Here is a 72,089-nt window from a genome sequence, read left to right as displayed (position 1 = left end):
TCAAGGATTGCCTGAATGCCACCATCCAGTTCCTGAAAAGCCTGGAAACCTATGGGGTGGACCCCTCTCGGGTGGTACTCTGTGGAGAGAGTATTGGAGGTTGGGCTGTGGCCACTGTCATCCAGGTCTTGGTCAGTAGCCCTAGTCTCCCCCAGGTCCGGGCTCAAGTCCTGATTACTCCAATAATCCAGGCCATTAATTTATGCTTACCATCTCATCAGCAGAATAAAAACGTCCCTTTTCTTACTAGAGACATGATGATTATGGCTTTGTGTAAATACCTGGCCATTGACCTCTCTTGGAAAGATGCCATATCGACAGGTGCCATTGTACCTCTGGACAAGTGGAAGAAGTACAGGAAATGGCTCAGCTCTGACAACATCCCCAGAAGGTTCTGGAGTCAAGACCCACAACCTGAGTTTCTTGGATGTTTTAATGAGGCTGCCTATCTAGAAACAAATCACATTTTCGATATAGAAGTTTCACCTATCTTAGCAGATGATAAGACCATTGCTCAACTTCCTGAGGTATTTCTTGTGAGCTGTGAAAATGACATCCTCCGGGATGATGCCTTGCTCTACAAAAAGCGCTTCGAAGACCAGGGAGTCCCTGTGACCTGGTACCATGTGGAGGATGGCTTTCACGGATGCCTAACATTGTTTGATTGGAAGTTTTTATCTTTCCCCTGCTCCAAGAAAATAGTAAACACTGTCGCTAGTTACATAAAGAACATATGATAGTTACCTTGATCTCTGAGTGTAATGAAATAAAAATTTTCTGTGCTGTGGAGTTTATTGAGTTTTGTTTTGTTCTGGGAGGAGATGCTTACATCATGCAGAGTCTAAGAGAGCAGGAAGAAGTGGAAAGCAAAGAACTGGTAGCGTTATAGTAAAGAAAACCCAGTGTATTGCTTCTAATGCTAATCATTCAGTGTTATATCTTACAATACCATCTGCTACTGCCATTCAGGTGACATAAACATCGAAGTGAGGAAATATGCCTGGGACTTTTGTGTAATCCTTTTGTTAGGAGATTTCCATTTTTGCAATAGCAACTAATAAAAGATTAAAGACACTAAGATCAAAATAAAAATAAAACTCAATGTATATAGTTAAATGTGAGAATTGTGCAGAAACAGAATACCACATTTTCAATAATGCCAGAAGAGAACTACCCCTGAATGTAATTTAAACAGAAATTCTAACATAGCATAATCAAGAATTTAAGGTTTCTCATAATAGATATTAATTTAGCCATGACTTTTTGAGTTTTGATAAATCAGAGATATAATTATTGAGATTTAATTTTGGGGTAAATTTCTCCTGAAAGTTCTCCTTTCCCCTCTCCTGTGCTTCTTTTTAAGAATTTTAAATCATCTGCCCTCCCTAATTCTCCCATGTACATACATATTATACACACACACATATGTATATGTATATGTATATGTATATGTATATGTATATGTATATATGCCATATAGGAAAGAGAACATGGTTTTTGTCTTTTGGATCCTGGTTTAACTCACTTAATATTATATTTTCCACTTATATCCATTCAATTTTTTTTTACCATTCTATTTTCCTTGATGTGTGAATAAAAGTCCATCATGTAAGGCTAGTGAGATGGCTTAAAGGGTAAAGGCACTTGCTACCAAGCATAATAACCTGAGTTTGATTCCATGGACCCACATGGTGGAAGAAGAAAACCAACTTCTTCAAATGTCTTCTGACCTCTATATGTGTGCTATGCCAGGTATCTCGCCCCCAGACACACAATAAATAAATAAGGCAATAAAAAAACATTCCATTGTGATGTATACCACATTTTCATTATCCATTCATTTATTTATAGGCATCTTGCATGATGCCATTTCTGTGATGCTATGAATAGAGCAGTTATTACTTGGATGTGCAGGTACCTCTGTAGGCATATATGGAGTCTTTTGGGTAGACGCCCAGGAGTGGTGTATCTGGGTCATTTGGAAATTTTGTTTTAAACTTACAGGGAAACCTTCACACTGATTTCTTTCATGGCTGTACCAGTTTCGACTCCTACTGGCAGTGAGTATTCTTGATCTTTCACACCCTCTTGGGTATTTGTTATTGAAAAAAAAAGATTTTTGTTGATAGTCATTCTTGCAAGAGTAAGATGGAATCTCAGCATGATTTAACTTTCCTGTTTCTGATGGCTCCCGATGTTGAACACCTACACAATTATTTGTTATCCTTTTGTATTTTCTCCTTGAAGAATTCTATTTTAAGCTCCTCAGACCATTAAAAAAATGTTTCCTTGTTTAGATTTTTTAAAGTTCTTTGTATTTCCCAGAAATTTATCCTTTATCAAATTTACATTTTACAGTTATATCATTTGGCAAAGATTTTCTTCCTCTCTGTAGGTGGCTTTTTTATTTGATTAACAGTTTCTTTTGCTATATACCAGCATTCTAATTGCAGGAGGTTCTCTTTGTTGATAATTGGCCTTCCTTCCTGAGCAATTGTTTTCCTATTGATAAGTCATTTCCTATGCCTGCATCTTGAAGACAAAGTAGCTGCAGATACATGGGTTCATGTCTAAGTCATCTAGTCTGTTCCCTGGATCTTCCTGTCTGTTTTTGTGCCAGTAGAACACTGTTTTTATTATTATAGTTCTTTTTTATACACTTATAAAATCATACTGAGAAAGAAATCATAGAAACATTCCCATTCACAACAGTCTCAAAAAATATCTAGGAATAAATCCAACCAAGAATGTGAAAAATCTTTACAATGAAAACTTTAAGTTTCTGAAGATAGAGATTGAGGAAAACACTAGGAGATAGACCTCTCACACTCATGGATTGGTAGAATTAATGTTGTAAAAATGATCATCCTACCAAAAGCAAGTTACAGATTCAATGCAATCCCAAGCAAAAATCTCCATGAAACTCTTCACGAAACAGAATAAGCCATCTTAAGATTCATATGGAACCACAAAAGACCCCAGATTGCAAAGGAAATCTAAGTAAAAGAAAAAGATTGGAGGGATTAGTATACCAGATTTCAAGCTACATTGTATTACAGAGTTATAGTAATAAAAGAGTATGTTATTGGCAAAAACCAGACAGATTCCTCAATAGTTGCATGGGGTTTCTAGCACGACAATTAGGATGTTTGGCCATGCCACCACCAGAGTAGGTCAGTTCGGGCTGTCTCTCGACCATTGCCAGCAGTTTGTTGTAGGGGTATCTTTGTGGATTTCTGTGGGCCTCTCTAGCACTTTGCTTCTTCCTATTCTCATGTGGTCTTCATTTACCATGGTCTCCTATTCCTTGTTCTCCTTCTCTGTTGTTGATCCAGCTGGGATCTCCCGCTCCCCCAAGCTCTCTTTCCCTCGACCCTTGCCCTTCATTACCCCCACTCATATCCAGGCTGTTCATGTAGATCTCATTCCATTTCTCCATCATTGGGCAATCCCTGTGTCTTTCTTGGGGTCCTGTTTTCCAGGTAGCCTCCCTGGTGATGTGAGTAGCAGTCCAGTCATCCTTGATCCACATCTAGTATCCTCCTATAAGTGAGTACATACCATGTTTGTCTTTCTGAGTCTCGGTTACCTCACTCAGGATGATTTTTTCTAGATCCATCCTCTACGGCTAGGCCCCAGGTGGATCTCTGGGAGTCCAATTAGCGAGAATGAGGAGGGTTTATATGAGAGAGAATTGTTGAGACCAAGGTCGGATAAAGCACAGAGACAAATAGCCAAACGAACCAAAACACATGAACTATGAACCAATGGCTGAGGGGTCCCCAACTGGATCAGGCCCTCTGAATGGGTGAGACAGTTGATTGGCTTGATCTGTTTGGGAGGCATCCAGGCAGTGGGGCTGGGTCCTGTGCTCATTGCATGAGTTGGCTGTTTGTAACCTGGAGCCTATGCAAGGTTGCTTGGCTCGGCCTGGGAGGAGGGGACTGGATCTGCCTGGACTGAGTCTACCAGGTTGATCTCAGTCTGCAGGGGAGGCTTTGCCCTGGAGGAGGTGGGAATGGGGAGTGGGCTGGGGGGAAGGTGAGGGGGGCCAGAGGGGGGAGAACAAAGGAATCCGTGGCTGATATGTAGAACTAAATCATATTGCAAAATAAAAAAAAAAACCAGACAGATTGATCAATAGGACAAAATAGAAAACCCAGTCATGAGTGTCATCTACAGCCATCTACTTTTGCCAACTATGCCAAAAATATTCACAAAATGAAAAATGGCATCTTCAACAAATGGTGCTTGAAAACTGGATGTCCACATATAGAAGAATGAACCATATCTAACAACATGTAAAAATTCAACTCCAACAGATCAAAGGTCTTATGTGAAACTGACCTGAAACATTAAATGCTGACACTTCTAGATTAAAGCATAGGCAGGACAGTAGGCATAGTGCCCTAGAAAGTGTAGTTGCAGAAAAAGAATTTCTGAAGAGGACTCCATTTGCTCAGTAATTAAGACCAACCATTGACAAATGAGATCCTACAAAACTAAAAAGCTTCTGCACAGCAATGGATAATCAATTGAGTGAAGAGGAAGCCCATTGAGTGGAAAGAATTGGTGCCAGGTATCCATCCAATAGAGGATTAGTGTCTGGCATGTATAAAGAACTCTCTATTTTTTGGCTAGATGAGCTGTCTGTTGATAAAAGTAGAGTTCTGGAGTCTTCCACTGTCCTTAAGCTGGGTTAATTTGTGATTTTTTTTTTTACCTCTAGCAGAATATTTGTTATGAAATTAGGGTGCTCATATTGTGTGTGTATATGTTTAGGATTATAATGTACTCTTGATGGATTGTTTCCCTAATCAGTATGAAATAAGTTTATTTATGTCTTCTGACTAGATTTGGTGTAAAGTTAACTTTGTCAGCTGTTAGAACATCAATTTCTGTTGCTTCTTAGTTTGCTTGCTTGGAATATTCTTTGACATCCTTTTGTCTGTACTTTATGGTCCATTTATTGGAGACAATGGCTAGATATATCATTCATTTTAACCCAAACTGTTCTTCTGTGTCATTTGAATGAGGGGATTGAGACCATAAGTATTTAAAGTTATTATTATTGAAAGATGTGGGTCTCAAGGACCTAGGCCCCAAGGCCCAATGCATGCCCCCCCACCCACCACTGCCCCAGTTTCAGGCCAGTAGGGAAGCCTCCTGCAGGCAGGCCTTCCCACCAACACCTTCTATCAAACCCTGCAATCTACAATACCCACTCCCTCCCCTAAACCCATCCATCCCCCTGCAACCTCAGCAGCTTCCTGAAACACAGAATCCTCCAGCTCTAATTGGATCAAGACGTAAGTGACTCTTCTAGCCAGAGAGTTCTGTCTCTAAGACCTAGGTTCTAGGGCCTAACCCATGCCCCCCAAGCTGCCCCAGTTTTAGGCCAGCACGGAAGACTCCTGTGGGCAGGCCTCCCCACCTACACTGCCCATCAGACCCTGCAATCTACAAAACTCACTTCCTCCTCCAAACCCACCCATTCCTCTTTTGACCTCAGCAGCATCCTGAAACATAAAATCTGCCAGCTCTGATTGGACCAAGAGCTCTGATTGGATCAAGATTGACCCCTGAGACACAGACACAGCCAGCACAGATTGGACCAAGAGCAGCTCCCTCAGACACAGACACCTCCTGCACTGATTGGAGGAAGAAATAGGTAGACGCCAGTACAAGAATATATACAACAACATAAAGAGCAATATGACACCACCAGAACCTACCAGTTATACAACAGTAAGACCTGAATATCACAATGTAGAAGAAGTAGAAGAAAACAGCCTTAAAAACAACTTTATGAAGATGATGGAGGTCTTTAAAGAGGAAATGCAAAATTCCCTTAAAGAAATGGAGGAAAGTAAAAACTCAAGTCCAAGTGGATCAAAGACCTCAACATAAATCCAGTTACACTGAACTTGATAGAAGAGAAATTAGGAATGCATTGGCACAGGAGACCACTTCCTAAATATAACACCAGTAGCACAGACACTGAGAGCAACAATTAATAAATGAGGCCACCTGAAACTGAGAAGCTTTTGTAGAGCAAAGGACACATTCAATAAGACAAAATGACAGCCTACAGAATGGGAAAAGATCTTCACCAACCCCACATCTGACAGTGGGTTGATCTCCAAAATATGTAAAGAACTCAAAAAGCTAGACTTCAAAATACTGAACAATCCAATTAAAAATGGGCTACAGAGCTAAACAGAGAATTCTCAGCAGAAGAATCTCAAATGGCTGAAAGGCATTTAAGGAATTGTTCAACATCCTTAGTCATTAGGGAAATGCAAATCAAAACAACTCTGAGATACCATCTTACACCTGTCAGAATGGCTAAGATCAAAAACACTGAAGACAGCTTATGTTGGAGAGGATGTGGAGCAAGGGGAACACTCCTACACTGTTGGTGGAAATGCAAACTTGTATAGCCACTTTGGAAATCAGTATGGCAGTTTGTCAGAAAATTAGGAATAAGTCTTCCTCAAGACCCAGCTATACCACTCTTGGGCATATACCCAAGGAATGCTCAATCGTACCACAAGGACACATGCTCAACTCTGCTCACAGCAGCATTATTTGTAATAGCCATAACCTGGAAACAACCTAGATTCCCCTCAACTGAAGAATGGATAAAGAAAATGTGGCACATATACACAATGGAGTACTACTCAGCAGAGAAAAACAATGACATCATGAAATTTGCAGGCAAATGGATGGAACTAGAAAATATCACCTTGAGTGAGGTAACTCAGACTCAGAAGAACAAACATGGTATGTACTCACTCATAAGTGGATACTAGATGTGAGGGAAGGGATGGCCAGACTGCAACCCACAACTTCAGAGAGGCTAGCTAACAGGGAAAGACCCTAGGAGGGACACATGGATGACCCTGTGAAGGACAAGTAGATAAGTTCTACATGAGTGGACTGAGTGTGGGGGGTGGCAGAGGGCGAGGAGTGGGGGATGAGAACATAGGGAAATGGGAGGGTCAAGCTGGAACAGGGACAGAGTGGGAGGGCAGAGAGGAAGATACTATGATAGATGAGGACATCATGGGAATAGGAAGAGGCAGAGTGCTGGGGGAGGCTCTCAGGAATACACAAAGATGACCCCACCTTGGTCTGCTGGCAGTGGTCCAGAGGGTGCCTGGACTGGTCTACTCTGGTGACCGGTCTAGTGAATAACCTAACTGTCATCATAGAGCCTTTGTCCAGTGACTGATGGAGGCAGATGCAGAGATCCACGGCCAGGCACCAGGCTGACCTCCAGGAACCAATTGATGATAGAGAGGAGGGATTCTACAGGCGAGAAACATTGAGATCATGATGGGAGGACATGCAGAGATGACCAGCCACACTAGTGGAAGCCCATGAACTGTGGACTGGTGGCTGTGGAGCCCCCATGGGACTGGACTAGGCCCTCTAGATACGGAAGATGGTTGTTTGGCTTGAACTGTTTTGGGGGCACCCAGGCAGGGGGATCAGGATCTGTTCCTGGTACATGGGCAGGCTTCTGGAAATCCAGTGCCTGTGGTGTGATGCCTTGCACAGCCTTGGTGCAGTGGGAAGGGGCTTGGACCTGCCTATGCTCAGTGTGCTGGGCTCTGCTGACTCCCCATGGGAGACCTTGATTTGGGGGATGTGGGAATGCAGGGTGGCTTGGGAGAGAGGGTTTGGGGTGGCAAGAGGGAGGAGAGGGGATCTGTGGGTGATATGTGAAGTGAGTAGAAAATTTCTTAATAAAGAAAAATGAAAAAAAAAGAAATGGAGGAAAAGACAAACAAAAAATGGGAGGAAATCAATAAATCCCTTAAAGAAAGCCAAGGAAACAAACAAACAAAAAGCAATCAAACAGGTGAAGTAAACAGTTCAAGACCTGAAAATTGAAATAGAAGCAATGAAGAAGACACAAACAGAAGAAATGCTGGAAACGGAAAATCTGCATAAATGAACAGGAACTACAGATGCAAGCATAACCAACAGAATACAAGAGATGGAAGAGAGAATCTCTGGTGTGGAAGATATAGTAGAGGAAATAGTTTTGTAAGTCAAAGAAAACACTAAAGCCAAAAAAGTCATAACATAAAACATCCAGAAAATCTAGGACACCATGAAAAGGCCAAAACTAAGAATAATAGAGATAGAAGAAGGAGAAGAATACCATTTCAAAGGCACAGAAAATATATTCAACAAAATCATAGAAGAAAACCTTCCCAACCTAAAGAAGAAAATGCCTATGAAGACACAAGAAGCATACAGAACACCAAATAGACTAGATCCCCCCAAAAAGGTCCCCTTGCCACAAAATAATCAAACCACTAAACATATAGAATAAAGAAAGAATATTAAGAGCTGCATAGGAAAAAGGCCATGTGACTTATAAAGGCAGACCCATCAGAATAACATCCAAGTTCTCAATGGAGACTCTGAAAGACAGAAGGTCCTGGACAGATGTTATGTAGACACTAAGAGACCATGGATGCCAGCCCAAACTACTATATCGAGCAAAACTTTCAATTACTGTAGACAGAGCACAAAAGACATTCCAAGACAAAAACCAGATTTAAACAATACCTATCCACAAATCCAGCCCTACAGAAAGCACTAGAAGGAAAACACCAACCTAAGGAAGTTATATGCACCCATGAAAACGCAGGCAATAGACAATCCCACAGCAGCAAATCCCAAAGAAGGGAAATACACACACTCTACCACCAAAAAGTAACAGGAATTAACAATCACTAGTCATTAATATCCCTTAATATCAATGGATTCAGTTTGCCTACAAAAAGACACAGGCTAACAGAATGGATATAAAAACAGGATCCATCCTTCTGTTGCATACAAGAAACACACCTCAACTTCAAAGACAGACACTACCTCAGAGTAAAAGGTTGGGAAAAGTCTTTCTAATCAAATGGACTTAAGAAGCAAGCTGGTGTAGCTATACTAATATCTAGCAAAATAGACTTCACACTAAAATCAATCAAAAGAGATCAGAAAGGACATTACATATTTGTCACAGGAAAAATCCATCAAGATAAAGTTTCAATTCTGAACATTTGCACCCCAAATACAAGGGCACCCACATATCTAAAAGAAACATTACAAAAGCTTAAACTGCACATCAGACTCCACATACTAATAGTGGGAAACTTCAACACCCTGCTTTCACCAGTGGACAGGTCTGCCAGACAGAAACTTAGAGAAATAAGGGGTCTAACAAATGTGATGACTCAAAAGATATCTACAGAACATTCCACCCTAACACAAAAGAACATACCTTCTTCTCAGCACCCTATGTAACCTTCTCTAAAATTACCACATACTCAGTCACAAAGCAAATCTCAACAGATACAAAAAATTTGGAATAACCTCCTTATTTTATCAGACCACCATGGCTTAGAGTCAGAATTCAACAACAACATAAATTACAGAAAGCCTACAAACTCATGGAAACTGAATAATGCTCAACTGAATCACCAATGGGTCAAGGAAGAAATAAACAAAGAAATGAAAGACTTCCTAGAATTCAATGAAAATGAATGTACAACATACCCAAACTTATGGGACACTATGAAAGCAGTGCTAAGAGGAAAATTCATAGCACTAAATGATCACATAAAGAAATTGGAGGAATCTTACACTAGTGACTTAACAGCACACCTAAAAGCTCTAGAACAAAAAGAAGCAAACTCACCCAGGAGGAGTATATGGCAGGAAATAATCAAATTGAGGGCTGAAATCAATAAAATAGAAACAAAGAGAATACAAAGAATCAATGAAACAAAGAATTGGTTCTTTGAGAAAAGTCAAGAAGATAGACAAACTCTTATCTAAACTAACCAAAAACCACAGAGAGAATATCCAAATTAACAAAATCAGAAATGAAAAGGGAGACATAACAACAGACAATATGAGGAAATTCAGAGAATCATCAGGTCATACTTCAAAAACTTGTACTCCTCAAAACTGAAAAAATCTAAAAGAAATGGACAATTTTCTGGATAGGTACCACATGCCAAAATTAAATCAAGACCAGAAAAACAATTTAAATAGACCTATAACCCCTAAGTAAATAGAAGTAGTTATTAAAAGTGTCCCAACCAAAAAAAAAAGCCCAGGACCAGATGATTTCAGCACAGAATTCTACCAGAATTTCAAAGAAGAGCTAAACTAATACTCTCCAAATAGTTCCACACAATAGAAACAGAGAGAACACTGCCGAAAGCTTTTTATGAGGCTACAGTTACCCTGATACACAAATCACACAAAGATGCAACAAAGAAAGAGAATTACAGACCAATCTCCCTCCTGAACATTGATGTAAAAATACTCAATAAAATACTGGCAAACAAACATGGTATGTACTCACTCATAGGTAGATACTAGATGTAAAGCAAAGGATGACTAGACTGCTACTCACAACTCCAGGGAGGCTACTTAATAAAGAGGACCCTAACAAAGACACAGGGATCGCCCAACGACAGAAAAATGGATGAGATCTACATAAGCAAACTGGACATGGAGGGGGGTAATAAAGGGCAAGGGTAAGGGGAAAGAGAGCTTAGGGGAGCGGGAGATCCCAGCTGGATCAAGAACAGAGAGGGAGAACAAGGAAAGAGAGACCATGATAAATGAAGACCCCGTGGGAATAGGAAGAAGCAAAGTGCTAGAGAGGTCCCCAGAAATCCACAAAGATACCTCCACAATAGACTACTGGCAATGGTTGAGAGAAAGCCCAAACTGACCTACTCTGGTGATCAGATGTCCAAACACCCTAACTGTCGTGGTAGAACTCTCATCCAATGACTGATGGAAGCACATTCAGAGATCCATGGCCAGGCCCCAGGTGGAGCTCTGGGAGCCCAATTGGCGAGAGAGAGGAGGGATTGTATGAGTGAGAGATGTTGAGACCATGATTTGAAAAAGGACAGGGACAAATAGCCAAACTAGTGGAAACACATGAACTATGAACCAATATCTGAGGGGCCCCATGGAACTGGATCAGGCCCTCTGGATAAGTGAGACAGTTGATGAGCTTGAACTGTTTGGGAGGCACCCAGGCAGTGGGACCTGGACCTGTCCTTAGTGCATGAGCTGGCTTTTTTGAGCCTGGGGCTTATGCTGGGACACTTTGATCAGCCTGGGTGAAGGGAAGGGGGACTGGACCTGCCTCAACTGAGTCTACCAGGCTGAGCTGAATCCCCAGGGGAGTCCTTGCCCTGGAGGAGATGGGAATGGGGGGTAGATTAGGGGGAGAGTGGAGGGTCAGGAGGAGGGGAGACAGGGGAATCTGTGGCTGTTATGTAAAATTAAATTAATTATAAAATTAAAAAAGAGAAATATAAATACCAACTCAGCCACTAAAAAAAACAAAAACAAAAACAACTCAATAAAATACTGGAAAGGAAGAAGTCAAACTTTCACTGTTTACAAATAATATGATAGTATATATAAATGACCACAAAAATTCTACCAGGGAACTCCTACAGCTGATAAAAAATCTTTAGTAAAGTGTCAGGGTACAAGATTAACTCAAAAAATTCAGTAGCTGTCCTATATACAAATGATAAACAGGACAAGAAAGAAATAAAAGAAACATCACTCTTTATAATAGCCACAAATAATATAAAATACCTTGGGGTAACTCCAATTAATCAAGTGAAAGACCTGTATGACAAGAACTTTAAGTTTTTGAAGAAAGAAATTGAAGGAGATACCAGAAAATATCTGGAAATATCTCCCGTTCTCATGGATAGGTAGAACCAACATAACGAAAATGATTCGGTGCAAATCCATCAAAATCCCAACACAATTTTCACAGACCTCAAAAGAACAATACTCAACTTTATATGGAAAAACAAAAAACCCAGGATAGGTAAAACAATCTTATACAATAAAGCAACTTCTGAAGGCATTGCCAACCCTGAACTCAAGTTATACTATAGAGCTATAATAATAAAAACAGCTTGGTATTGGCATAAAAACTGACATATGGACCAATGGAATCAAGTTGAAGACCCTGACATTAATCCACACACCTATGAACACTGGACCAATGGAATCAAGTTGAAGACCCTGACATTAATCCACACACCTATGAACACCTGATTTTTGACAAAGAAGCCAAAACTGTACAATGAAAATAAGAAAGCATCTTCAACAAATGGTACTGTCATAACTGGATGTCAACATGTAGAAGAATGCAAATAGATCCATATCTATTGCCATGCACAAAACTCAAGTCTAAGTGGATCAAAAACCTCAACATAAAATTAGTTATACTGGTGCCGGGCGGTGGTGGCGCACGCCTTTAATCCCAGCACTCGGGAGGCAGAGCCAGGCGGATCTCTGTGAGTTCGAGGCCAGCCTGGGCTACCAAGTGAGTTCCAGGAAAAGGCGCAAAGCTACACAGAGAAACCCTGTCTCGAAAAACCAAAAAAAAAAAAATTAGTTATACTGAACCTGATAGAAGAGAAAGTAGGAAGTAGTATTGAATGCATTGGCACAGGAGGCTATTTCCTAAATATAACACCAGTAGTACAGACACTGAGAGCAACAGTTAATAAATGTGACCTCCTGAAACTGAGAAGCTTCTATAAGGCAAAGGACACAGTAAGTAAGACAAAAAGGCAGCCTACAGAATGGGAAAAGATCTTCATTAGCTGTGGGGAATTTACCAAACCACCCCCACAGTTCCCCAGAGTTTTCTTGAGTGTGAGCAGCAGGAAATATTAGATAGAAGGATTTATTGCGGAGAATCTTGCGGAGATAAACAGATAGAAAATAAAGGATAGCCTCGAGAGGGCCTGGAACCTTTTCCAACAGGCCTCGACTGTCTCTGCTCCAGGGTTTTTATAGAGATGCCAAGGGGTGGAGCAAAAGACCTCCTCCCCCAGCACAGCCAAGTGCAGACCATCTCAGACACCTGCACTCAGGCCCGTGGTCCTAATCATCCTCTATGCGGACCTGCTGGGTAAAGCCACGAGGAACCCGAGAATGGGCTCCCACAATTAGCCCCACATCTGTCAGAGGGCTGATCTCCAAAATAAATAAAGAATTCAAGAAACTAGACATCAAAATACTGAACAATCCAATTAAAAATGGGCTACAGAGCTAAACAGAGAATTCTCAACAAAAGAATCACAAATGATCTAAAGACATTTAAGGAATTGCTCAACATCCTTAGTCATCAGGGAAATGCAAATCAAAATGACTCTGAGATATCATCTTACACCTGTTAGAATAGCTAAGAGATAAAACACTGATAACAGCTTATGTTGGAAAGGATATGGAGCAAAGGGAATACTCCTCCACTGTTGGTGAGAGTGCAAAATTCTACAGCCACTTTGGAAATTAGTATGGCAGTTTCTCAGAAAATTGGGAATCAGTCTACCTCAAGACCCAATGATACCACTCTTGGGCATATACCCAAGGAATGTTCCATCATACCACAAGGATACATGCTCAACTATATTCATAGCAACAATATTCATAATAGCCAGAATCTGGAAACACCCTAGGTACCCCTCAACTGAAGAATGAATAAAGAAAATGTGGTACATATACACAATGGATTACTACTCAGCAATAAAAAACAATGACATCATGAAATTTGTAGGCAAATGTATGGAACTAGAAAATACCCTAAGGGAGGTAACCTAGACTCAGAAAGACAAACATGGTATGTACTCACTCATAAGTAGATACCAGATGTAAAGCAAAGGAAAACCAGACTACAACCCACAGTTCCAGAGAAGCTAGCTGTCAAGGAGGACCCTAAGAGGAATGCATGAATCACCCTGGGAAGGGGATATAGACAAGATCTCCTGAGTAAACTGAGGGTGAGTGGGGACAATAGAGGCAGGGGATGGAGGATGAGAACATAAGGGAATAGGATCATCAAGCAGGAACAGGGGCAGAATGGAAGAGCGATGAAAGAGATATCTTGATAGAGGGAGACATCATGGGGATGAAATCACAGGGAGAAATCTGGTGCTAGGGAAGTTCCCAGGAACCCACAAGGATGACCCCAGCTTAGACTACTGGCAATAGTGGAGAGGATACTTGAGCTGACCTACCCTGGTAATCAGATTTGTGAATACCCTGTCATCATAGAGTCTCCATCAAATAACTGATGGAAGCAGATGTAGAGATCCACAGGCAATCACCAGGCCGAGCTCCAGGAGTCCAGTCGAAGGGAGAGAAGAGGGATTCTATGAGCAAGGGGCATCAAGATCATGATGGGAAAATCTACAGAGACACTGAACCAAGCTAGTGGGAACTTACGCTAGTGGGAACTTACGAACTTTAGATCAACAGCTGTGGAAACTGCATACGACTGGATTAGGCTCTCTGCATAAGTGAGACAGTTGTGTAGCTTGGTCTATTTAAGGGGCCCCTGACACTGGGATCAGGCTCTAACCCTGGTGCATGAGCTGGCTTTTTGTAGCCCATTACCTATGGTGGGACACCTAGCACAGCCTTGATGCAGTGGGGAGGGGCCTGGACCTGCCTCAACTGAATGTACCAGACTTTGCTGACTCCTCATGGGAGGCCTTACCTTTTCGAAAAAGGGGATGGGGGGTGGGTTGGGAGGAAGGCTGGTGTGGGGGAATCGGGAGAAGGGATGAGAGAGGTGATCTGTGGTTGGTATATAAAATGAATTAAAAAATTTTTAATAAATAAAAATATATATTAGTTCTTGTCATCTTGTTGGTTGTGCAGCTATTGATTCTTTTTAATTCCTCTATGCTTAACTTTTATTGTGGCATGATTTGTTCTTCCACGTGGCTATAAGAACCTGTTTGTCTTTCTGTCCAGTCTGAAGAATTTTTTCAAGTATCTTGTAGAGCTTGTGAAGCAGTCATGAATTTCTTAAGCCTGTTTTTATCATGGAAAGTTTTGCCTTCTCCTTCATTTATGACTGATGGTCTTGCTGGGTATAATAGTCAGATTTGATAGTTGTTGTCATTCAAAACTTGAAGAATATCTTTCCAATCCCTCCTAACTTTCATAGTTTCTGATGTGAAACCTGATGCTATTCTGATAGGCCTGCACTTACATGTAACTTGTTCTTCTTTCCCGCCACTTTCAATACATTAAATATTTAGTTGTTTAGTAATAAAATGGCAAGTGGAAGTTCTTTTCCTGTCTTCCTGTCTGATGTTCTAAACTATTACTGTATCTAGATAGATGTTTCTTTGTCTAAGTTAGGGAAATTTTCTGCTACAGTTTCACTGAAGATATTTTCTATATGTTCAGAAAGAAATTCCTCAACCTCTTCTATCTCAATTATTTTTTAACCTTTCATTGATTCTTTGTGGATTTTACATCATGCATCCTGATTCCACTCATCTCTCGATTCTGCTCCCTGCCCTTGCAACCTCTACTACAAAACAAAATTTAAAAGTAAAACAAAACAAAACAGAAACAAAAAACAAACAAATACAAGCTAAAAAAAATATCAGCATGGAAGCTGTTGTGTGGCCCAGCAAGTCACACAGTGTGCCCTTTACTCCATATATCTTGACTTGCAAGTGTTCGTTGCAATGAGTCATTGGTCTAGTTGGATGCCTCTGGCTTCCGCTACACCCTCACACTAGGCCTTCATTTGGACTCCTCTGGGTTATCCTATTGTTGCCTTGTGTTGTGGAGATCCTGTAGCTTTGAGTCTGCAGGACCAGTTCCTTCACATGCTCCAGCAGTTCATAGATGAGGTGGGTGTTGGGGGCGGACTACCATGTAGTCCTGGTTCTAGACCTAGGTGATAGCTGGGTTGGTCAGCCTGCCAGCTTTCCCCCATCATCACTCCCTGGGGTGAGCTCTCTAGCACTGCTCCAGCTAGTTCACCCAATGTATCAGACAGCAAAGAGCGGGGCCAGTTCTCCTGCTCTCACATCCTTGTATCACAACTATTTTTAAATTTTATCTTTTCAGTGTCCTGAATATCTTGCTATTCCATATCGTAACTTTTTATTAATTTATCTTCATCCTTGTTTGGATGTTCCAATTACTCCACCTTGGCTTTGAGCTCCAATGTCTGTGCTTCCCCTTGACTCATTCTCTTGGTGAAGTTTTCCACAGACTGTTAAAATTTGATTTTTTTTATTTCCATCAGTTAAGTTTGGTTATTCTTAAATATTTATTCTGTCTTCTTGTTGAATTCCTCTTTCATATCATGAATCATCTTCCTTTTTTTTTTAATCCATCTACTTGTGTTCCCTTAAGGTTATTTCAAGAGCTTATTTTCTTAGAGTTTCCCAAACATATACATAATTCTTCTTTTAAGTCCTTTTCTTAGTTTCATTAAGTTACCTTCAGATGAGGCCATTACTGTGGAATTAGTGGATTTTGGAGGAATTAAATTGCCTTGGTTTTTCATATTATTTATGTTTTTTTTTTGCATTAGGACTTGGACATCTGGAGCTTGGTGACTGGATTTTTAAAACTATACTGACTCATCCCTATTCTGTCAAGGCAAGTGATAACATTGTGACTGAAGGCAGAGCATAGGCAGAATTGGAACTTGTCATGCACACTGCTTATCCGATGACACCCAGCACTGGAATGTCTTCGGTGTGCTATGCTCACTGGGACAATGGCAGGGCTGTAGCCTCTTGTTAGGTCTAAATTGTTCCAGTGAACTGTGCTAATTGGAGCTTAAAGTTTTCTTTGAAGAGGACACCTTGCATAGATCAAATTATGCTGACACTTCAGTAGCCACTTCAGAAGGCAGGGACAAAGAACCAGTTCCAACTCTTCAGGGACAAGACCAGATTCATCATCACATTGTATCTACTAGCTTTGAAATTCCTCACCCTGCAGGGCTCATCCAGGGGTGGCTCTAACTCATTTCACCGCTAGAGTTGAGCTGGCTCAAAGTCCATCTTGGCTTGAATCTGAAGTGTTGGATGACTTTTAAGAGTAAACCAATATTGGTATGGGGCAGGAGCTGATGTACTTTATAGGCATTATCACTGAGTTATGGGTATTCTATTGAAACTCTAAGGCCTAGAGGACCAAGCCTTCTCACTTGACACCCACAACTGCAGTGTGAAAACACCTGGCTGTCTTATCTTGACACTGATGTTTCAAAACAGTCATTGGATTTCCTTGCCAACAGTGCTGAGAACTACTCTCACAATAGTAAGCTTCCCTTGAAGTTTATCCTGAGATCTGTGCATATTAATGGTGTATCTGATTACACCCTCATTAGTGAATTCATACCCTTGGTGACCAAGGATTATTTGGGTCTCATTTCTGCTATAGAAAAACTCATTTCACCTTTTCTTAAATCAGGGACACTGGCCATAGTACAACTCACATTGCCTCCAGCTGTCCTGAGAAATCTTCAGTGAAGCTATAGGATGATTTCAGTGAGAATTTTCCAGAAATAGATGTGAGGAAAGAGGCAGGCAAGCTGTAGGAGACACAAGTTTTACTGGGACCAAGTTGCTAACTGGAATGTAAACAGGCCCCTCCCTACCAAGAGGCAGGTTCTTGGAGCCAAGACATTGAGGATAGCTCTGGAGACCACCCAGTCATGGAAAGTACATTTTCTAAGGGAGTAAGATGCAGATTTTATATTTCATTGTTTGTATCAGGTCACCAACCATCTCCCAAATTATTACACAGAGACTTATTATTAGTTATGAATGCTTGGCCTTATATTATGCTTATTCCATTCGCTCTTATAACTTAAATTAGTCTGTTACTCATCATCTACATTTTACCTCAGGACTTTTTACCTTTCTTCCATTCTGTATGTCCTACTGTGTCTGCCTGGCTGGCAACTGCCTGATTGGCTGTCTTTCTCTTTCTCCCTCATTCTCTCTCATCTTCTCTTACTTATTCTCTTTGCCTGCCAGCCTCACCTAATCCTCTACTGCCTAGATATTGGCCATTCAGCTTTTTATTAAACCAATCAAGTGCCTTAGGCAGGCAAGGTAAAACAGCAACACATCTTTACATAACTAAACAAATGCAGCATAAACAAATTTAACACATCTTTACAGACTTAAAGTAATACTCCACAACAATTGTTAGTGTTACAAAGGTCCTTGTTGTTGCTTAGCCAATTCCTCTTTAATGTTCACAGGGAATGGTCAGAGGACTTCTATACTACATGCTGTGAGTGCCTATCATAGTTTTTTGGTAGGCCAATGTTGGTTAGATGCACCTGCAATAGCCACAAACCCCACTACTGCCCACAACACTCAAGTTATGAAGCTGCTGATGCTCTTCTATGTAACCATGGCCCTTTTTGGATCAACTCTCTCATCTGTGAATGATAGATAAATGAGATCCTGTTGGTGTACTGGGTAGGTTGAGGTCCCTATAAATATTGAGGCCTAAAAGACAAAGAGAGAGGATATCATTCCTGAGAGAATTCATTTCGTGAAGATTCCGCTGGCTTAATGTTTATGATTTTATGTCTACTTTATATCCCCACATGTGCATACAAATGTATTATAGACAAATAAAAATACTTAAAAATGAATGACTATTTGAATACACATGAGTCTATGATAGCATTATGTATCATAGCAAAAAGGTAGAGGCAACATAAATGTCTCCCCATGGATAAATGGATAAAGAAAATGTGGAGCCTGTAATGTTGTTCAGTGGTTGAGCATTCACCTCAAATGTCCAAGGCTCTAGCTTTCATCTTAAGTACCCACAGAAACAAAAAATCAATAGAGGAGATGTGCCATATATATGTAGTGGATGATTATTTCTTTTATTAATTTTTTATTTAATTTTTTTCCTTTTACGTACCAACACCTCTTCTCCTTCTCTCCCCTTCTCCCACTCAACCCCACCTCCTCCCATCCCACCCCTATTCCCTCCTCAAAGGGTAAGGCCTCCCTTGGGTAGTCAACACAGGTTGGCATACCAAGTTGGAGCTGGATCAAGCCCCTTTCCCTTGTATCATGGCTGAGTAAGGCATAGCACCATAGGGAATAGGCTCTAAAAAGCCAGTTCATGTACCTGGGATAAATCCTAGTCCCATTGCCAGGGGACCCACCAACACATCAAGCCACACAACAGTCACCCACATTCAGAGGGCCTAGTGCAGTCCCATGCAGGTTCCCCAGCTGTCAGTCCAGTGTCCATGAGCTCCCACTAGCTTAGGTCAGCTATCTCTGTTGTTTTTCACATCAGGATCCTGACCCCCCCCCACTTACTCCTATAATCCCTCCTCCCTCTCTTCAACTGAACTCCAGGAGCTTGGCCAAGTGCTTGGTTGTGGGTCTCTGAAGCTGCTTCCATCCAACACACTGGATGTGGGTTCTATGATGACAATTAGAGTAGACACCAATCTGAGTACAGGGGAAGGCTAGCTAGTTCAAGCATCCTCTCCACCATTGCTATGAGTCTTAGCTGAGGACAATCTTGTGAGTTCCTGGAGTTTTCCCTAGCTGCAGATTTCTCCCAATCCCCTTAATGGTATACTCCGTCAAGATATCTCTTTCATTGCTCTCCCTCTCTGCCTCTCCCCCAACTCAGCCCTCTTCAGCCCTCATGTTACCACCTCCCATCTCCTCCCCTTTTGCCCCCTCCCACTTTACCCAGGAAATCTTAACCCTTTCCCTTCCTTGGGTGATCCATGCATGTCCCTCTTAGGGTCCTTCTCTTTACCTAGCTTCTCTGGGGCTATGGATTATAGCCTGGTTAACCTTGCTTTGCATCTAATATTCACTTATCAGTGAGTACATACTGTGTTTGTCTTTCAGGGTCTGGGTTACCACAGTCAGGATGATTTTTTCTAGTTCAATCCATTTGCCTACAAATTTCACAATGACATTGATTTTTACCACTGTATAATACTCCATGATGTAGATGTACCACATTTTCTTTATCCATTCTTTGGTTAAAGGGCATCTAGGTTCTGGATTATGAATAATGCTGCTATGAATATAGTTGAGCAAATGTCCTGGGGTGTGGTTGAGCATCTTACGAATATATGCCCACAAGTGGTATTGCTGGGTCTTGAGGTAGGTTGATTTTCAATTTTCTGAGAATACTGCCATTCTGATTTTCAAAGTGGCTATACAAGATTGCATTCCCGTCAATAGTGAAGGAGTGTTCTTCTTTCTTCACATCCTCTCCAACATAAGCTGTTGTCAGTGTTTTTGATCTTAGCCATTGTGACAGGTATAAGATGGTATCTCAGAGTCAGTTTGATTTGCATTTCCTGATGGCTAAAGATGTTAAACACTTTCTTAAATGTCTTTTGGCCATTTGAGATTCTTCTGTTGAGAATTCTGTTTAGCTCTGTAGCCCATTTTTAAATGGATTCTTTGATATTTTCATGTCTAGTTTCTTGAGTTCTTTATACATTTTGGAGATCAGCCCTCTGTCAGATGTGGGGTTGGTGAAGATCTTTTCCCATTCTGTAGGCTGCCTTTTTGTCTTATTTACTGTGTCCTTCACCTTACAGAAGCTTCTCAGTTTCAGTAGGTCCTATTTATTAACTGTTGTTCTCAGTGTCTGTACTACTGGTGTTATATTTAGGAAGTGGTCTCCTGTGCCAATGTGTTCAAGACTACTTCCTACGTTCTCTTCTTTGAAGTTCAGTGTAACTGAATTTATGTTGAGGTCTTTGATCCATTTGGACTTGAGTTTTGTGCATGGTGATAGATATGGATCTATTTGCATTCTTCTACATGTAGATATCCAGTTATGCCAGCACCATTTGTTGAAGATACTTTCTTTTTTCCATTGTATAATTTTGGCTTCTTTGTTTAAAATCAGGTGTTTGTAGGTGTGTGGGTTAGTGTCATGGTCTTTGAATTGATTCCATTGATCAATGTGTCTGTTTTTTATGCCAATACCAAGCTGTTTTTATTATTATAGCTCTATAGTAAAGCTTGAAATCAGGAATGGTGATACCTCCAGAAGTTCCTTTATTGTACAGGATTGTTTTGACTATTCTGGGTTTTTTGTTTTTTCATATGAAGTTGAGTATTGTTCTTTTGAGGTCTGTGAAGAATTGCATTGGGATTTTGATGGGGATTGCATTGAATCTGTAGATTGCTTTTGGTAAGATTGCCATTTTTATTATGTTGATCCTACCTATCCAAGAACATGGGAGATCTTTCCATTTTCTGACATCTTCAATTTCTTTCTTCAAAGACTTAAAGTTCTTGTCATACAAGTCTTTCACTTGTTTGGTTAGAGTTACCACAAATATTTTATGTTATTTGTGGGTATTATAAAGGATAATGTTTCTCTAATTTCTTTCTCAGCCCATTTATCCTTTATATATAGGAGGGCTACTGATGTTTTTGAGTTAATCTTGTATCCTGCCACATTACTGAAGGTGTTTATCAGCAGTAGGAGTTCCTTGGCAGACTTTTTGGGGTCACTATGTATACTACCATATTATCTGTAAATAATGAAAGTTTGACTTCTTCCTTTCCAATTTGCATCCATTTGATCTCCTTTTGTTGTCTTATTGCTCTAGCTAGAACTCTAGCTAGAGTACTGTATTCACTAGGTATGGAGAGAGTGGGCATCTTTGTTTTGTTTCTGATTTTAGTGGAATTGCTTTGAGTTTCTTGCCATTTAGTTTGATGTTGGCTGTTGGTTTGCTATATATTGCCTTTATTATGTTTAGGTATGTTCCTTGTGGCCCTAATCTTTCCAAGACCTTCATCATGAAGGCCTGTTGGATTTTGTCAAAGGCTTTTTCAGCATCTAATGAGATGATCATGTGGTTTTTTTCTTTCAGTTTATTTATGTGGTCGATTACATTGACAGATTTTCATATGTTGAACCATCACTGCATCTCTGGGATGAAGTCTACTTGATCATGGTGGGTGATTTTTTTGATGTGTTCTTGGATTAGGTTTGCTAGTATTTTATTGAGTATTTTTGCATCAATGTTCATGAGGGAGATTGGTCTGTAATTCTCTTTCCTAGTTGTGTCTTTATGTGATTTTGGTATCAGGGTGACTGTAACCTTGTAAAAAGAGTTTGGTAATGTTCCTTCTGTTTCTATTGTGTGGAACAATTTGAAGAGTATTGGTATTAGCTCTTCTTTGAAATTCTGGTAGAATTCTGTGCTAAAACCAGTTGGCCCTTGGCTTTTTTTGGTTGGGAGACTTTTCATGATTGTTTCTATTTCCTAAGGGGTTATAGGTCTATTTAAATTGTTTATCTGATCTTGATTTAATTTTGGCATGTGGTATCTATCCAGAAAATTGTCCATTTCTTTTACATTTTCCAATTTTATGGAGTACAGGCTTTTGAAGTATGACCTAATGATTCTATGAATTTCCTCAGTGTCTGTTATTATATCCCCCTTTTCTTTCCTGATTTTGTTAATTTGGATATTCTCTCTGTGGTTTTTGGTTAGTTTAGATAAGGGTTTGTCTATCTTGTTGATTTTCTCAAAGAACCAACTCTTAGTTTCATTGAATTTTTTGTATTCTCTTTGTTTCTATTTTATTGATTTCAGCCCTCAATTTGATTATTTCCTGCCATATACTCCTCCTGGGTGAGTTTGCTTCTTTTTGTTCTAGGGCTTTCAGGTATGCTGTTAAGTCACTAGTGTAAGATTCCTCCAATTTCTTTATGTGATCATTTAGTGCTATGAATTTTCCTCTTAGCATTGCTTTCATAGTGTCTCATGGTTATGTTGTGCATTCATTTTTGTTGAATTCTAGGAAGTCTTTAATTTCTTTCTTTCTTTATTTCTTCCTGATCAGTGATGATTCAGTTGAGCATTGTTCAGTTTCCATGAGTTTGTAGGCTTTCTGTAATTTATGTTGTTGAATTCTAACTTTAAGCCATGGTGGTCCAATACGATACAGGGGGTTATTCCATTTTTTTGCACCTGTTGAGATTTGTTTTGTTACTGAGTATGTGGTCAGTTTTGAAGAAGGTTCCATAAGATGCTCAGAAGAATGTATATTCTTCTGTGTTTAGGTTCTATACCCAGGAGGAGTAGATGAGAGGAAATAATCAAATTGAAGGCTGAAATCAATAAAACAGAAACAAAGAGAACAATATAAAGAATCAATGAAACAAAGGGTTGGTTCTTTAAGAAAATCAACAAGAAAGACAAACCCTTATCCAAACTAACAGAAAAGCAGAGAGAGAATATCCAAATTAACAAAATCAGAAATGAAAAAAGGGACATAATAAGAGGCACTGAGTAAATCCAGAGAATCATTGGGTCATACTTCAAAAACCTGTACTCCACAAAATTGGAAAATGTAAAAAATGTTCAATGGATGTCTGTTAGGTCCATTTGAGTCATAACATCTGTTAGTTTCCTTATTTCTCTGTTAAATGTCTTTCTGGCAGACCAGTCCTGTAGCAGGAATCTTAAAAGTTCTTATTAATAAAATCAAACCTGAGGCCAGTTATTGGGGTGAACACTGGAAGATCAGAGAGACAGAACAAGCCACAGCTAACCTCACCTGGGCAACTTCTCACCTGATCTTGTGTCCTCAGACTGGAAGCCTCTGTGTCCTCATATCTGAATGGCATTCAGCTGAACTGTGCTGCTAGAAACCTGAAAGCTTAACCAGCCAAATGCTTAACCAGCCAAATGCTTAACCAGCCAAATGCTTCTAGTTTCTGGTCTTCACGCCTTATATATCTTTCTCTTTCTGCTGTCACTCCCTGGGATTAAAGGCTCGCTTTCTGGGATTAAAGGTGTGAGTCACCATGCCTGGCTGTTTCCAATGTGGCCTTGAACTCACAGAGATCCCAGATGGATTTCTGCCTCTGGAATGCTAGGATTAAAGGTGTGAGTGCCAACATTTTCTAGCCTTTGTATCTAGTGGCAGTTCTGTCTCTGACCCCAGGTAAGTTTATTAGGGTACACAATATTTTGGGGAACACAATACCACCATACAGTCCAGTGGTAAGAGAGGGGTGTTGAAGTCTCCCACTACTAGTGTGTTGGGTTGGAGGTGTGATTTAAACTGTAGTAATGTTTCTTTTACAAATGTAGGTGCCCGGGCCGGGCGGTGGTGGCGCAGGCCGGGCGGTGGTGGCGCACGCCTTTAATCCCAGCACTCGGGAGGCAGAGCCAGGCGGATCTCTGTGAGTTCGAGGCCAGCCTGGGCTACCAAGTGAGTTCCAGGAGAGGCGCAAAGCTACACAGAGAAACCCTGTCTCAAAAAACCAAAAAACAAAACAAAACAAAAAAAAAAAAACAAAAAAAACAAATGTAGGTGCCCTTGTATTTGGGGCATAAATGTTCAGAATTGAGACTTCAACTTGATGGATTTTTCCTGTGATGAATATGAAGTGTCCTTCTCCATATCTTTTGATTGATTTTAGTTTGAAGTCTATTTTGTTAGATATGAGGATAGATATACCAGCTAGTTTCTTAGGTCCATTTCATTAGAAAATCTTTTCCCAACCTTTTACTCTGAGGTAATGTTTGTCTTTGAGGTTGAAGTGTGTTTCTTGTATGCAGCAGAAGGTTGGATCCTGCTTTCATATCCATTCTATTAGCCTGTGTCTTTTTTATAGGAGAATTGCATGCAATGAGACTGAGCTTTAATGACCAGTGATTGTTAATTTTTGTTTTGGTGGTGGTGGTGGTAGTGTGTATGTGTTTCCCTCCTTTGAGGTCTGCTGGTGTGAAATTATCTACTATCTGTGTTTTGGTTGTTGCAGCTGACTTCCTTGATTGGAGTTTTCCTCTAGTACTTTTTGTAGGGCTGGGTTTGTGGATATGGAATGTTTAAATCTCATTTTTGTGGTGATGTATTGTATACCCTAATAAACTTGCCTGAGGATCAGAGGACAGAGCCAGCCACTAGATTAGACATAGAGGTCAGGCAGTGGTGGAACACACCTTTAATCCCAGTACTTGAGATCTCATGCCTTTGCTTGGAAAGCATGCATGCCTTTAATCTCAGAAAGTAATATGGCAAGGCAGAGAAAGGTATATAAGGTGTGAGGGAACAGGAACTCATTCTCTTTAGGCTGAGGATTTTGTAGAGGTAAGAACTAGTGACTGGCTACTCTGTTTTTCTGATCTTTCAGCTTTCACCCTGATATCTGGCTCTGTTTTTTTTTTTTTTTTTTTAGTTTTTTTTTATTATTAAAAGACCATCTAAGATACAAACAACATCTGGTGTCCAACTTGTGGGGTACAAATTCACAAAAAGCTGCTTGCCTGTGGCCTTGCAGGCCCCAGCTCAGGTCTGAGCTTCATGCAGCTGGAGTCTCCACCCCACTTGGGCCAGAGTCCTTAACCTACTGGCCAAGTTTTTGTTGTAGCCTCTCTGCAGCAAACTCCGTTTGCTTTTTGGGCTCCCAAAACCATAGGAGTTAGATGCTTTCTCAGGTTCCCTAATGCACATGGCTGGCTCTTTGGTTTCTTCTTTCCTGGTGTATTGTGGATTCTTCCTGGATCTTGATCTTGGGCTGCTACCACACTAGGTAGCTGCCTTGAAACCTGCTCAGGCTTTTACTATTCTATGCAGAAGCAGTCAGCCTCACATCTGAATGGTCATTGTTGGCAGATTTGGTGAGACAATTGGGATTTCTTAAAGGGAGAAATTAGTTAAAAAAGAATTTTTCCCACATTGAAAAATGGGAAACATTTTTACAATGGAGGGAATTTGGTCTCTGTTTGATAATACAATTGACATCTGAAAATGGAACAATTAAATGAGAGGATAATTAATGTAGATGGGATTTATGTAATGTCAATTATCATTATTATTTGTTTGATCATTTCTGTTTCACCATTAAATAAGTAGGTTAATATGAGTGCCAAGATGAAAGTTTTAGAAAAACTTGTTGAAATAGATCATAAAGATATTCAGACCCAGATAGAAGAATTTAAAGGTGAACCAATCCCAGCATTGCATTATATGGTTACAGAGAAACAGCCTAAGGCTTTCAAACAGCCAACCTTAATTCATCCAGTAACCTTACAGGAATTTCCAAGTACTCGAGGCTGTGTAAGTGTTGACTGGACTCCTGTACAAATGTTAGATTTGAGGCAATTCATAGAAGCTATAGTGTCATATGGTATGCATTCTCCATTTGTGAAGCAGATGATAAACTCATGGTCAACTTGTAATAGAATTATCCCTCAAGATTGGAGAGATTTGGTTATGGTTGTCTTAGAAGCTGGTCCCCAATTACAATGGAAGATTTGGTAGAAGGATGAGGCTAAAACCATTGAACAATGAAGTAGGGTTAGAGGTATGGAAATCTCCCAAGATCAACTTCTTGGAGAGGGAGATTATGCTAATGTAGAAAGGCAATCTTTATATGATGACCACACCCTGGTTTTATGCCCAATGGCAGCCTTGAATACTTGGGACAGAATTGAAGAAGTAGGAAAGGCCCAAAAGAAACCTTCACTGATTTCTTACAAAGGCTGTCTTCAACAGTAAATAGAATGATACCAAATTCAGAAGCTAGACAGATAATAATTGAATCTTTGACTTTTGAAAATGCTAATGCACAATACAAAAGAGTAATTAGGCCGTTAAAGGCAAGATCAGCACCCTTGGAGGAATGGATCCAAGATACAATAAATATTGAATCTCATGACCATGATGATACTTGGATAGGAGAGGTGATTTCCAGAGGTTTGAAGAAAAATAGTAATGTCAGATGTTTCAACTGTGGTAAACAAGGTCACCTAAAAAGGTACTGTAAACAGGGAGTTCCTAAATATAATATTTTCTCAAGGAACAATGGTAACAGAATGCCCCTCCCTTCTGGATTATGCAAAAGGTGTGGCAAAGGCTAATTGGAATAATGAATGTAGATCAACAATGGACAGAAAAGCTAATCCTTTGTCTTTGCCACTGGGAAACTCCCTGAGGGGCCTCTTAAAGGCCCCCATGACAAATTTGGTTCAATTCTTTCCTGTCAACGTGGAAGAAACTCCTTCCCAGAGCAATTAAAGAACCTAATACCTGTTGTAAAAAACCATACTGCTCAAGGTGATAGAACAGTTTTAAACAATAAAACAAAAATTTAAGGAGAAACTGTAAATAAAAAATGATAAAGATTAGATTTGGAAACTCCCCAAAATTAGGGTTCAGAAAGGGTTTTGTTTTTTGTCTTTCAGGAGAATGAAGGCTAAGGAATCTGAAGACAAATGAGACATCTGAAGAAAAAGGACAAATCCAGAAAACTCATTCTAAGAAAAAGATTTTCTGCAGTGAACCATGACCACACCTAACGCAAACTCTGAAGTCTCCAAAAGATGATGGGACCCCACAATGATGATTCAACCAGGATGACGATAATACCACTAAGCTGACAAACACCGCCCAAAGATCAGCTTTAGACTACAAACTGCTTAGGACAATTTTGAGGTGGCTAGCTGAGATGATCCAGCCTCACAGACTGCTATAGCCAGGACTTGAGACAAGCCCTGCACTTTGCCATTATGAAGAAACTGGACAAATGATAGAGCTAACTCTCATAGGACTTGACAATTAACCCCAAATTTTTTTTCAGAATCCCCTAAAGATGTCTTTGCCTCCAGACAGCAGAAAGTAATTTTAAGAACACGATACCCACATTCCTAAGAGGTAGGGTGGGTGGTTTTTGGTCTTTCAATGGGTTATGGATAATTGTCATTGTTTAGGATGATTGGCTACAAGTTGTTAATTGTTAATGGTCAGGAAAAAAAGCTAAACAAAAAAATTAGGTTTGAGGTTCTTGTTTAAAAAAATTTTTAAAAAGAGGATATAGAAATAATAGGATAAAAGGGTAGATTATTGAATCTGCTTTTAAAAAGCAACTACTAGTTTTAAATATTTTACATTGTATTGGATTTTTGTGTATTGTATACAAATTTTGTATATTGATTCAAATTTGAGATTAATTTTGTTAGAAAATACTGTACATATGTTTCTAATCTTGTTCAAGTTATTGTACCTATACAGTTCATTTAACAATGTACTACAAATTTCTAGTCCTTGAAAGTTATTACCAACTAATTAGGATATAAAGAAATGCAAGTTAGTAGTTAGTCATTTATAATCAAACTTGCAGTTATATTAGTTTTCAAGGTCAAACAGAAATATATTTTAGATAAACAGGTTATCTTCAAACACTTCAGAGATCTACAGAATATAGCATTTAAGACATTTTAATAACATAGAGGTTTTTTTTTATGACAATGAGACATGTCTGCTCCTGGCAGCACCAATATACTTCAGAGAAGATGACGGGCATCAAAGAAACTCCATATGGAGTTTATTTTCTTTGTGGCAAAAGTTAGCCACTGGGCAAGAACTGCTTGCAGTAGTCCAAAATGGAAAAGCAGGACATAAAAGAAAGGACTGCTGAACCTTACCAAGGCAAGGTAGGAAGGCCCTTTAGAAAATACTGCTTCACAGATGCATCTGTCAGATATGCTAGGCCAGTAGGCCGAAAATGGATACCACAACATTGCAGAGAAATCTTGGGTGACTGTCCAGGCAGCAGCTGTTCCTGTCATTTCTCACATTTCTTGGAAGTCACTTGTTTGCACTTCCTGCTTACTTAGGCAATATTATTTTCTTCTCAGGTCTCTGAGGGAGTTGAAGATTAGATAGTTATAGTTATAGTTTTCCTTGTTAACAAATTCAGAAAAGAAACTCACTAAAGATGTGTAAAGTGTATAAGTTTGAAAGACATCAAAAGATAGTTTTTGGTTGGCAATACAAGTTATGATAGAAAATGAATTAGGTACTACATTTCAGACTCACCAAAATAGGATAAATGATGAAGTATTTAATTTGAGTCTGTCAAATGGGTTGGACATTGTTAATTTAATTCTTGACTGTATATATTGTATATACTTATTGTTCTTATTGTATATATTTTTCTTATATTAGTTATAAACTTCTTTTATTATTTTAGATAAAAAAGGGAAATGTGGTAATATATTGTACACCCTAATAAACTTGTCTGAGGATCAGAGGACAGAGCCAGCCACTAGATTAGACATAGAGGTCAGGTAGTGGTGGAACACACCTTTAATCCCAGTACTTGAGATCTCACATGCCTTTGCTTGGAAAGCATGCATGCCTTTAATCTCAGAAAGTAATATGGCAGGGCAGAGAAAGGTATATAAAGTGTGAGGGAACAGGAACTCATTCTCTTTAGGCTGAGGATTTTGTAGAGGTAAGAACTAGTGACTGGCTACTCTGTTTTTCTGATCTTTCAGCTTTCACCCTGATATCTGCCTCTGGGTTTTTTTTTAATTAAATGACCATCTAAGAGTCAAACAACAGGTTTTATCATAGAATATCTTGTTTTCTCCATCTATAAGTGATTGAAGGCTTTGCTGGGTATAATAATTGGGCTGCTATCCATGGTCCCTTAGTATCTGTCCAAGACCTTCTGGCTTTCAGAGTTTCCATTGAGAAGTTGAGTGTAATTCTTTTTTTAAATTTTATAATTTAATTTAATTTTACATATCAGCCACGGGTTCTCTTGTTCTCCCCCCTGCCCTCCCACCTTTCCCCCAGCCTACCCCCCATTCCCATCTCCTCCAGGGCAAAGACTCTTCTGAGGATTGAGTTCAACTTGGTAGATTCAGTCCAGACAGGTCCAGTCCCCTCCTCCCAGACTGAGCCAAGTGTTCCTGTATAAACCCCAGGTTCCAAACAGCCAGCACATGCACTGAGGACAGGTCCCAGTCCCACTGCCTGGATGCCTCCCAAACAGATCAAGCTAATCAACTGTCTCACTTATCCAGAGGGCCTGATCCAGTTGGGGGCTCCTCAGCTATTGGTTCATAGATCATGTGGATAAATAAAATGTGGTACATATACACAATGGAATACTACTCAGCACAGAAAAACAATGACATCATGAGGTTTGCAGGCAAATGGATGGATCTAGAAAAAATCATCTTGAGTGAGGTAACCCAGACTCAGAAAGACAAACATGGTATGTACTCACTCATAGGTGGATACTAGTAAAACAAAGATGACTAGACTGCTACTCACAACTCTAGGGAGGCTACCTAGAAAACAGGACCCCAAGAAAGACACAGGGATCGCCCAATGACAGAGAAATGGATGAGATCTACATGAACAACCTGGACATGAGTGGGGGTAATGAAGGGCAAGGGTTGAGGGAAAGAGCTTAGGGGAGCGGGAGATTCTAGCTGAATCAAGAACAGAGAGGGAGAACAAGGAATAAGAGACCATGATAAATGAAGACCACATGAGAATAGGAAGTGCAAAGTGCTAGAGAGGTCCCCAGAAATCCATAAAGATACCTCCACAATATACTACTGGCAATGGTAGAGAGACAGCCCGAACTGATCTACTCTGGTGATAGGATGGCCAAACACCCTAACTGTCATGCTAGAAACCTCATCCAATGACTGAGGGAACCAGATGCAGAGATCCATGGCCAGGCCCCAGGTGGAGCTCCAGGAGTCCAATTGGTGAGAAAGAGGAGGGTTTGTATGAGCGAGAATTGTTGAGTGTAATTCTAATAGGTCTGCCTCTATATGTTACTTGACCTTTTTCCTTTGCTGCTCTTAATATTCTTTCTTTATTCTGTATATTTAGTGTTTTGACTATTATGTGGCTAGGGGACTTTTTTTGTGGTCCTGTCTATTTGGTGTTCTCTAAGCTTCTTGTACTTTCATAGGCATGTCTTTCTTTAGGTTGGGAAAGTTCTCTTCTGTGATTTTGTTCAATATATTTTCTGTGCCTTTGAGCTGGAATTCTTCTCCTTCTTCTGTCTCTATTACTCTTAGGTTTAGTCTTTACAGGTTGTCCTAGATTTCCTGGGTGTTTTGTGTTAAATATTTGCTGGATTTAACATTTTTTTAAGTGATGAATCTGTTTCCTCTATGGTATCCTCAACGCTTGAGATTTTTCTCTTCTGTTTCATGTATACTGTTGGTTATGCTTGCCTCTGTAGTTTCTGCTTGTTTACTCAGATATTACTTTCCCTGAATTCCCTCAGTTTGTACTTTCTTTATTGCCTCAATCATATTTAAAGTCTTGAACTGTTTACTTCACCTCTTTGATTGTTTTTTTTTCCCTTGGGTTTCTTGGATTTCTTTAAGGGATTTCTTGATTTCCTCTAATTTTTTGTTTGTCTTTCCCTCTATTTCTTTAAGGAAATTTTTCATTTCCCTTTTTATGGCCTCTGTCATCTTCATAAAGTTGTTTTTAAAGTGGTTTCTTCTGGATCATCTGCATTGGGATGTTCAGGTCCTGCTGCTGTAGGAACACTAAGTTCTGTTGGTGCCATATTGCTCTTTGTGTTGTTTAATGTGTACTTACACTGCCGTCTACCAATTTCTTCCTTTAATCTATACAGGTGGCATTCCAAGTCACTCTTCTTGCAATTGGTGCAGGTTGGACCTGTGGCTCCTGTGGTTGCTTTTCTTTCCATTTGGTGCAGGGGGAGCATAAGGCTCTGGTAGTCACTGGTGCTGCAGATGATGGTTGTCAAGGGGGCAAGCAATGAGGTTGCTGCCCAGTCTGTGGGGCTGCAATGGCTGGGGGAGAGGGGCATGGAATGTGTCCCTGGGGCCTAGAGGCTAGGGAACTGGGCTGTCCAGTCTGGTAATCAGGGCCTTATCTCTTCCCAATCAGTGTATATGGGGGGCATATGGCTCTGGTGGTCACTGGTGCCTTAGGGGTGGACTATTATTTTCAAAAAAAATATTGTTGTCCACTGCAGTACTGATAAAGTTGAAAAAAATATGTTAATTTGACTAAGTTCATTACAAAAAGTAAAGTCTTGCATTGGCCCATCTATGCAGGTATCTAAGGTAGCCAGACTGTTACAGAGTAGAATTGAGTTTGTCTGGTCATTGGGAAGGATGGAATCCAAGGATGTAGATTTTTTATTGTAAGAAATCTACTGTATGTGACACACTCACTTAACTCTGCTGCGCTGTACACTTAGAAATGGCTCTGACAGATGGGGGATGAGACATAAAGGGAACAGGATGGTCAAGCTGAAGCAGGGATGGAGTGGGAGAGCAATGAAAGAGATGTCTTGATAGAGGGAGACATCATGCGGATAGATGTGGTGCTAGGGAAGTTCCCAGGAACCCACAAGGATGACCCCAGCTTAGACTACTAGCAATGGTGGAGAGGGTACCTGAGCTGGCCTACCCATGTAATCAGATTTGTGAATACCCTTTCATCATAGAGCCTTCATCCAGTAACTGATGGAAGCAGATGCAGAGATCCACAGCCAAACACCAGGCTGAGCTCCAGGAGTCCAGTCAAAGAGAGGGAAGAGGGATTCTATGAGCAAGGGGCATCAAGATTACCATGGGGGAAACCTACAGAGACAACCAAACCAAGCTAGTGCAGTCTCATGAACTTTAGACCAACAGCTGTGGAGCCTCCATGGGACTGGACCAGGCCCTCTGTATAAGTGAGACAGTTGTGTAGCTTGATCTGCTTAAGAGACTATCCCTGGTGCATGAGCTGGCTTTTTGGAGCCCACTACCTATAGTGGGACACCATGCACAGCCTTGATGCAGGAGGAGGGGATTGGATCTGCCTCAACTGAATGTACCAGGCTTTGCTGACTCCTCATGGGAGGCCTTATGTTTTTGGAGGAGGGAATAGGGGGTGAGTTGGGGGGATAGTCTTGGGGGGAAGTGGGAGGAGGGAAGAGAGGGGGATCTGTGGTTGGTATGTAAAAAAAAAAGAAATGGCTCTGACAGTAAATTTAATGTTATGTACTTAAATTGTTATTATATTAATTTACTTATATATATATATATTATATTGTGTGCGTGTGTATAGGCACACATACGTAATGGTGTGTGTGGGGGTGTCAGATGACAATGTGTAATAATAGAGTTTTCTTCCCTCATCATATAGATCCTGGGGATTGACCTCAGATCATTACACTTGCTGGCAAGTGCTTTAATTTACTGTGTCAGCCCTGTTATGTGCTTTTAAATGACAATTAAACACACACATTGAAATAATATTCTATGTGCTTTTCCTATCAAATTTTCCCTAGACTTAGAATATGTAGTCTGTACAAAACTATCCATTGCTGCTCAAGTGTCGGCATCCCTGGTACCTGCAACCATACCTGGGCTTGGCCTGGAAACAGTTCACCTATCTCTGGGCTCCTCTACCTTACGCATTCAGAGAGCAGAGAGCCTGTCCAAGGCCAAATAGTCAGAAATGAGAAAAGACTGGGTTCTGATGGCAGTTTATCAAGTATTTACAAACTGGATGACTTCATATTTCTTAACCAAACTGGTGCAGAAGGGGTTCATGTCTCCTGTTACTCAGTGAAGGGTCAGGCCAAGGGAGTCTATGCTCATGTAAGACCTTTCCCTCTGTGACGCAGCAGATAGTTGCTGTGAAAGCTCCCATCTAGTTCATCTTTGTAATCCTGACTTTCAAACTACCTTGGTCATCCAGGTCAGCTTTCTTCCTTGGGGAGCAGGTTTCTCTGGATCCTGTTGACCTGTGGTAATATCCCAGAGGCTAGATCAGGCCACTGAGTCAGATGCAGTCTGAAAGGAGTTAGTGGAGGTGGTAGGCCATAAAACTGGATCAGTTGTTCCCAAGGAAGATCTTTGGGACAGCTGCTTCTCAGGGCCTCGGACATCAGTTTCTTGGGGCCTTGGGACCATGACTGTCCTGTGGCTGGTGCTGCTAGTGAGCCTGTCTACCTTTCACCTTGGAATCTTCATATGGGCTGTCATTCAGCACTTTCTCACTGTGGAAATCCCCTCTGCCTTGGAGCATCCAGTCAAGCTCAGGTTTCTGCATTGTGTGGTACTGTACTTAATTGCTATGGTGAGTCCGCTTTTGGGGGAAGGAGTTTTCAGGGTCCTGTTGTGGGATATTTGATCACAGTGTGAATCTAGAGATTGTGATAATTAAATAAAAACCTGAGGTCCAGAGGCTAAGCTAGCAACTAGTTTACAGAAAGTAGCCATAGAGAGTAAAAAGGAAGTCAGGAAGATGAGTAGAGAAACACACAGGAAATAGAAGGGAGGGACTTAGAGTTTGGTTGTCCATTTTGGATTGGAACAGTGGAAAAGAGCTCTCTTTTTGAGATGCTGGAGAAGGAAGAAGGTCAATTAATTGCTCCTCAACCTCTCTGAGCTAGCAGGTTTTCACCCCAGCCTGACTTCTGAATCTTTACTGGTAAAATCATAAGATATAAATTTATATAAAAACATCAGGGTTCATCTGTGTACCTTGCCTTTCTTCTTTTATTCTTCCCTCTCTACATTTCCCCATGACTGGTGGCTACATTGTTATATCTTAGAAACACAGAAACATTGTATTTGTCTCTATCTCTCCTTCCTTCCCTTTCTCTTTCTTGCTCTCTTTATGTCTCTTCCTGCCTGCCCCTTGTCCTTGTTCTTACTGTAAAAAAAAAAAAAAGACAGGCCGGGCAGTGGTGGCGCATGCCTTTAATCCCAGCACTCGGGAGGCAGAGCCAGGCGGATCTCTGTGAGTTTGAGGCCAGCCTGGACTACCAAGTGAGTTCCAGGAAAGGCGCAAATCTACACAGAGAAACCCTGTCTCGAAAAACCAAACAAACAAAAAAAAAAAAAAAAAAAAAGACAGTATCTCAATGAGCTCAGGATGGCCTTAAACTCACTATGTGGCCAATGGTATGAGGCTCCCGATTGTCCCACTGCTACCCCACAAGTGCTGGGGTTAGTGTACACTATCATGCTTGGTTTATGTAATTCTGAGGACCAATCCAGGGCTTCATGCATGCTAGGTCAGCACTATATCCACTTAGCTACACCACAGCTCTTCTTTTCTTTTTAACTTTTTGAAATAAATCTTCATGATTTTGAAGTGGTTATCATTTGGCTCCCACCTCTTGAGGGCTGGGATTGGATGCAGGCATCACCACTCATCTACCAGACTGTTTTCTGAGGACTGAAAAATAATTTCACCCCCAGGTTCTACTCATGATAGACCCATGGGCCAACAGGTCTGACACTTCCTTCAACAACAGTCCTCTACTTCCTTCCACTTACTTGCTTCTAGATGTTTTGTTGCATGATTGTGAACACTTTGAAGCCACAGACTATTTCTTAGCATAGTTCTGAGCAGAGGGCAGGTATCCTTTGGTGATCAAATCATCCATGTGATGATGCATATCTTTGGCTGTACTAGGTGGCTGGATTCTGAACTTGCCTTTGTTGCTGGTTGAAGATAGGGATAAGGGCCTGTCCACAGGTACAGTAGGTTTGGAAAGAAAGCTTGGCCATGTGTGGGAAGGAGACAGTTTGAATAAACTTGATGTCCCAACCTTGACTAAAGACCTGTAGAGGCCAGACATTTCATAAGTGGTTATGTCATAAGGCAGCTACAAAGGAGGAGGTAGGGAAGAGAGGGGTGAGAAGCAGCTACAGCCAGGCTGCCTGATAAGTGTCTCTGTTCTGCTCTCACTGGCTGCAAGGGCCCTTTGCTTAACCTCTGTGCATGTAAGAATCTTCATCTTCAAGGCCAGGAACATTCTCTGTCTCGTGAAGTTAATAGACATATTTCATGGCATATGATAAGGAGCAATAGGTTTTTATAGGTGACTTTAAAAAAGTAACATATTCCTGTGCTGTTGAGACTTTTCTCCACAATGGGCCACACCTACAAGAATGAGCAAGCCTTGTTCAATACAATTATTGAAAGCTTCTGGCCTCAATCCCTTGTTCATTTTTATCTGTAAGTGCTTTCCTAGAGGTCAAGCTGTTTCAAGCCCATGGATTGCATGGAATTACAGGATAGTTTAGAGTCCTGGAATGGCAAATGAGGGCCTCAGATACCTAAGTTCCCCAGAAAATCCATATTCTTTCCAAACTATAGTGTTTCCCTTCTACAGCATCACACCTAGCTCACAGCTGTGGGAAATGTGAACTCTGTTTTGGGAAACAGTGTAACACTATGATATATCTAATGGTTTTTGCCGCAGACACAGGCTCTTTTTAGTTTTTCAACCAAGAACTCAGCTCCTGGGAGCCTCCTCCTAAGGTAACTATCTCACTCCATCCATCATGGCCTTTATCTACACATTAGGGTATCATTTAGTCACTGCTTAAAAGACAAATATTTTTAAATAAAATTATTTCTTTTATTTTTTGAGATTATAATTTTATAATTTATCATGGTGATCTAATACCAAAGACTTATCTTTTAAAAAACATGCGAAGGCCCAGTCCACTGAGTAGGCAGCTGAGCAAGCAAGGCAGGGAGCAAGCCAGTAAGCAGTTTTCCTCCATGGTTTTTGCTTTAATTCCTGCCTCCAGGTAAATGTCTTGAGTTCCTGCCTTGGCTTCTCTTGATGATGAACAATAGCCTACAAGCCAAGAAAACCCTTTCCTCCCCCCAGGTTCCTTGTGGTCAGGTGGCTTTTCACAGCAACAAGAAGGAAAATAAGACCATATGTTTATTGTCCATTTGTACTCTATCTTTTGTGACCTATTCATTTTATCAACCCACTTACTGATTGGGTGGTTTGATCTCTTCTTTTTAGTTTTTGGAGTGATATCTATCTATCTATCTATCTATCTATCTATCTATCTATCTATCTATCTATCTGCATATATATATATGTCTGTATATATGTATGTGTCTATATGTATGTATGTATATAAATATATAAAATAGATATTTAATCTTTCATCAGAGGCATCACCAGCAAAGACTTTCTTTTTCCATTCTATAGGTTGAGTCTACACTCAATTAAAACTTTCCTTTGCGTCTGGAAGTCTTTTGATTTCTTGAGTACCCATTTCCAATAGTTGGCCTTATTTCCAGAGAAACTGGAGTATTATGCAAGAAGTCTTGACCTATGACTATATCTTGAAGTGTTCCCCACACTGTTCCTTGTAGCTAGAATTTTCTTGCCTTGCCCACAGTCAGGACAAATCTTTGTCACCTGCCAGTCCCACAGCCATCAGACCCAACCAAGTAAACACAGAGACTTATATTGCTTACAAACTGTATGGCTGTGGCAGGCTTCTTGCTAACTGTTCTTATAGCTTAAATTAATCCATTTCCATAAGTCTATACCTTGCCATGTGGCTCGTGGCTTACTGGCATCTTCACATGCTGCTTGTCCTGGCAGCGGCTGGCAGTGACTCCTTCTGCCTTCCTGTTCTTTCTTTTCTCCTCTCTGTTAGTCCTGCCTATACTTCCTGCCTAGCCACTGGCCAATCAGTGTTTTATTTATTGACTAATTAGAGCAACACATTTGCCATACAGAATATCCCACAGCAGTTCCTTCTAGTACTTCTGGGATTTTGGGTCCTCAAATTCAGTCTTTGGTCCATTTGGAGTTGATTTTTATGCAGGGTGAGATAGGAATCTAGGACCATCCATTAACATGAGGATATTAAGTTTTCCCAGATCCATTTGTTGAAGAGGCTCTCTGTAGTTGGACAGTTCTCTCTGGCCTTCCAGTTCCTGAATAACCACTTGGAGGCTTATATTACTTATATTACTTATAAATGCTCAGCCAGTAGCTCGGGTTTATTACTAACTAGCTATTACACTTAAATTAACCCATACTTCTTATCTCTGTTTAGCCATGTGGCTTGGTACCTTTTCTCAATATGGCATTCTCATTTTCTTCCTCTACATCTGGCTGGTGACTCCTGACTCTGCCCTTCCTCTTCCCAGATTCTTAGTTTGGTCACCCTGCCTATACTTCCTGCCTGGCTACTGGCCAATCAACATTTTATTAAACCAATTCAAGTGACAAATCTTTACAGTGTACAAGAGGATTATTTCACAGAAGCTCTCCTTTCTGTTTTTTTGTCACTTTTGTTGAAAATCAGGTGGCTGTGACCATGTGGGGTTATATTTGGGTCTTCTACTCTTCCATTGATCTATTTATTGGTCTTGTGAAAAGGCCATCTCAACACAATGACAATAAAATTTCAACATGAATTTTGGTTGAAACAAATAATCAAATCACAACCATATCATTATCTAATCTGGACGTTTTGGGTAGGAACTCTGAAAACTCACCTTCTCTAAGCAGAACCCACAGCCAGTTGTAAATACATGAGTCCATTGTGTGTGCAGAAGTCAAAAGAGAAATGATGAACTCATTTTAGCAATGCTAAGTGGCAGCAGCATCTACATGTCTACCTTATAGTCTCCTATGCCTCACTTTTCTTTTCCCCCTCCTCTTTTTCTTCCTCATATTCTTCTTCTTCTTGGCTCCTACAGGGAAATATATTAGAGAAGCTGAGGATTTGTTCCATGATCAAGTTCATCCAGATTTTTCAGGACTTAATAGTCATAAAGAAGAACCACAATTTAGTGGTGACCAACATGCACTTTGGGGAAATCCCTGTGAGACTGTTCCAACCCAAGGCAGTGTCCTCCAAACTCCTGCGAGGCATCATTTTCTACCATGGAGGAGGAGCCATATGTGGTAGTCTGGGTGAGTAGCTTCTGTATTGGGTGGGAGAGGAAGTTCTTCATGATAATTGGAGTCTCGCATACATTCTTATGAGGAGGGAGTCAAAGGAAGTAGAAGTTGGAGCTTTTAGGGAGAATGGATTGAAGGCTTGGAAATCATATCATTCAAAGAGGTTGAAGCCCCTATAGCAATGTTTCCTGTATAATATATTAGACTTAGTCCAGGTTCAGGTAGCAATGTCCACTGAGACTCTCCCAAAACTAGGTGTGACACCTCTCTCCTTCCCACTCACAGCACTGGCTATTCCTATCTACTCCATAATGACCCCAAGTCCATGTGCTTTCCTCAGCTCAGCTGGATCACTGTGCTGAAAGCCCATCCATTCTTGATCACCACATCATCTCTGCATCCAAAAGTTGTTTACTTGCTACAATTATCATCCTTCAGCTTTATCATCTCTCCCCACCAGAGGAACCCAGTGCTTATCACTGGTGCACTTCAGCCTCCCCTGAGTCCTTACCACATCTCCAACTTGGCCACTTGTGTCTCCCTTTACCCTTGCTGTGCTGTAGCCTATGAACTTCTCAACACAGCAGGCATCTTGGGCTGCTCACATGTTCTTCTGTACTTGTTGCTTATGCAGACACAAAAGACATCGCTCCTAGGATTAGGGTTACTTATACCTTCTGGAGATTGGGATACCCATAGCAGTTCTGAAGATGTTACCTAGATGTCTTTTTTCATTATAAGTTAACTATGAGTGTATCTTGCCTGTAGTACCCACCCTTGTCCAGAATGTTACTGTCCTTGTTCACTCTTTACTGTCATTGACCTCTAAGACCTTCCCCAAGATGCCATCCTCTACTGCAGGATAATGATATTTCCAAATCTTAAGCAGAAATGGCTCAACAGATAGTTACTGAACATCTACTGCCCCAGATCCTCTCCATGGAATGGAAGACAAGAAAGAACCAATCCACAGACTTAAGGGTCTGTACATCAAGGGAGGAAGCTAGACCACATGGGAGAACATGAATAAGGAAGTGGTTTCAGATGTGGGTAACACAGGGATGGAACAGAGAGTGACTTAGAGTAACAGTACCTCAGTTTTTCTGAGCAGACAGTCTCTCCAAGAAGGTGAGATTTAAGGCCAGGACTAAGGGATGGGAGGAGGCAGTTCTTCTGAGTTGGGGAAAAGCAATGTGTGTAGGTTGGGGACCTGGATGAGGTGAGTGAAGACTGGGCCTCAGGATCCATAACAAAGGACTCCAGAAACTCAGTCATCAACACAAATAATATTGCATGTAAATGCAATATTTTTAGAAAGTTCTGATGCAAAAATATAAATAGATAGATAGATAGATAGATAGATAGATAGATAGATAGATAGATAAAACCTATAAGGAGCTGTGCATCTAAATTCATACAAGGGCAGGTGCTGAGGGGCTGAGTGGCTTGTGCAAGTTGGAAACAGCATATTTGAACTTTCATTACACCTGTGTCCATTGTGTGCCATGAGGAAGGAGAGAGAGCGGAGTTGTGGGTTTCAAAGTCTTTAGTAAATCACTACATAAATGGGGTTGCTGATTGATCAGGGCTGCAGTACAAGATCTTGGGAGCCTTATATCTCCTGGTAGCCCCAAACATGGGCAGAAGGGGTTTATATGCACAAAACCCACAAACACTTGTTGCCAAGTTACAGTTACAGTTTTCATCAATCAGAAGTCAAAGATTAGGGACTTTCCTTGTACGTTTCATCATTGTCAACAGACACAAAATGTAAGCTCTTCAGTCCAACTTTGGATATAGAAGCTGACCACCCCACTCAGCTAAGACAACTCTGTGTGTTAGCCTCAGTGTGTATTCTTTCATTACCCTCCCCTGTGTAGCTAGATAATTTTCTCTGTCCCATCCAGGTCCTGCAGTCCCGCAGCTGCTTTTAAAATAATCATTCAGAGGCTTAACGTTAATTACAAACTGTTTGGTCTATGGTTCAGGCTTATTGCTAGCTAGCTATTACATCTTAAATTAACCCATTTCTATAAATTTATGTCTTGCCATGTGGCCATGGCATTACCAGTCTACTGGCATCTTGCTCCTTGGGTGGCTAGATGGCGTCTCCCTGACTCCATCCTTCTTCTCCCTGTCTCTTTCTTTGGATTTCCCACCTGGCTATAACCTGTCTTGCCATAGGCCAGAGCAGCTTCTTTATTAACCAATGGTAGCAATACATATTCACAGCATACAGAAAGACCATTCCACAGCATCCCCACGCCCTTTCCCACCTGTCCATTAGCAGTGGATAGGCATAGCATGTTTGTCCATAGAAACAAGTTTCACTCTGCTACTACGACAAACACATAACCAAAAGTGACTTAGGAGAAGAAAGGGTTTATTTCACCTTTCAGGTTACACTCCATCATTGAGGGAAGTCAGGGCAGGAACCAAACAGAAGCCATAGTTGAGCACTGCCTGTCAACTCAGTCTCAGGCTCATGCTTAGCTAGTTTTCTTATGCCATCCAGGACCACCTACCCAGGGAATGGCTCTGCCTATAGCGGGCTAGGTTCCCTATACTAATTAAGAAACAAGAAAATTCCCCATAGACATGCTCACAGGCAAATTTGATCTGGGCAATTCTTCAATTGGAGACTTTTTTCTTAGGTGATTCTAGGCTTCATTAAATTGCCATTTAAAGTTACTGAGGACATCTACAATGCCCATGGTGCATGTACCTACCTAGCAAATCTCTGACTGGCTTAACTTAGAAAATCCCAGTGCTTGTCTGGGCAGGAGATATTACACTCTGTTAATCCAGTACCTAGGAATCAAGGCAAAGGGATCACAAATTTGGAATCTACCTGGGTTATATAGTAAGGACATGGACACATAAAAACTAAACCAACCAACCAATTAAGCAACAATATAACAAATAAAATAAAACTAAAATGAGATTAAAAAATCTTCAAGGATATTCATTAAGAAAATAGAAAAAATAAATTTTGGTAACTGAATCTCCTCCCCAGAGATGCTCCTGAGATATGATGAGTAAGAGTAGTACCCAGACCCCTGTCCCAACATCAGACAGGTTCTGTGCCCCAAACTGGATGTGATCAACTGTGTGCTAATCTTAATGGGACTGTCTACTAATATAAACATCTCATCTGGTCATCATTTACCTCCTCATGAATGCAAATCTATGAGCCTATTAACACTCCAGGGCTGGTTCTGCAAACACAAGCAGCCTTAGTGATGTCCATTTCAGATCCCCAATCAGTCTAAGTCTCTAGTTTACCCGTCCTGTATAAAATTCAATGCTATAGAAAGTGAACCATAAGTTCCAACTAAATCTTGATATTCAGAGGTTTGGAAATGATGTCTGGCCTTGTCCTCACAGAGCTGGCAAGATCACCTCAGAGGAATCAAGAATAGAAACATAGAGAGGACTTTATTGTTATACTTATCATGACAGCTGCTATTTCTGGGACTGTAGTGGGAAGTGCTGGGCTCCTGTCACACTGTTTAACACCTGGCTTCCTCTTACAGACAGTTACCACAACCTGTGCAGCTTCCTGGCCCAGGAGACAGATTCAGTGGTGCTGTCAGTGGGGTGAGTGGCCTGGGAAATTTAGTGGTTTATCTGTGTGAAGGTGCATTTTGGGGCACAGATTTTGGTGACTCTAGGCCACAGAAAGGGGTCCTGACCTCTTGTACATGTTCCCATGAACACAGCTACAGCACTTTCAAAACAGTAGAAGTCTAGAAATATATCAATTCCTGGGAAGTCCATTGGTAAACTGTGACAGAAAGAACACAATACTACTGAGTACTGGTCTCCTATGGAACAATATAAAGTCATATAGTAGAGGACTAGGAAGAGCACACCATGATGTGAAGGGACCCAGGTAGTGTAACATTAGAAAAGACCCTTTATGTCCTCTTTGTGGAATTAAATTAATTAAAGTCAAAAGAATGCTTTCTAGGACACACACACACACACACACACACACACACACACACATACACACACACACACACACACACACACACACACAGACCTACAGGAAATTGAAAATAGAGAGCAAAAGAAGAGATGACAGATATTGAACTCAAAATGTCTCTTCATTTGGTGGGATGATGTTGACTTTGGATACAGTGGTGCAATCAATGTCGTCTGATGGTCAAGGTCAATTGAAGTCATGAATATTGTTGGCTGATGGCTCTGGTGTTTGTTGCAACAATAGAATAATCATGGACATACCAACTATGACAACAAACCACTTTGAACCAATGTAGAGCATGACTTAAGACTCAAGTCCGGTCTTTTGAAAATAAAGGAGTCCTTGAAAGGATGAAGGACATGGGGGCTATTATTCATAGTTTGAGAACAGAGTCCATAGGACAATTTAAAGGACTAAGTGAGAGAAATTGAAAACTGCCCTGTTAGATTCTGCTGCTTCAATGCCTACCACTTCAGTGGCCCCTTATACCTTGACATCACTCAGGATGGGTATACACTGAAGTTGGGTGACTAGAGCAAATCACTTGACATCTTTGTTCCTCTATGGTGGCATAGGAAGGGTAACATCTTTCCAGTCTCCAGAGACTTCCTCCTATATGGCTGCTGCCACAGTGTCTGAACTTCCAATATGGAACCCTACATCTCTGAGATCCCCTGAATGGAGCTGCAGAGAAATATGCAAGCACCTGCTCTGAAATCTTGAAGGAAATTCCTCAGTGTGGCATTCTAGATACTTACAGAGTTCTGACTCATGGGCTAGGGAAGCTATTCTAGAATGGCAAATGGAGATGCTCCGCTAGAGAAGAGGCTTGGGACTTCCAGAGGGCTGCTGTGAGCTCAGCTGCTGAACTACCAGCCACCTATCCTTAGCTTCCCCCTTACTCAATCCTCCCTCTATCTTTAGCATCTCATTACCCAATCCTCCTTGTCCCTCCCCCTAACTCCCCTTTTATCGGTGACTATGGGGCTCCAGCCCTTGATAGTCCCCTCCCAGGGTCCGGGAAGAATCTAAAACCAGCTGATAATTTAATCTTTGATGAAAAGAAATGAATCTATGTACATGAAACTCCTTAGTCCATACACTATTATTCTGTGTCAGTTCTCTCTCTACACAGCTTCTATTTGCTCTCATGCCTAGCTCCTTTCTGCTTGATTTCTCTCTACATTAATCTGCTGTCCCCTCTAAGTTCTAACTTAATTCTCTCATCTTAGTTCTGCCCGTCTAGGTTCTCATCCGTCTAGTTCTTTCCCATCTTAGCTCCTTCCTCATCTCCTTCTTTCTCATCTTGTTCTTTCCTGTCTGGCTCTTCCTCATCTCCCATCTCATTCGTCTAGTACTCTCTTCTAGCCCTTCAATCTAGTTCTTCCCCGTCTCAGCTCATTCCTCTCCAGTTCTTACCCATCTAGTTCTTTCATTCTCTTTTCTCTTCTCTGTCTCCTCATTCACTCAGTTCTCTCTCAGTTCTCAGGAATCCAGTTATAAACCCAAGCAATAGCAATCCTCTCTCAGAGCAAGGTCACCGGGCTTGAATTCTTATGGGGTCATAAAGGCAGGTAAGAATTTTCCTCAGGCAGTGACCACCAGGCTTTCTTCTACAACCCAAAGGGGGAGTGGTAAATGAGGGAGTCAATAGAGAGCTAATAATTGGTTAGTATATCAAGAAGGGAATTTATGTGCTCAATCTACATTCCTAGAAGTGGTTAGGTAACAAATTAGGAGTCTATTTGTAAGGAAGGAGGGTCTCACCTTAAACTGCACAAGAAATAAAGCTATCCTCCTTACCTCGGAGACAGGTGTTGTTTCATTTGACCTTGGATGCTTGATAGGCATTTTAGATAAATACACTGTTAGAAGTTCTTGGAAGCACACAAGAAAATCATTTTAGGAACCAGCTAATATATCTACAAAAGCTAAAATATCACTAAGACTTCTTAAGCCATGGCTTGACCTTTGGAGAAGTCCTTGACTTTTCCAAGCAGTGGCTTTTGTGATAGTAGCTGAATTCCATTACGTTTTCCTGTGGCTTGCAGCACCCTTTCCTCCTTTTCTCTCCCCTTCCTGACCTTCCTTTCCTGAAAGCAAGGTATCTTGACTCTAAATGAAGTCTCTGCACCTCTATTGACAGGAAGTGGTGGTATCAATCATCTCCCTGGGGTCCCTTTCTTCCACCAGGGGGAAATTGGGGGTAGGTGAGGAACTCTTCTAACTGGTCCTTTATGGCTTCCTAGCTTATGGCTTCTGAAGTGAATGGTAGCAACAGAGAACTAAGAGCCAGAGAAGCTGCCACCTCGGGGGCCACTGTCCTTATGCATGCTTCTAGTAATTGGACCTTTAACCCAGTGGTGTTGAGTGTTAACAGTCCCTGTGTGTATCTGTGAAGTTAGGACCCCCAGGCCCCGACAACACCTATGCTCCAGTTCGCAGGCTAGAGTGTCTAACCCCCCCCACCTCCACCCCCCCACCCCCCCACCCCCACCCCCGCACTTAAGGCAGCAGTGAGTGCTTCTGTGTTTTCATTCCACAGGCTGTGGCCACTGCTGCCCCTGGCTCCTCTACTGCCTGCTGCTGCTGTTTCCTGCTGCTATTGTTGCCAGTGTGTCTTTGCTTCTGTTCTCTGCTTCCATTCTTGAAGCTTCTCCTCTGATGCCGTCAAGGTCACTTTGCATTTCCTGTGTTAAGGCTTCTGACTGCTTCCAGAGGCCAGGCATTCCCACTGCCTAGGTGCCCAGTGGTCTTTGTGCCTCTGCCACCGTTGTTGTCACCACATGATGCTCTCTTGCCTCTGGACCTTCTGCAGTTCTTCCGCCAAATCACCCAGGGCATTGGAGAAGAGTCTAAGAACTCTCAATTATCGAGTCCAATTGCCCCATCCCCTAATACTTCTATTTATTTCCAGGAAAATTAACATTAGAAGGTACACTTACATCAAGACCTTATATTATTAATATGACATTAACATAAAATTTAAAGAGCAATGGTTTTGGCAATGTTGAATGGATGCCTGAGACGTCTGGGAGAACCAAAACTCTTAACCTTCTCAGTGGAACCACAGAGCTCCAATCCCCTCCTCTGGGCCTTTGTTGGTTGTCCTATTTCCTAAAGCAACAACTTTGAGCTTAGCTGATCCTTTGTGGGGCTCACTCATCTATTGGAAGCAAAATGTGGGTTGAAATGGAGAATCCTGGCCTCCCTAACTCTGGCAGGTTCCTCATGTCCATAAAGGAAAAATGAGGCTAGCCATTTTTACTTGCTAGGTTCATTCTGAGGATTTAATCAAGTTCTATTTCCTATGAGAGTAGAGGATTCTGTTTAAATGGCCTCCAGTGACCCATGTGTGCATCACTGCATTGTGTTTGTTTGTTTCTTCTTAGGTACCGCAAGCTTCCTGACCACCATCATCCTTCTGTTACTGAGGATTGCCTGAATGCCTCTATTCACTTCATGAAGGGCCTCACAACCTACGGAGTAGACCCCTCCCGGGTGGTAGTCTGTGGAGAAAGTATTGGGGGTAGTGTTGTGACCATTGTCACCCAGGCCTTGCTCAGCCTCCCAAGTCTCCCCCAGATCTGTGCTCAGGTGCTTATCACTCCAATGACACAGGTCATCAATTTCCAATTACCATCATATCAGCAGAACCAAAATGTCCCATTCCTCACCAGAGACATATTCAGAATGGTTGTGTGTAAATACCTGGACATTGACTTATCTTGGAAAGATGCTGTATTTAATGGTACTTGTATTCCCCTAGACATCTGGAAGAAGTACAGGAAATGGCTCAGTTCTGATAACATCCCCAGAAGGTTCAAGAGCAAAAGCCTCCTGCCTGAGTTTTCAGGTCCTTTCAATGAGGCTGCCTATCTGGAAACCAAACAGGTTTTGGATCCAGACATTTCACCTCTCCTAGTAGATGACAAGATCATTGCTCAGCTTCCCCAGGCATTCCTGGTGAGCTGTGAGTATGACCCCCTCCGTGATGATGCCTTGCTCTATAAGAAGCGCTTGGAAGGCCAGGGTGTCCCTGTGACCTGGTACCACGTGGAGGATGGCTTTCACGGATGCATCATTTTGTTTGATAAGCAACCTTTCTCTTTCCCCTGCTCCATGAAAATTGTAAATGCTGTCATCACTTATATAAAGGGTATATGACAGTCACACTGGACTTTTGAGTGTGGAACAAGGTAAGAGCTGTCTGTTCTGGGGCTTTTCCTGGTTTTATTTTATTGAGTAAGGAGATACTGAAGCCATGCATGAACCAAGAGGGAAAGACTAGGTGGAAATAAGAACTGTTGGCTTTGTATTCAAGAAAGACCAGTCTCCGTGTTTCTTTCCAGAACCAATAACATCTAGTGTTGCAACTAGCAACACTCTCTACTGCTTCTTTTACTTGAAATAAATGTCAAAGTGCAAAGAGATGTCTTTCAAATTTTCCAAAAGCCTTAACCTAGAGGTTGTGTAGAATAAATACCATCATCTGGTCACATTATCACTGCTGAACCCATATCCATGATGGCATAGAGAAAGGGTCTTTTTTATTACTGTTTTTTCCTGAGGCCAATGTTACAGTGTCACTTGCACTGCCTCTATCTGTCCTGAGAAATGTAGTTTCATAGATACTCTCCTAATAAGATGACTCCTATGCTGAATTATGAGATGATGACAGTGGGAACATTCAAGAAACAGAGATGGATGGAAAGGCAATAAGGGAGGAGTAAAGGGGATGGAAGAGCATTGGGTGAATTTTTCCCTGGAATCACATTTTTCAGTGGAATTCCTAACTCAGAGCCCAGTCTACCATGAGACACATCCTCAGACCCACAGCTATGATATGAGTGCTGGAGGCCACCTGCTGTATGGAAAGTGTGTCCCCAGTTGAGTGAGGTGGCAAGCTCACATGTTATTCCCAGTCTTACAAGGGTCCCCGCCCTTGCTTAGCCAACACCACTTGCTCTGTTGAGAGGGAGTTTGAAGGAATCCTCTCCACTATATATTGTGAGTCATTCACAGTAAGGTGGTGGTGGTTGTTGTTCAATGGGTCCATGTTTTGTAAACTAGCCCCATTATAATTAGCCCAAAACCTACTTCTGTCTAAAATACTGAATTAATAAGATCACTGGATCTATCTTTTATGCAAACCTTCCCTGTGTTGGTTGTAGTACCCTCAAATGTGAATAATGGAGGAATGAATAATGGAATAATGGTGTCCTGAATCCTTGTAATTAGGGACAGTATCAGCACACAGAATGGAACTTAGATGCTGGGAGCACAGCAGATACTTTAACTCATGGGTTATGTGTCCCTAGCTATGATGGAAGGTGTGCCATTTTATTTCTTTATAGCAATGCCAACATAAATGTGTTGCTTCATAATACAGATTCATTATGTCATGAGTTCCATAGGTCAGGATTTTGACATGGGTTGGCTGAGTTTTGGGATTACGACACCGGCACGGCTGTCATAGGGTAGTAGGTTATCATCTCTTGTAAGCCTTGACTGAGATGGATCTCTATCCGTGTTCAGTCCAGTTGTAAGGTAGAATTCAGTCCCCTCAGGTTGTAGACTGACAACATCTATTGTTTGTTTGCTCTTGATCAGAACTTATCACCCTCACCTTTTCTGTTGACATATACTATCTTTTGTGTGACATTATCCAAACAGCCACTTTCTTCCTTAAATCTAGCAATACAGAGACAGACCGGAATGAACTGGCCATACAAACGTGTGTGAAGGGATGATGACCATGTGAAGAAATGGATGCTGGTATCTTTTCCATCCTCATGTACAAGCAAGGTCCTGGCCTCACAAGGGAATTTTACACAATGATGTGAACAGCAGAAGTGAAGGTCACAGGGGCCCCTTATGACCACACTATACAGAAAGTTACTTCAGAAGGTGATGGGAAGAACAGCCCAGCTGGCTTGTCTGCTCATACAGCAGGGTCGTCTACACTCCCCCCTTTAAAGAATATAGTCTTTTCATTAATTCTTTGTGAATTGCATACAATGGGATTCTTCCCTTGAGTTGTTGGTCAAGGGTGTCCCAGAGTCCCCTAAAGCAATGCAAGCTATTGCTATTAATCTTGGTTGCCCACCAAAACCTGATAGTAAGATCCTATTGATAACTCATTTTTTTGGAGCTGTTGAGAACTGGGGCTTCAAGAAAAGTCTTTTCTTTGCCCTCAGCTCTCATCCCCCTTTCCACTAACATCATTCCAATCTGCCTCCTCCTTGAGTCTCTTCCCAACCCATTCTCATAGCAGCATTTCTTTGTCTCCCAGTTACTAGTGGATTACATTTTTATTTAAGCAAAAATTCTTGGAAGAAGGTGAAAAAAATACCACAAAGAACCCATGGTCAGTTAAATTTCAACAACAGGCTCTCTGTTTCCTTTCCTTTAGGAAGCAAGAACAAAAGTAAATAACAAAAAAAACCCCAAAATTGTCAAACTCGACTTGGTTGAATACAGTTTAAAATACTAGAATGACAATGATGGCCATAGAGAAAATGATGTGGACAGAGTGCAATCTGTTCAGGAGGAGGAATGATCTCCAAATCCAATGAGGTGTCCAAGGTGTCATATGGTGGGTGCCATCTGGACATGGGATTCAGCTGGAGAACACTGGATCCAGACAGTTGACCTCACACCCTGTGTTCCCACTCATTGTGCGATGTTTGACATCTTGGCTATTCCCTTCCATGTCTATGAAATGAGCATGGCCACAGTCTTGCTTTGCCGCATCAGGGTAAATTGACTCAAAACAATCAAGCACTGGGAATGGTGCCTTGCACTCGGGGTGGGGGAGTTAATTGGGATAATGAAGTAGAAGAAGTCCTAGCCATTAGCTACTTTTGTATTGCTCTGACAGAACACTGGCACAACAACTCAGGACCATTTATTTGGCTTCATGTGTTTGAAGGGATTTCATTACATCATGGTGGGGCAGGCATGGTGGAGTTCACAGAGGTTGGAAGCAAGTTGTGGAGATGTCTCATGGTAGGCCAAGAATTTTTGTTTTTGTTTGTTTATTTTTCAAGGCAGGGTTTCTCTGTGTAGCTTTGGAGCCTATCCTAGAAGTTGCTCTGTAGATCAGGCTCCCCTTGAACTCATAGAGATCCACTTGCCTCTGCCTCCCCAATGCTGGGATTAAAGGTGTGCACCACCACTGCCCGGCTTACTGTCTACACTTCTATTGGCACTCTAGTCTTCTTAATTTACTCTGCTCTTTGTGAAGACTCACAGAATATCCTGGAAGAAGAGGCATATAGAATGAAGAGCTGGGGGATGGAGAAGAGTGCTGTATAATGCAGTCTTCTGGACAGGACATAGCCATCGGATTCATGAACTGGTTACCCATATGAAACTTACAAAATGTTAAACCAGCCAAAAGTTTCAACATAGATGGGGTGGATGATCTTCAGGCCCCCCTTAAAAGGAGTTATTGGCAGTTTAATAGCTGCTTAATAGAATAATTCTTCTCTAAGGGTATAGCCAATGGTAGGTTTTCCCAAGCTCCAGTTGATGACCCCATATCCATGTAAATATCTGCACCATTAGTTGAACTTAATGGGTTATCAAAACAATAATGAAAACAATAACAACAACAAAAGACATAAATTTAGGTGAGGGAAGTGCTAGGAGGACATGGAGGGAGGAAATGGAAGTATATATGATCATATTTAGTTGCCTACATGTATGAAATGCAAAAGTTGTGATTTCATTTTCATGTATGGCTGAAGAAAATTCCATTGTGCATACATAACTTATTTTCTTTACCCATTAACCTATTGATAGATATCTAGGTTCTATTTCCTAACTCTTGCAGATGGTGTAGCAATAAGCATGCATAGGCAAATGTCTCTGTGGAATAGTAACTTAGAACTCTTTGGGTACTTATTCATTCCTTTTTTGGTTTTGTTGATCATTCTTATAATCACTTGAGCTTACTTTCCTGGAACCTCATCTACATCAATGCCATTTTTTACCATTATGGGGGAGTTATTAACTTTAAAAAATTAAGTTCCATTTTGAAAAAAATTGTGTTTCTGGGTTGGAATTTCTGTACCTTGGCCATGTTACTAGTTGGAAGCTTTAATCTCTTGTATTCTTTCACCTGAAGACTTCATAAGATGAGTGTGAACCACGGTTGTGGCAGTGTTGAACTACAGTTTCTCACACTGTACATGAAGGACAGTTTACTTGATGAACTCTCACACAGGGTGTGTAAGGTACTGGGTCCAATCTCCTTCATCGCTCAGAGAGATAAGAAGAACTAATTGCAGAGCCAGCTATAACTGTGGGATTAACCGGTATGATGATACAGTCATATCACATTAAAAGCCACAACTCCGATAACTTAAAGATAATATTATGTGCACTAAAAGTCAGTAAGTTAACAACTAAAAGTTAATAAGCTTAACTTTTAAAAGATAAGAGGGGTATTACTAGCCAGTAGTATTAGAAAAACAGAAAGCAGGAGAGGAAAAGCAACCAGAGCTGGGCATCAAGAAAGAAGAAGGAAGGTATCAGGGGAGATTATAGGCAAAGTAAGGACAGATCCAAAACAGGGAACCAATGAGCTACAGCGAGCAAACAAACAAAAAAACAGTGGGAAAAAATGACAAGGATTTAGGTGGGCTAAATATGTGAAAGGAGAGAGAAACAGAACTGACTGAAGAGATGAAGAGAGTTTAAAGTGGGAAGAGGAGAGTATTGAAAATTAAGTATTAAAGACTGTGATGGCTTGTATTCACATCCTTGGCACTCAGAAGGTTCAGGAGGGAGACCACACTCCTACATGCTTTGGAGAGAGAGAGAGAGAGAGAGAGAGAGAGAGAGAGAGAGAGAGAGAGAGAGAGAGAGAGAGAGAGAGAGAGGAATGAAATAAAAAATGACAATTTGCCACTCCTGCTCCTCTTTTATGCCTCCCAGTGGTCTCGTGGACCCCTCGACCTGTGTTTCCGCTTGGCTTGCTTTGCTGTAGCCCCTGAATCCGTTCATTTCCCTCACCCCTTGCCCTCGGTTTTCTTGTTGGTTGCTTGGGCTCAAAAGGTGTCTTGTCCCTGACTTGGACTTACTGTCCTCCTGTTCCACTTTGTCTCTCATGGTTCTTCCAGAGTGGCCTTCTCCAGCATCTTACTAAAGACTCCCCTGTCACTCACAGGTCAGACCTGGGACTCCTCTCTCCATACACAGTATTTTCCTTGCTAGATGTCTTGGGGACACTTATCTGCATCTAAGGTTTATGGTTCTACTCTGTGTTTCTTGTTTACTATATGTCTGTCCTCATTGAGGATGGGAATTCCAAGAGCTCAGGGAAGACCTGTGGTGTCCATGGATTCTTTGTGTCCAGCTCAATGTTTTTTATTTTTAAATGTATGTATGCATGAATAAGTAGATAGAGGGATCAGTGACTAACTGAGTAAAAGGATTAATTTGTGAATGGATATGGTTGGATTTTTGGGTGAATGGATCCAGGGGTGCACATCAAAATTGGCTTACATCTAATGACCACCTGCTCACAGAACCACTGTAAACACAGAACATGAAGTAACTATGGCTGTTTTATAAGTTACAGATGAGGCAATGTTACCCTCTCTCTGTCACAAGCCAAGTATGAATATATCATCCCCATCTATGAGACCCACCCTTATCTAAGAAACTCTTCCCTGTAAGAGGTCCACCCCTCTATAAAATTAGTTATTGAGTACTCCACAGCATCACAGGTCTATGTATCCCCCCCAACAGTGCTATAGGTGCATGCATCCATCTAGCAAGCTCCAGTCAACTCTGGGATTAGTTGGTGACATTTAGACAACCTTGGTATAGAAACATTACCCCCAGAGATTCTTATATAATGGGTTGAGGTAGCCTGGACAAAGGACTGCCCAGTGCCTCTGTGTGTTCACAGCTGGAGTGGTAGAGGGTGAAATCAGAGCTGCACTGGCAGGGTCTGGGCTAGCGCTGGGCTAGTAGGATGTTCCGTTTTGTGAGTGCCAGTAGACTGGCCTCCTAGGATTTCAGAAATACCACCCCACTGACCAAATACCCCATGCAGCCGCTGCTCATTTTCTAGTCAACACAGGTACATGAAATGACTGATACTCCCAGATCAAGGCAAAAAGCAACTTGACCAGGAAAGGGTTTAGTTCACCTTACAGCTTACAGTCCGTCATTGAGGAAAGTGGGGCAGGAGCCTGGAAGCAGGAATTGAAGCCAAGACTATGGCGGAACGCTTTTTTTTTTTTTTTGCTCCTCAGGAAGGCTACTTTCTTATACAATCCAAGACCACCTGCCTAGTGATGTCACTCTCCACAGTGACCACTCCCCTCTCATACCAATCACTAACCAAGAAAATGCCCTACAGACTTGTCTACAGGCCAAACTGACAGAGGCACTCTCAATTGAGATTCCCTATTTCAAATGACTCTAATTCAAATGTCTAATTCATTCAATGTCAAGTCCACAAAAAAACCAAAACAAAAACAAAAAAACTAACCAACACAGCATGTACTGCATACATGTGCAAAATGTCTAAGAATAAGTTTAACTTACAAACACCAAAATTAAAAAAGAATACTCACTCTTTCTGTTTCTTTCCAATGATAAGGAGGTCGAGTGCAGCATCTCATCTCTGTTTATCACTGTTACTAAATGGATGTGAGTTTTGTAAGTACACCGAGTACAAATGATAGTGGGTCATGAATACTTCCACCCAGATTTCAAAGGAAACCCTGGGAGTCTGGGAAATGTATGGCAGGGCTGGATCCCAAGTAGGGAACTTCTGACATGTTGATGTGTGAAGTTGTAAGTGAAACTGAAGATACAACAGAGACTCCCAGATGTTGGGGTTGCCAGGAATGTGGAATGTATTTGCCAAGGAAAGGCACAAGTAGTGAGTGGAAACATCCCAAGAGAAGCGTGTGGCCTGCAGCTGTCAAGACCATAAGAGAGAAACTTAGCAACTCCCTCATACTACTAGGTTCCTAGACTTGAAGATGTGGAATTTAGTATTTTACTTGCTGGGTTTGGGGCTTGATTTGATTCCAATCATCTTTTCTATACTTCCATTCTTTCCTTCTATGATAAGAATGTTGGCTGTTTACTCTTTGCTACTGTATCTTGGGAGTAAAATCTTGTTTTATGTTTTAATTTTACAAGGGTTCACAGATAAGAGGTTGCCTTGAATCTCAGAGGACATTGAACTTGCTACACATGTTAAGTCTATGGAGACTCTTGGTGATAGAGTGAATGCATTTTGCATTATGAGATGGTCATGAGCCTTTTGGGTGTCAAGGGTGCAATGTTATGGTGTAAGGAGATGTATTAGAGGGTCATGTTGACAAGAAGTGGTCCTATTATGGTGACTCCTTATAAGGGGAGTTAGGAGACGATAACCCATATTCCATTAACTATTTACGTACTCTTGAGTGATATAGTCTCTGACTAACATAGACCATGAAACTCTCTTCCTATTCTACCCATCAGTTGAGGATGAGGCTTTATCTTTCCAGTATTAGAAATTGGCTAGGATCCCTGTATCACAAAGAGTTAAGGTATGCCACAGAATTCATAGATTTTACAAGGGAAATCTAAAATCAAAACAAGAGTAATAACATTATACCAACCTATGTTTATTCCCCCACGAAAGATCAAGAACCAAGGAAGCTAGGATCATATCTTGTGCCCAGGAGTCATCCCTATGGAGCTTGCTTTTGGAGGTGAGATGCCTGGTTACTTCATTTTTTAATGCTGTTATGAATTTGTCATGACCTGCTGACCTCAGAAGAACATTTCTTTTATGAGCCTTAGGCAGGTTCATTCTTGGGTTGCTGCCAGCATGTATAAGACCATCAGGTCTTTCCACTCTGTGAACTCTGTTTCAACTTTTGAGTTTAGGCCTGAGATCCCCTGGACTGTACAAAACCAACCTGGGGGCTGCGTATTAAGATTTCGGTAATACACACTAGAATCATTTCAAGAAGGAATCCAGTGGTGGAGTAGATTAAAAGAAAAACAGTGTGGGGTTGTAAGGCTATCCACCGAGGACAATTCCTTGGCTTCCCGTGCTGTAGCAAGCTTGTCACTTTAGAATCCCTTTCTGTCTGGGGTGTCTCTGAGGTAGCAGGTACTTGTTTTCCTGGGGAAATAAATGTGTTATTTCTGGAGCTAACAGTTTGAATGGGCTTGGTGTTCTGTCTGTGACCGTTTGTCCCATTCCTTTTGGACTCTATTTTATCTCTGTTGGTGAAAACACCAAAAGGCAAATTCAAAGGCTGATTTGTGGCTCCTAGAGTCCACTGTTTCTTTTCACAGTTCCCTCTAAATATCTGGAACAGGCTGCCTGATTAAGTTACAGAATGTGCTTTAAGTCTAGTAAACGTGATTATACACATGCATCTTGACATTTTACCCTTTGTAGGTCTTTCTGTGGTGCACTCAGGCATTCTACTACATTCTTAAACTTTAAAAAGTTTGGGCTTTCTGTCTTTCTACTTCCATTTTGGAACAATTCTTTAAACTTAGGACAAAAATCTCATTCCACCATAGTCTTTTATCATCAAGTATTTCTTTTTCTCTTTAACATTTTTTAGTAAAAATACATTTTGTATTTGTGACCTTTTATAACTTTTTCTTACTTTATGGTTTCATTGGATCTTATTTTTCTTTAGAACACAATTTGTTTTAATGGAATAGCTATCTCCCAAGAAAAGCACCAGGAGCTGTACCTGGAACCGAGGCAACATATGATAACAGTCCTCAAGACACATTTTTCTTTAACCAAAGGCTGGATGATGCCTGGCCCCTCTGCCTTTAACTTTTGTTCATTTCCCCTCCTTTGGGTATTGCTTCCCTCTCTGTACATAAGCGTGTTAGAGCACAGAGATGTGACATTGTCTTTTGACAGCCTCTAGGCAGGCTGAGCATGAAACAATGGCTTGGTTTTAAAATGACAACTTTCGGGTGCTGGAAAGATTACTCTGTGGTTAATAGCACCGACTACTCTTGCAGAGACCTGGATTCAGTAACTAACAATCATGTGGATGTTCATAACCATCTGTAATTTCAGTTCTAGGAGATTTGATACACTCATCTGACCTCAGCAGGCATTAAGCATGCATGTGGTGTGCATACATACATACATACAAGCAAAACATTCATATACATAAAATAAATCTAAGAAATTTTAAAATGACTACCTTTTTTCTTTAGTACCAATTTGGGTAAGATAAGGACCTTGAAAAAATAATATTTTTCAAAAAAGAAGAAACACACATGGACAGGCAATATTTCCTATATCTCTATACCACAATTACAGGTTAAAAACAACCTAACACGCTTGTATTCACACACACACACACACACACACACACACACACACAAATTAGGTGTGCCCCCAAATAGGACTTTTTGCATAAAATAAGTGCAATAAATGTAAAAGGGAAGTAGTTACAGGTTTTGCTACTCAGTTACCTTCAGGAATTCGAAGGGGCAGATTGAGTTTTGCTCCATGGTGTTTTAGACTCAAAACAACCCTAAAAACAATGGCCACAAACAGACATGAGAAAACTACATGAAATTGGAGTGCATTCTTAGTATAGCAAAGTTGAAAGTCATGTAGCTACATTTATGAGTTGTAACAAAAGCAAAAGTAATCTAGAAAGGATACTTGTTATGCAGACACAGGTTCAAGACATGAAGAGCAGAGGAGGGTCAACTGAGGTAACCTGTATTTTCTGAAGGTCCCAGTTAACCTGTTGAGAAAGTAGGCAGGGCTTTGTTCTGTTTCTTGTGTAACCTCTTTAATGTTATCATAGTTGATGAGTTTCTTAATGTGACTTCCGGTTGTTGCTGGAAGCTTTTCATCACAGCCTGAATCTATGGGTCCCTGCTGTTGTGTGTGACCCTGGGCTGAGAGTGATCTGGGAGGACTGGCATTGGAACATGGAACAGTTTTGTGCCACCTGTCTCATAGCTTCTAGTCCAGAGCCTTTGCATTCCCTCAGAGGTACAAGTACTCAGGACCAAGAAGAGGTTCTTCCACACTTTACTCAAACTTTTTCATGACTCAGGCTGCATTGAAGCCAGATAGTGTTATAGTAAACCTTTAACCTTTTCTTCACTTTGTCAGAATTAGACGGATTTTAGCTTTTGAGGATAGCAAGGAGGCTGAGGAAAGGAGTTTCCTAAGTGGGAAAGCCAAAAACAGAGGGCCTCTGGAATGGGGGGAGGCTATCCCTCCACCCTATATGCAGAATCTTCAAGAAGACCCGATGGGATGGACCACCCCTCAGTTCAGTAGTGTACAGAGTTAAGAAGCTTAGAATACAGGATGAGTTAGGCTATCCCCCACTACCATGAAACTCTCAGGAATTTTTGATAAATCAAGAGTAGCCTACTAGAGGGTTAGAAGGTTAGTGTCATTTATTTGAGAATCATGAGACACTGGGCTGCAAGCTCCTAATGTGGAAGCTTCTGAAGGTATTTATTTTACCTTGATCGAGCAAGATTTTCCTCCTGAAAGCTGTGAGAAGGTCCAGCTGCCTAGGTTCTTTGAAGAAGGGATTTGTGTTGTACTCTGCTGCATGGTTCCAGGGATTGACCTGACTTGAGTGGTGAGGGAATAATGAGAAGACAAACAACACACAGAAAAGCTGGATCAGGTAGACCAGGCTCTCTTATGAAGAAGCCACAGAATCCTAGAAGCTTAGCATGTTTATTACATGTAACTGAACAGGTGGGGGGGGTTTATTATGTACAGTTGAACAAGGAGGTGGGATTATTACATTCACATAAACAAGGAGGCAGGGTTGTTATATACAGCTGAAACAAGAGGCAGCTTTAGTTAATTTTAGTAGGAGCAATTTCTGTAAGGGAGCATCTGCAGGCTATAAACATAAGGGTGGGAAGAAAGCTAACATGGATATTTTCTGCACCCATGTTCAGTAATCGCACATAGAACAGAGGAAGGCTTTGCCATCCCCCAGGGCCTCACCTGGGAAAGGATCTGCCACTCCCCTGGGTCTGAGACACTGGGGTCCTTGGCATGGCTGTGCTCATGACAAATAAATAATGCACTTTCATTCAAAACCTCACTTGCTCTCTACAGGCTTGCCTATGCAAACGGTTCTGGGATTCCTGCTGACCCTCCAGATTGTCATCCAGGTTAAAAGTGCAGATGGGTAACCCTTCTCTTCCTGGAGTCCATGCTCAAGGAAGTGTCTTACTACTTGGGAGACTAAGTCCATACCCTCTGAGATGGAACTGTTTACAGTAAGAGAAAAGAATAAAGCACATCTAAAGTAGATAAGAAATGGTAGTACAGAGATGCAGCAGAAAGCTTAGAGCAAAGTTGATGAGGAATGATGTGAATGGGGAGAGACACATGAGGCCCAAGTATTGCAGGAGAGCTCACTGAAGTGGCAGTGAATGGCAGAGCTGCGGCTGGATGTACACTAGATCTGGGATCCCTGCCTTATCATCACTCAGAACCATCCACATGGACTCTACACACACTGTAACTCAGTGTCTTAACCAATAATAAATGCCCCGACAGCCCATTTCCTATCATCCACCCACTATACTCCTCAGGGAAATCCAAAATGAAATGGTGAAAGCAGGAAGGAAAGAAGTGATGAAGGAGGGAAGAAGGGAAGTGGGGATGGAAGGAAAAAAGGAATGAAAGAAGCTGAGAAGGAAGGAAGGAAGGAAAGAAGGAAGGGGAGAAGCAAGGAAGAGTGATTGCTGAAGAAGACGAGAGAGAGAGAGAGAGAGAGAGAGAGAGAGAGAGAGAGAGAGAGAGAGAGAGAGAGAGAGAGAGAGGAGGAAGACAAGACATGCCTGGCCTCTTTTAGGTTGCTAGTGATTACCCGGGAGCTGCTGCTGTGGAACATGGGCAATGTATGATTTTACAATGTACTTGATGCATGGACAAATTTTCTTGCTTGCAGTAGGGTTAACTTCTAACCGAGGCTCATGGCTAGTTGATCCTTGTCATGGGAGTCTTCAAGTGGTGGGTGCTCTATGATGTTTAACTGTCTGGATTATGACTGCAATTTGGAGTGGTTCCTCTCAGCTGCCCCAGGAATGAGTAGGAATTTTCAGATTTTTTTTTGTTTTTGTTTTTGTTTTTTTGAGACAGGGTTTCTCTGTGTAGCTTTGTGCCTTTCCTGGATCTTGCTCTGTATACCAGGCTGGCCTCAAACTCACAAAGATCTGCCTACCTCTGCCACCAAGTGCTGGGATTAAAGGCATGTGCCACCACCACCCGGCGGAATTTTAAGATTTAAAAGAATAAATCTCACCTCTTTGCTTGGCTTATTGACTGATGTCAAGAGATATTAGGTGTCAGTAGATGCCTCCAGGGAGATTCCAGGTTCTCAAGTCCCAGAAGAAAGAATTGTCCAGAGACAATCACAGCAGAAACACAGAGAGTTTATTAGGAAAAGACATACTTCTGAGGAACGACACAGACTGGAGCAAAGAGAGTTTAAGTCGCTCCATGGACCCTCTGTGTTAAGATTGGAGCTTTTATGTCACATAGCACAAGATCTGGAGCTTATTTGTATAGCACAGACTGTTTGGCACATTTGCACAGTGTAAGTTTTCTTCTACTTGTTCAACTGCATATAGTTCTATATGCAACTTCATATATCCCATGACTCATTATCAACTGAAATCTCCACCAAGGGGTATGCATTTTAGCCTTGTAATGAGTTGTAGGTCATTTTCTGAAGTGCTTTTATGATTGCCCCAGTGGTCTGGATTCAGTCAGTCTTGGCTGGGGCAGCAGGAAGGTGCCAACTTGTTTTTCACATACGCTGATTTTGTAAGACTTTGTGTTCAGGCCTTCTGGATCTCATTTTCTACCCAGTTCTGGTACCTTATATCCTTGACAAGGTACGTGTTCATTCATTGCTCAGTACCCACGTTGGGTAAGTGGCTTGCTCCCAATTTCACCTGCTGGATTACAATGAGTGTAGAGAGTGCCACCTTGTGGGCTGTGGATGGATTTCGGCAGGTAAATGTTCTGCTGTTGAGCTAAACCCCTATATGTAAGTCTCTGCTGGAGAAAGATCATCAGTAGAATCCAGCTCTGTAGCATGAATCTTAAAAGGTCTTATTAATAAAAACAAACCCAGAGCCAGGTATTTGGGTAAATTCTGGAAGATCAGAGAAGCAGAACAAGCCACAGCCACCTCACCTTGCCTACTCCTCAGCTGATCCTGTTTCGTCAGACTGGAAGCCTCTCAGTCATCATCCAGGATGAATTTCAGCTGAACTGTTGTTAAAAGCCTAAAAGCTTAACTAGGCTCTAATTCCTCGTCCTCACGCCTTAAATACTTTTCTGCATCCTGCCATCACTTCCTGGGATTAAAGGCTTTTGTTACTATGCCTAGCTGTTTCCAGTGTAGCTTTGAACTCACAGAGATCCAGAGGGATCTCTGTCTGAATCTCTGCCTCTGGAATTCTAGGATTAAAGGTGTGAGTGCCACCATTTTCTGGCCTCTATATCTAGTGGCTGTTCTGTTCTCTGACCCCAGATAAGTTTATTAGGATGCACAATATATTGGGGGACACAATATCACCACACAGCTCGGCTTTGATAGAGAACCTGTGTGCGTGTTTAGTATCTTTCCTTTTCCTGTGGCTGCTACAACGTATTGTCACAAGATTAGTGGCTTCAACACTACTGAAGGCATTGTCTTGCAAGTTGAGGTTCGTAGTTGTTGTGTGACACTGAAAGTGAACACAGCTGTTGTGTGACACTAGGACGTGAACAAAGATCTGTTCAACCCAGACAGGGAACCAAAAACATACCAAGTAAGGATACTACCAAAGTCCAACTTGGTGGACTAATGAGTTTTATTTGGGTTATTTATGGGAGCAGGAATGACTTGAAGACAGCTGTAGACCAGGCTGAAGTCCATCAGCATGGATGACAAAAATGGAAACCCTGGAACTCACTGCGTGACCTGTAGGCAGCTGAATAGGTTGGAGCAGTTTTTCCAGGCAGATCAATTGGTCTGAGCCTCTTTCATTAGCTCAGCTTGTCTCTACTAATTTCAGACAGTTCCGCTAGTTTGAGAGTGTCTCTCAGCAGTAGGGAGGGGCCTAGTGTATCTGGTCAGTTTCAAGGACTTTCTGAAGCATTTGAAACCTATCAAATGTCTATGCCACCCTGACCACCTGCTGTGTGGGTGAGGAAAAGTCCTGTGGTCCTGGGCTGATGATGTTCACATTCATGACTCAGCTACAACTTGGTTCAATTCCACCGCCATGCTCTACACAGAGCCCTGCTGATCATATTGGGCAATTGGTGTAGGGAGTGGGGAGGGGGAAAGGACCCACTGAAACTGATTACCTGACTTTAGAAGACATGAAAAAGACCATTATCAAACTCATTAACCATAAGTTACAAGAAATAACAGAGGGAGCTTCCAAAATCCCTGCTCTCTTTCAGTCTAGGCCAGCTGAAACAATGCACAAGCACACTAAAATGGATTCAGAGAATCTGGAAGACTAAGCCATCCCAAGTGAATATTTTCTAAGCCAGCTATTAGATGAAACCTTGGACCAGAGAATCCTTACTATTTTATTAGACATAACTTTTATGTCTTCAAAAAGGAGACCCCATGAAGCATGGGTGCCAAACTGGAGGAAGAAGGAGACAAGAGACAAGCCTAATTAATAATCCTCTAGCAACCACTTCTTCCTTGTCCATCTCAGGACATCTTAGATCTCAATGTAGTGGCCACTCAATTCAGCCTAAGAGGACAAACTCAGACTCTGGTCAAAGGCCTCTTTTCTGCTCTCTTGTACCGAGAACATTTCAGCTGGAAGTGTCCAAAGCTATTGGGCTGTCAGCCTGCCCCAGGGCTATGTACAAACTGCAAAGTGAGGGGTCACTGTAAGTGGGAATATCTCTCTCACATCTGTGAGAGAAAGGCAGCCTCCATGCAAGGGCCTCAGACTCAAGTCAAACCTGGAAAAGAACCAATTTTCCTGACATTGTTCTTGGACTATGAAGAGTCAAACAATGAAAGGGTCTACCCCACATTTTGGACTGAAGCTATACATGCTCCCATGTTCTCCATCTCAAGGATGAGCCTCGGTTAACTGTAGATGTATATTCCTTTTGGGTCTGGGAGTGATCACCTCCTTTGGTTAGATTTTTCATTCTCCATTCCATTTCACAAATACTGAGCACAAACCCTAACCAGTCAGTTCTACCCCCTTTAAGTTCTATGATAGACAAATATCTTCATTGCTTTCTGGTCCTAACTAGTTGTTTAATTCTCTTCCTTTGTAGAAACATCACATCTAAACCTAAGACTCACTTGAGATTCTTTGAGAGTTTAGAGGCCCTTTGACATCCCTAATACCTAGTCCCCTACCCTATAATGGCTCAGAGATGTCTGAAACTCATATGCTTGCCCCACAGTCTCTATTATAGACCCTTGCATCACTCAAGCAGTTCCTTCTGAAGTCTGGTATACATCCAGTCTTGGGCATTCACTACAATTTTCCTGTCACAATTACTCTTAAATATCGAACAATTTTCCATGAAATATCAATATCCTTTAAAGCAGGCTTCTTTTTTTTAAACTTTTGACAACTTTTATTTAGGTCACAGTGAAAGTATACTTTCCCCTTTTAATCAGGAAAAAATGGCTCTATAAACAAAGCCTCAAATTTTATAGAACTAGCTAACCCTTGAAACTATGGAACAACAAATATAACAAACCAACGATCAGTTATCAAATGTGCAGTGTCCTCTGGTGTTTTCAGTCAGTCCTACCGTCCTAGCTTCTGCTCTACTGCTGCTGCATTTTTTTAAATTAAGAAATTTTCTATTCATTTTACATACCAACCACAGATTCCCCTCTCCTCCCTCCTCCTGTCCCCCAGCCTTCCCCCCTCCAACCTACCTCCCATTCCCACCTCCTCCAAGGCAAGGTCTCCCATGGGGAGTCAGCAGAGCCTGGTACATTCAGTTGAGGTAGGTCCAAGCCCCTCCTCCCTGCACCAAACTGTGCAAAGTGTCCCACCATAGGAACTAGGCTCCAAAAAGCCAGATCATGCACTAGGGACAGGTCCCTATCCCACTGCCTGGGGATCCCTAAACAGTTCAAGCTAAACAACTGTCTCATTTATCCAGAGGGCCTAATCCAGTACTATGGGGGCTTCTCAGCTATTGGTCACAGTTCATGTGTTTCCACTAGTTTGGCTGGCAGTCTGTACATTTTCCCATCATGATCTTGATGTCCCTTGCTCACAGAATCCCTCCTCTCTCTCACTGATTGGACTCCTGGAGCTTGGCCTGGCACCCGACTATAGACCTCTGCATCTGCTTCCATCAGGCACTTGATGAGGGCTCTATGAAGACAGTTAGGGTATTCAGCCATCTGATTACTGGAGTAGGCCAGTTCAGGCACCCTCTCGACTATTGCCAGTAGTCTCAGGTGGGGTCATCCTTTCTTAACCCGTGGGTCATAACCCCTTTGGGGTTGCAAATCAGATATCCTGCATACCAGATATTAACATTAGAATTCACTATGGTAACAAAATTACAGTTATGAAGTAGCAACTAAATAATTGTGTGATGCGGGAGTCACCACAACATGAGGAACTATATTAAAGGGTCACAGCATTAGGAAGGTTGAGAACCACTGCTGTAAAGCCTGAGGCATGAAAGGCTCTATAGACTTTGGCTGATAAGTAACTGACTCCTCCGTGGAACCCTCTATGCAGTATCACTGTTGTAGCAGTAACATGTCAGATGGATCCTGTGGGACGATACAGCACCTGTGAGTCATGTGACGTTGTGGACCTTCACCATCCCATAAATTCTAATCCTTAAATCTTCTTAGAACAGATACTCTCCAACACTTCTTGGTTGGATTTCAAACACACTGTTGGATTTCAAAGGTGCTTTCTTTTGTATTTTCATATATCCAGACTCTCAGTTCCTAGTCACCTTTAAGAGATGGACTCCTTCACCTAGGTTACTCAGAAGCTTATTGGATTGTCTTACATCAGGGCTTTCTGGATGGTTCCCATTCTGAAACCTACCCTCCCTTCAGTTTTACTCTTGGAGAAGTATTCTTCAATACATAAATGATGTATTAGTTTACAGCCTAAACAAACTCACTCTGGAGCAAAATAGTACTTTAACTTTTCAAAATCTAGCTTCATATATCCCTCTAATACTCAAATCTCCCCCCAAAAGATCTAGTTCCTGGGACTTACATTACCCCAAGGTTCAAGGAATCTTTCCAGTGACTGCAAGGGTGCCATTTTAACTGTGGTGCCCCACATCTCAAAACAATGATGGCTCTTCCTGAACATGGCCAGAGAAAGAGCCATTAGACTGGATCCATGAGATGGAATGGTCTCTAAAACAGACACTGATCTTGCTAGACCCTTCTCTCTCTATGTACAGGGGCAAAAGAAGCAGCCCTGGGAGTTACAACCAGACTTTGGGGGTCCTTCCAGCACCCAATTGCTTATGTTTCCAATTCATTAGACCTGGTGTCACAAGGCTGCCCTGCTTCCATCTGGGCGTGGCAGATGTGGCTGTCTGGATTGAGGAGGCATCTAAATGAACCCTGAGATAGAGGTGATAGCTTACATCCCTACCTTAAAATTCACCACTCCAGAGTCTTTGGACCAGTCTCAACAGGGACCAGATGCTTCTCTTATGAATTTAGAGCACCCCGTAAAACCCTGTCACGCTTTACATGCTGCTACCTTACTGCAAGATCCTAACCCCAAGGCCTCTCTATGGCATTGGTGTGTAAACAATTGACTTTACCTGCAGTGCTAGACCAGACCTGCAGGATGCTCTACTTTCCCAACCCATTTCGCAGATGGAAGTATGGACATGGTGGCAGGACACAGCATTTCTGAGTATGCAGCAGTGAGCTTCACAGAGTTATTAGGATCTGGGCCCCTCCTCAGTAATTCCTCAGCAGCAGCAGCCCTCAAAGTAGAACTGTTCACCCTCACTAGGAATGAGTCTTAACCTTCACACAAATGTATGCATTCCATGTGACTCACATTCATGAAGCCATCTGGGGAGAGAAGCACCTTCTCATTGCCCATTACCCTGTTTTAAACATGTCCCTGAGCAGAAAGATTGTACGAGCAGTGTAGCATGAATTGTTAGAAGGTCTTATTAATAAAAACAAACCTGGGCCAGGTATTGGGGTGAATACTGGAAGATCAGAGAAGCAGAATAAGCCACAGCTACCTCACCTTGCCAATTCCTCAGCTGATCCTGTTTCCTCAGACTGGAAGCCTCTCAGTTCTTATCCGAATGGATCTCAGCTGAACTGCTGCTCGAAGCCTAAAAGCTTAACCAGCTCTAGTTCCTGGTCCTCACACCTTATATACCTTTCTGCTTTCTGCCATCACTTCCTGGGATTAAAGGCTCACTTCCTAGGATTAAAGACATAAGTTAGGCTTTAAACTCACAGAGATCTGGATGGATCTCTGCCTCCCAAGTGATAGGATTAAAGGAATGTATGCCACCATTTTCTGGCCTCTGTATCTATCTAGTGGCTGTTCTGTTCTCTGACCCCAGATAAGTTTATTAGGGTACACAATATTTTGGGGAACACAATACCACCACAGAGCAGAGGACCAGGATTATTACTGATAGATAACATCTTCTATACATGATAGAGAAGCTGTGTCCATGAAAAACAATATGGTTGCCTAAACAATACCTACATAATGGCAACATCAATTGGCATGACAATGTGGATGTGAAAATTTCCAAGGTCCCATCCCTTGGTGAAGAGACTTAGGCAATCAATGGCTGTGAGAGAGGGAGAACCAGTTTTGTCTAGGGATGAGCTCTCTGACAGATTATCAGATCCTGAGTAGTCTGCCCCAAATACATGTACATACCAGTAACACTAAATGGGCTTGGTAGGTTGTGTACTTATACACATACATGTGTTATGTATATGCATATATGTAATAATAATAATCAAAAATGTCATGAGTTTGAGAAGGAGTCAAAAGGGATGTGGGAAGAGTTAGAGAAAGGAAAGGAGGAGTGAAAATGATGTAAATACAGTATTCATGTACTTAAAATTAAAACAAAAATAAAAACAAACAAAATGTTCCCCTGAGATTTTGTACCTATGAGAAACCATCAGGATTTCAACTCAGGTGGCCATTATGCATTTCAAGACCCAGCAAAAGGACCACACTGCTATTTCTCAGGGTAATTTCTGAGAAATCAACAGGTTCAACAGGCAGCTTGGTTTCCACTCTAGGTTGCCTTAATTCTCAACCCCACTCTCTCTCGACCTTAATGTACTCCTTAGGAAACTCAAAAGGTTTTAAGTCAGGGTTTCATAGTCACCTCAAATAGATGACTTCAGAGTCCAGAAAGCAAGCTGTCACTCTCTGGGTTCTCCCAATAAAAGATTCATAGTAATTTTTATTACTCCACACACATGGGTACCAGAGCCCTCTGAATTCTAACTGAATCTTTTTTAAATAGGCATGGAGATCTCTCAAAATGTATAGGAAATTTCCAAAATTTATCTCACTTTTTCTCAGACATCCTCTCTTTCTACAGCCTGTCCAGTGTAGGGGTCTATGCTGTGGAATTATTGCCAAATAGATTTCACTACCGTGTTCCCATGGAAGGACTTCAATATCTACTAAATCTAGTTGACCCCTGGATTTGTTAGGGTTTCTATTGTTGTGATTGAACACCATGACCAACTGGAGGAAGAAAGGGTTTATTTCAGCTTACCGTTCCACATCACAGTCAATCACTGAGGGAAGTCAGAGAAGAAACTCAAATGGGGCCAGAACCTGAAGCCAGGAGCTGATGCTGAGGAGTGCTGCTTACTGGCTTGCTCTCCCATGACTTGCTCATCCCGCCTTCTTATAGCACCCAGGACCCCAGAGGTGTCACGCCCACAGTAAGCTATGCCTCACCACATCAATCATCAATTAAGAAAATTCATCACAAACCTTTTTTCCCACAGGCCAATCTGGAGGGGGCATTTTTCTCAATTGAGGTTCCCTCTTCCCAAATGACTCTGGCTTGTTGACACAAGCTAAAGATCTCCAGCATAACACCTTCACTGTGTGACTAGAGGCACTCTCTGTCAAGATAAAAAGGGCCTCAGAGGTAACCATTATCCTCACAATACATTATCCTCACAGAGCCCACACAGGGCTCCCTGGGTCCATACAATCCAATGATGGCCCTCCTTTCATTACTAGTGGGGTGAAGTTCTTACAACGAGGCACCATCTCCAGCCTTATTGGCTCCCTCAAACTCCTAGGAAGTTTGAAAGGGATAATCTAGGGGCTGGAGAAATGGCTTCGTGGTTAAGAATGCTGGCTGCTCTGGCAGAAAACCTAGGTTCTGTTCTCAGGACCCATGTGGAAGTTCACAACCATCTATAACTCCAGTTCCAGGGGATTCAAAGCAGAATTATTGTAACTACATTATTTACTGGCTCCTTTTCATTTAAATACTACCAAAGTTTAAACTACTCAGTAATAGGGAAGGTCGCCGGCACTCTGAGAAATATAACTAGCTGTAGTTCTGTGTGAAGTTTTCCCCTTCGACTTTGATCTTTCAAAATCTGACGTGTCCACATTTCTCACAACTGTTGACTATTGACCAACCTCTGTGTATAGAGGACTACTTCTCTGGTCTTAGAACAAAAGGATTAAATGCCCAGAGACTCTGGGGTCCCTCTACTCTAGTCAAGTACATCAATATATTGACAGACTCCCAATGCAGAAGTCATAGGCCAAACACTGAAGTAAGCCTTAAGGGGACAAGTTATTGTCTTCTATATGAGATCAGCATGTGTCTAGTGCTCCTGACTAAGTGACAGGCTAATATATGGTGGAGGCTTCTCTCCCCATTTCTCAGGCTGTCAGTGGGTCAGATTTCCTGTCTTGTGATCTTTCCTTTCTAGGCTTTTTTTTTCTTTAAGAATAAATACCTGGGCTGGGGATGTAGCTAATTTAGCAGAGTATTTACCTGGCATGCATAAGGCCCTGGATTCGATACCTAGCATTGCATGAATGATTGAGAGCAGAAGTAATTATAAATAAACATTCAAATACAAAAAAAAATGAAAATAAACCACTAGCCACTTAATAGAATAAATGCCTGGCTTTAAACTCTTGCTTCAAATGTAACAAAAACAAAATCCTAGGGATGTCAGGCATTCCCAGTTTTGGAATTGGCCACAAATAATATGGTCTCAGAATGGGCAACTTTAGACTGGTCCATTCTTTGAGATCTCATTTGGGTAGTATGAATCTCAGCTATAGAAATGAGTGTCAGAAATATCTCTCTAAACCTACAATTCATGTGGAAGGAGATGCTAAAGAAGCCTGACAAAGTCTCAGCTTCCTAATAGAAATCCTGGGTAACTGGAGGGTACTGGATGTTGTTCTATAGACCTGGGAGGCAAATGTATCTTCCTTAGTGCAACCTGTTGTTTCTGGGTCAATACTTCAGAAGATGTAGAGAAAAATCACTCAAAAGTCAAAGAAAGTACTAGATTGTTGTTGGGTCTGATTAAGAATTTATGATAGATCTCTTGGCTGGGACAGGCCCCAGGTAGCTTTTCTGAATGGATTTCGACTCTCTTATTTCTTATAGACCTATTCTTGTTTTTAATTCTGCTCTGTGTCTTTAGTTCATGCTTACTTAAGCTTCTGGAATGATTGGCATCTTCTAGAATAAAGACCATTGAACTCCAGGTGGTATTGCCTCAGGAATGTCAAACATTGCTATCAACACCAATAACTATCTTCCACCACTGAGGTCCTCTTGACCTCCACACAATGCCAATCTGTCCTTTAGCCTATTACAACACCACTTCCTGACCTCTCCAAATGCAGCTTAAGCCTTTTATTTCATATGACCCTGGAACTCATGACATGTCAGCATCAACAATCAGAGCTACCCAGCTTCTCTTCTCACCTCTGGCAGAAAAAGAACATCATTCCTTGTCAACGAGCTGACCTTTCTGATCTGTAGAGACCAAAAGGCCAGCATAAAGAAAGAAAGAAAGCAAAAATTTTCTTCTGTTTAACAGTCAAACCCTGACTGCCCGGAACCTTACCCAATGACCTGTGATGCCTTGTGCAAAAATCAGAGCCTAACTTTCATTTGCCCCCAGTGCCTTACCTTAAAGGGCTTTTCTTTGTCACCTGCTTTTACGGATGTCCCTAGGAGGTCCTGGGCATTAACTGAACAAGAATAGTTGAGGAAGTAAGGGTTTCCATTATAGAAATCCTGGCTACCTATTTTAGCAACTCAACAAAAGCTCTGTGGACCTGCCCTTTCTGGACCTGGATCTTTTTTGCCTACAGATATATTTATGTTATGTTTTGAATCTGAACTGTCTCTCCCCTCCATGCTCATGATTTGAATGCCTGTTTCCCAGCCAGTGGTACCATTTTGGAAGGCTTGGGAAACTATAGGAAGTCAGCTCTGTCTCAATAGTAGGCCATGGGTTCATGGGGTTATATTATTTCTAAAAGCTGTCTCACTCTTTCTGTTTTCTGGCCTGCCATGATATAAATAGCCTCTAACATACACTCCTGCTCCTCTGCCATGATACTCAGAGCCAAGATAAACCTTGCCTCTTTTGTGTTGTTTCCATCAGATATTTGGTCACAGCAATGAGGTAACTAAGAGGAAATTGGCACCAGAAGCGGTGACTAGATCTCACCACATCTTCTGAGGTCATTGGAGGAAAATTTGCAAGATTTTGGAGTTGTGTGCTAAAGAAGCGCTAGAAGGCTGCAAGCGTAGCTTAGTGGGTCATTGTGTTAGAGTTCAGAAGACCAGAATACAGATTAAAAACACAGACAGACAGTAAACTGTTTTCATGACGTTTCATATGGGAACAATATGATCATAACACTGGAGCTTGTGCTGTCACCACAAATGTCAATGAGCAGAGACAAGGATTTAATCTTTAAATCCAATCAGAAAGTGGTTGGCTACTCCCATGACATTCATGCTGCTACTGTACAAGTGGGCATGCCTTGGCAGGTCAGTCATGACTGTAGCTTACATGGGTCACAATTGAGGAAGATTGATGACTATTTTCTCCTCTGGTAGTAAGAGTAGCACCTTCCAGCACTATGAAAGGTAGCCAGTAAGGATGAACTTTCAAGGCCAGTACCAGCTTGATCTCCATATTCTGTAGCTCAAATATGCAGTGTCTTTGATAATAGGGTCTTATAATCAAGTTCTGGAAGGTAATCAAGAGTGTTGGCATTATCTTGTATATTTGGTCTATGAGGCCTCCCTGGCCAACAATTCCAAAAGAGATAATGGTAATCTATTCCTGCCACTGGGCTCTTTATTGCCTAGTCTGTGATATGTAGTAGGGATGGGCATTATTAGCCTGTTATAGTATAACTACATTTAAATTATTGTATGTATGTATATATCTATTTTAGGAAGTTTTGGTTTCCTTATAGCTTTTTGGAAAGGTCTTTAATGTTAAGTTGTGCTTTACAAGATGAAACCCATATCTGTCACCATTATTAGTACCAACAATCTGTGGTTATAGAGGTCATAGGCCATAAGGGAGAACCCTACCATTATTATTCTGTTAAATTGACATAGTATTTAACAGACTTCCAATGCATTATCATTGTACTCATAGATTAGTGCATCCCTCAACTTTCATCAGAGAAACTTCTTCTTCTGGGGGATGCTGATTAGCATAGAGACCCACAACTAGTCAAGAAGCAGAGAATGAGGGACTATAGAGTACTCAGTTCTAAATGGGAAATCTGTATCACGTTCCTTCTTTCCGAAGCTTAGGAATTGTTATGTAAGGAAACAAGAGGTGGTGAATACAGTAGATGCACATGTGAATTCACAGTGGTTGTGACAGCATGTACAAATCTTGTATAAGCTCAAGCCAGAAAAAAATTGCAGCATGGACATGGGAGGTGAGCACGAAGTTCTGCCCTAGCTGAAGAGTTACTAGTAATTAACAGCTGTGGGGAAAGGGAGAGCCAGTTTTCTTTAAGAGTGGAGGCCCTGTGTGTTACTTGTATGTGTCTTTTCAAGATTGGCCATTTGGTGAGACCTCTTGAAACTGAGAAGCTTTTGTAGGGCAAAGGACATGGTCAATAAGACAAAACGACAGCCTACAGAATGGGAAAAGATCTTCACCAACCCCACATCTGACAGAGGGCTGATCTCCAGAATATATAAAGAACTCAAGAGATTAGACATCAAAATACCTAACAATCCAATTAAAAAATGGGCTACAGAGATAAACAGAGAATCCTTAACAGAAGAATCTCAAATGGCCGAAAGACATTTAAGGAATTGCTCAACATCCTTAGTCATCATGGAAATGCAAATCAAAATGACTCTGAGATGCCATGTTACACCTGCCAGAATGGCTAAGATCAAAAACACTAGAGACAGTTTATGTTGGAGAGGATGTGGAGCAAGGAGAACACTCCTACACTGTTGGTGGAAATGCAAACTTGTATAGCCACTTTAGAAATAAGTATGATGGTTTCTCAGAAAATTGGGAATCAGTCTTCCTAAAGACCCAGCTATACTACTCTTGGGCATATACCCAAGGAATGCTCAATCATACCACAAGGACACATGCTCAACTATGTTCATAGCAGCTTTATTGGTAGTAGCCAGAACCTGGAAACAACCTAGATGCCCCTCAGCTGAAGAATGGATAAAGAAAATGTGGTACATATACACAATGGAGTACTACTCAGCAGAGAAAAACAGTGACATCATGAAATTTTCAGGCAAATGAATGGAACTAGAAAATATCATCCTGAGTGAGGTAACCCAGACTCAGAGGTAATCCAGGACAAACATGGTTTGTACTCACTCATAAGTGGATACTAGATGTAAAGCATAGGATAACCAGACTGCAACCCACAGCTCAGGGATGCTAGCTGTAAGGAGGACCCTAGGCAGGACTCATGGATTGCCCAGAGAAGGAGAAATAGATGAGATCTACATGAGCAAACTGGGGGTGAGGGGGATAGTGGAGTGCAAAGGATGGGGGATGAGACCATAGGGGAACTGGAGGTCTGAGCTGGAACAGGGACAGAGTGGGAGAGCAAGGAAAGACATACAATGATAAATGAAGACATCATGGGAATAGGGAGAAACATAGTGCTAGGGAAGTTCCCAGGAATCCACAAGGATGACCCCACCATAGACTACTGGCTATAGTCAAGAGAGTGCCTGAACTGGCCTACTCCGGTGATCAGATGGCTGAATACCCTAACTGTCATTATAGAGATGTAGCTTGAGAGTTTTCTCTCCAGGTCCCACCAAGCACTGGCGGTCCAACAGCCCACTTATAAAATAAACACCCAGATGCTTATATTATTTAAACTGTTTGGCCTAATGGCTCAGGCTTCTTGTTAACTGTTCTTATATCTTAAATTAACCCATTTCTATTAATCTATACTTTGCCACGTGGCTTGTGGCTTACCGGTACCTTACATCTCCCTTGTCATGGCAGCGGCTGACAGTGTCTCTCTGCTGCCTTCCTCTCCTTTTCCTCTCTCCTCTCTCCTAGTCCCGCTTATACTTCCTGCCTGGCTACTGGCCAATCAATGTTTTATTTATACAGAGCGATATCCACGGCATAGAGCCCTCATCCAGTGACTGATG

At 41.5% G+C, this 72,089-nt stretch overlaps 2 protein-coding genes across 3 annotated transcripts in view; both read left to right on the top strand.

The window, feature by feature from the left end:
- The window catches only part of LOC131905300 (arylacetamide deacetylase-like 4), a 12,783-nt gene extending 12,046 nt beyond the window's left edge, over positions 1-737 (top strand). For both annotated transcript variants that reach the window (XM_059256270.1, XM_059256269.1), the window contains exon 4: positions 1-737. This exon is cut by the window's left edge and continues 38 nt beyond it. In XM_059256270.1, coding sequence (XP_059112253.1) covers positions 1-737 — 737 coding nt within the window.
- A 32,871-nt stretch (positions 738-33,608) lies between these two features.
- LOC131905299 (arylacetamide deacetylase-like 4) lies at positions 33,609-46,543 on the top strand. Its single transcript, XM_059256268.1, has 4 exons — positions 33,609-33,776; positions 38,181-38,397; positions 41,922-41,985; positions 45,769-46,543. Exons 1-4 carry the CDS (start codon positions 33,609-33,611, stop codon positions 46,541-46,543), a joined length of 1,224 nt encoding a protein of 407 aa, XP_059112251.1.
- The last annotated feature ends 25,546 nt before the right edge of the window (positions 46,544-72,089 follow it).

The sequence above is a fragment of the Peromyscus eremicus genome, chromosome 2 (genome assembly GCF_949786415.1).
Source record: "Peromyscus eremicus chromosome 2, PerEre_H2_v1, whole genome shotgun sequence".
Classification (NCBI taxonomy): Eukaryota; Metazoa; Chordata; class Mammalia; order Rodentia; family Cricetidae; genus Peromyscus; species Peromyscus eremicus.
This window is presented reverse-complemented; position numbering and strand designations above follow the sequence as displayed.

Excerpts from the sequence above, each read along its gene's own strand:
- LOC131905299 (XM_059256268.1), top strand. The coding sequence starts at position 33,609 with ATGACTGTCCTGTGGCTGGTGCTGCTAGTGAGCCTGTCTACCTTTCAC. Across the intron at positions 33,777-38,180 it reads TACTGTACTTAATTGCTATG|GGAAATATATTAGAGAAGCT; the intron begins GTGAGTCCGCTT and ends TGGCTCCTACAG. Across the intron at positions 41,986-45,768 it reads TCAGTGGTGCTGTCAGTGGG|GTACCGCAAGCTTCCTGACC; the intron begins GTGAGTGGCCTG and ends GTTTCTTCTTAG.